Source organism: Mirounga leonina, unplaced genomic scaffold (assembly GCF_011800145.1).
Source record: "Mirounga leonina isolate KUSES-001 unplaced genomic scaffold, KU_Mleo_1.0 Mir_174, whole genome shotgun sequence".
NCBI classification, from domain to species: Eukaryota; Metazoa; Chordata; class Mammalia; order Carnivora; family Phocidae; genus Mirounga; species Mirounga leonina.
The window spans coordinates 27,949,560-28,021,648 of NW_023270451.1; positions in this window are offsets into that span (position 1 = coordinate 27,949,560).

Sequence of the window (72,089 nt, forward strand, 5' to 3'; positions counted from 1 at the left end):
AAAAATAAATAAAAAATAAAGGATCCAAGGGACGCCTGGGTGGCTCAGATGGTTGAATATCTGCCTTCGGCTCAGGTCATGATCCCAGGTGGTGGGATCGAGTCCCATGTCTGGCTCCCGGCTCAGCAGGGAGTCTGCTTCTCCCTCTGCCTCTCCCCTTGCTTGGGCTCTCTCTGTCTCTCCCTCTCTCAAATGAATAAATAAAAATAAATAAATAAAGGATCCAAAATCCACAGATGGAAACATAAATTTATGCATTTTATTGAGAGCCATACACTTGAAAACAAAACAAAACAAAACGACCCCTTATTCCTGCACCTACTTTTTGGGACAAATACATTGTTTTATTTCTCCTAGAACTTCAAGCATTGCCAATAATTATACTGAGGAATATAGTTCCAATTTGTCTGATTCACTATAACATAGAATAATTGCCTCCAAATTTGGGTACATAATCCTCAGGATGTGTCCAAGAGGATTATTTCATTGGGGTGCAGGAATACCAATACCAGTACTTTAATGTATATTTATGTTTATCAAAACGGTTAAAGTTCACTAATCATCAAGATACTGATTAACATTGGTACCTTCCTTGGTCCACATATCAAAAGTAAGGGTGCTGCCATGTAGTGGGTGAGGTATTCTGCGGAAACAATAGAAGTCCTACCATGTGAAGGGGTAGTTACCTTCCCTTTTGTCATTCTTTTTCAGTATATCATGATATTTCACAGTTTACTTATGCCCTGTCATATTAATTCACTGATTACGTAGCATAAAGCAATCAACCATTATAAAATGGACATATGAATTAGAAGATTCACACAATCAATTTGAGATTGGTGATACTACAATCTCAGGTGAATAGCAACAGCAGGACGGGCACCCCTACTCCCAGTCCAAGCTCTTCATCAGTCATGTTACAAGACCAAAACAATGACAATCCAATTTGCCAAAATGTCAGCCTAAAATATCCAAACTTATAAGGCTACTTGAGTGATGAACTTATATCTACTCTGGTCAACTATGACCTGTTAAAGAAAACAAAGTAATTTCTAAAAGATTGTTCAGTCCACTTTTATCATTGTTTTTCTTTCCATTTTTAGATATGCTATACATAAAGTAGTTCAGCCATATAATTTATACATAAATAAATGAATACCAGGAGCCGTACACAGAAGTTTTTACTAATGGGGTTCACAATATAAAAACCTTGGAGCCCATTAACCCAGAGGATTACACTTTATTGTTACCAGGGTCCAGGCAGAGGGCACAAATGCCCCTGCCCATCTTGGTAGGAATCCCAAAACCCTCCTATTTCTACAGACAGAGGATGATGACTGAAAAAAAGACGGCCACTACAAAAGTAAGATACTTCTGATTCTATTACACCTGGTAGCATGCCTCTCATTTGAGCTTCCCACAACAATAAAATAAGTTCATAGATAATGTGCTTTTACCATCCCCCTCCAAAGAACTAAAAAAGCGGCTTAAAAGTAGATAACTATTAATCCCTTTTATTTAGCCGCATATGTGATAAAGAAGGAATTTGGAAAAGAGATGGAGACTTATTTACTTTTTTTTTTTTTTTTAAGAGAGAGAGAGAGAGCACAAGCTGGGAGGAGCAGAGGGAGAGGAAGAGAGAAAATCCCAAGCAGATTCCACACTCAGTGCATAGCCTGGCACGGGGCTTGATCTCACGACTCTGAGATCATGACATGAGCCAAAATCAAGGGTCGGACGCTTAACCGACTGAGCCACCCAGGTGCCCCAATTTTTTTTTTTTTTTTTTACTTTTTAATGCTTCATACAAATAAACCTTCAGTGCCTAAGCTTGATGGTAAATCAGGTTCCATTACTAAAAATGTTAATGTGAGGGGCGCCTGGGTGGCTCGGTTGGTTGGGCGACTGCCTTCGGCTCAGGTCACGATCCTGGAGTCCCGGAATCGAGTCCCACATCGGGCTCCCTGCTCGGCAGGGTGCCTGCTTCTCCCTCTGACCCTCCTCCCTCTCATGCTCTCTGTCTTTCATTCTCTCTCTCTCAAATAAATAAATAAAATCTTTAAAAAAAATGTTAATGTGATTCCTCTTGGGTTTTGGGTCTGGGGATCTGTGCCCTTACAAGAGGGCATGTTAGACAGATGGTTAGGATGAGCCGTTATAGTCTAGCCACACATCCCCTAGTCTGAAGAAACTGCGTTTCTGATGGTATCTGCAGGCCTTAGGAAGACTAAGAACTGAAATCAATAACTAGAATTTAAAATAACACCCATTAGGTCTGAAATTCCCCAGAGGAACATTTTTAATGCAGGCTTAGTGTCCATTAGCTAAGATTTGCCCTAAATCTGTAATTTGGGTCTATGTTCTGATTTTCAGATCATAAGCCCAGATGTTTTACTATCTTCTAGATTCACATACTTAACATTCATAAAATACTGGAGGATACAGAATTTTAAGTAGACAGTAAAGAAACACTGTGGTGAGCGACATAGGAGAAGTGTGAACGAAGTGCTACATAAGCATCAAAGGCTGACTAATGACTCAGGAAAGTCTAGCATTAGGTTCTATGTTGAATAGGTCTCCAGTGATGACTCATGTGAGCAAGAGCAGAGAATTATCCAGGGGGAGTGTACCACATATGCAAACGTATGGAGGCATGGGTGTTCACAGGAATACTAAACACTTTCCAGGTGGTTTCGTTTGGCTGGGAATTGCGTGGGCAAAGTTAGGGCATTGAAATGAAGAGAAGAGAGGGAGAGAGCAGCAAAAGTGAAGGCCAGTAAGACAGATCAAGATGAAATTTTAAGAAGCTTTTAATGTTTTTGGAGAATTTAGGTTTTGTCCTGGGCAACTACAGAACCATCACAGATTTTTAATTATGAGAGTGGATAGATTTTTTTTCTTAGAAAGAGTTCTTCCAGGCATTTTGTTCTCATCTATTTTGTAACTTCTGACCCAATATTTACTGAGTTTTGACTGTGTGTTTCTGAATCCCTGACATTTTATGAAGTGGCTGACCCCACATCTCTTACACATGGACTTAAAATGTGCTCTATCAGCTCTAGCCTCTGATGTTATCTATACCCTATAGATATCTACCTGATATCTATATATCACCACTCCAATCCTGACTTTGACTTACCTTAAAATATATAAATATATTTGAATAAACTCTCAATGGTCTAAATCAGAAAATCTTTGAGGATTATACTTTTCAGATTCAAAAATTTATATTTTAATATTTTAGGGACTTAGACATCGTGGAAATGTCTCCAAAGAGAACTGAAACAAAATACAAGTATTTTCTGATCCTAGTAATTCAGGAGAGCAAATTAAGAACAACGTTTTGAATCAATTTTTGTTTTATTACTTCTATACAACCATAATGAAGTGAATTCCCCTCTCTACTCTTTAGAGGTGAGGCCATGTACCTTTACAGACAAGGAGGGGAGTTATCCAGCCTCCACTAAACAACTCTGGTGGCAGCATCGCTGTTAAGATTCTTTATGTTGATGTTTAGCATATAGGACTTTGGACTGCAGGAGGTCATAGAGGATAGGATCATTGCAGCAGAAAGAGTTGAATCACTTCTGAAACTGTGCATGGTCTTGCCCCCTTGCCTCAAGCATCCCCCTCTCAATCCTCTAACTTTGGCCCCACCAGCAGACCAATGATCAGCTGTAATCAGGCTGGACTAAGAAAAAAATCAACTTACAGGCACCACACTTTATACCTTTTTATTTCTTCTTTCCTTCATTTTTAATATTTGTAGTTTAGTTACAGAAATTATCAAAAATAACCTCTACACTGACATTTAAAGAAGCAAAAGTGCTAACTATGATAACCAAGAGGCTCTTAAAGGTAACTAATTGCTAACAAATTCTACACACTCATTATTTAAAAATATTATTTTCACAAAATAACTCACATACTTTTTGCTCTTTTAAGTAACACTTCGCCGAGATTGCTTTTCTAGAATTTAGCCATGCTGGTATATAGTAAAGAAAGTTTTACTAACGAGACATCAAAACACCAAGTGGTTACTTTTTAATTTAGCCCAAGGTAGAATTCTATAGTTTAAATCCAGTGATCCATTGTGAAATTCAATTTCCCAATTGCTTAATTAATTTATGTATACAATTTAATTATATGTAATATGTATGCATATGTGAAATGCAGTAAGCTTCCAAATAAAAATCTAGGACAGGATTCCAAAAATACCTGAGATTTCACGTTTTTCTGAAGACAATCAGCAGGCATTTAAAAAATTAATTTTGTGTTACCCATTATGAAGTAAATACCATTAAAAGACCAAAAATAGCCACTTACTTGTGAAATATAGAAATTAATAGACTATACTGCTTCCTCCAGCTCCCCACCAAAGTCCTTGTGAAGCTGCCTCACCCATTTTTGTTCTCTGACTATCCTCCATAAACATCTGAATTAATAACCTAAGTTTATCTTCGCCATTTATTACTTCCTCGACAAACTTAAAAAAATTAATACTATGTAGAAATAAATACCAGGGACAAATTAAAGGGACAGCTCTATTATATTAGAAATGAACACAGGAAAGTCACACACAAAATTCTGTACTGTCAACCAAGTGACAACAAAATCACTTGTTATTGTGGAAAACTATTTACAATAGAAAAAAAATCTATTGTGATGTTCATCTCAGATGTTTTGGCATCAGGACACTGATACAAATTTTATAATACTACTAAAAATTAATTTTGAAAATAGTGTTAGTAAAAGAACATAATTGCGATTGTAAAATTTTGAATGCAAAGAGCATAGATTTTAGGGTGAGTTTGACCTGAACTCACATTCCTTCTCTGTCACTTATCCATCTGAGCCTAAATTTCTTCATCTGGAAAATATATGCTCATTCATTTACTCATTCATTCAATAAATATTCACCTAGCAACTACTTGGGGAAAGTACTGTGCAAAGCTCTGAAAATATATTATGTGTACAATATCTGTACTCTGCCGTCCTGGAGCTTACTTTGTAGGTAGGGAAACAAATATCAGATAGCTAATCACACATATATATGTTTAATTATCATTGTGACAACTCTGAACGAAAAACATTTATCAGGGAATCCTGACCTCTCTAACCTAGAGTCAGGGAAAACTCCAAGAGGAAGTGATATCCAAAATAAATTTGAACTGACTGGGAGTAATTAACTACGTATATTGGGGAAAAGGGGCCTGAAGAGGAGAGGAAACAAACAGAATGGCCTGAGAGCAGGAAGAATATCTGCTTCTTCAAAGAACTGGAAGAGGGCCAGAGGGATGGAAATGCAGAGAAGGAGAGAGTGAAAGGAGAGAAAGCTTGCTGAAATGGACAAGGACCATAGAATATCTGTTAAGTATTTTAGTTTCCAACCTAAGCACAAGAAGGAGCTACTGAAGTGATTTAAGGTATAAGGTGTCTTGAGAGCTTTGACATTTTTTGAAAAGATAGCTCTGGTTATAGTGGAAAAATGGATTAAATTGGAAAAGAGTGGGAAGAAATGCGGGAAACCAGCTAGAAAACCATTGCATTAGTCCAGCTGAGAGTAACAGTCATTTGCAATAGAGTGGTGGAGATGGGAATGGAAGAAGTCAAGAGACTCAAGAAACGTTTAAGTTACATTTGGCAAGACTCCAACTTAGATTGTATTATGCTTGATGAGGCTGGAGTGGCTAGGGTCAGTTCTGGGCATCCTGAGTTCAGGGTGCCTGTGAGATATCCAAAGAGAAATGCCCATTAAGCAGTTGGATATAAGGATACAGAGCTCAGGGAAGAAGTTAGAGCTACAGATATTCATGTAGATCATAATATTATCTCATATCAGTGAAAGACATGTACTCTGAAAACTATAAAACACTGATGAAAGAAATTGAAGATGACACAAAGGAATGGGAAGATGTGCCATGCTCATGGATTGGAAGAACAAATAATATTAAAATGTCTACACTACCCAAAGCAATCTACACATTTAACTCAATCCCTATCAAAATACCAATAGCATTTTTCACAGAGCTAGAACAAACAATCCTAAAATTTGTATGAAACCACAAAAGACCCTGAATAGCCAAAGAAATCTTGAAAAAGAAAACCAAAGCTGGAGGCATCACAATTTCCAGACTGCAAGTTAGATTACCAAGCTGTAGTGATCAAAGCTATAGTATGGTACTGGCACAATAATCGACATACAGATCAATGGAACAGAACAGAAAACCCAGAAACAAGTCCTCAACTATAGGTCAATTCATCTTGGACAAAGCAAGAAAGAGTATCCAATGGAAAAAAAGATAGTCTCTTCAACAAATGGTGTTGAGAAAACTGCACAGCAACATGCAAAAGAATGAAACGGAACCATTTTCTTACATCATACACAAAAATAAATTCAAAGTGGATTAAAGACCTAAATGTGAGACATGAAGCCATCAAAATCCTACAGGACAATACAGGCAGTAACCTTTTTGATATGGACTGTAGCAACTCCTTTCTAGATGTGTCTCCTGATGCAAGGGAAACAAAAGCAAAAATAAACTATTAGGATTTCATCAAAATAAAAAGCTGCATGGCAAAGGAAACAATCAACAAAACTAAAAGGCAACCTACAGAATGGGAGAAGATATTTGCAAATGACTTATCTGATAAAGGATTAGTATCCAAATATATAAAGAACTTATAAAACGCAATACCCCCAAAATGAATAATCCAATTAAAAAATGGGCAGAAGACATGAATAGACATTTTTCAAAAGAAGACATACAGATGACTAACAGACACATGAAAAGATGCTCAACATCACTAATCATCAGGGAAATACAAATCAAATTACAACAAGATATCATCTCATACCTGTCAGAATAGCTAACATCAACAATACAAGAAACAAGAGGTGTTGGTAAGGATGTGGAAAAAGGAGAACTCTCTTTCACTGTTGGTGGGAATGCAAACTGGTGCAGCCACTGTGGAAAACAGTATGGAGGGATAGAACAATTCTACGATCCAGCAATTGCACTACTAGGAATTTACCCAAAGAATACAAAAATACTAATTCAGAGGGATACATGCACCCTGATGTTTATAGCATTATCAACAATAGCCAAATTATGGAAACAGCCCAAGGGTCCTTTGACTGATGAATGGATAAAGACAATCTAGTACACACACACACACACACACACACAGGAATATTACTCAACCATAAAAAAGAATGAAATCTTGTCATTTTCCATGATGTAGATGGAGCTAAAGAGTATTATGCTAAGTGAAATAAGTCAGAGGAAAACAAATACCATATGATTTCACTCGTATATGGAATTTAAGAAACAAAACAAATGTGCAAAGGGAAAATAAAGAAAGAGGCAAACCAAGAAACAGACTCCTAACTATAGAGAACAAACTGATGGTTAACAGTGGGGAGGTGAATGGGCAGATGTGTTAAATAGGAGATGAGGATTAAGGAGTGCACTTGTGATGAGCACTGGGTGTTGTATGGAAGTTTTGAATCACTAAATTCTACTCCTGAAACCAATATTACACTAGAATACAATTCCAGTTAATTAACATATAGTGTAATATTAGTTTCAGGAGTAAAATTTAGTGATTCATCACTTATATACAACACCCAGTACTCATCACAACAAGTGCCCTCCTTAATACCTATGGCCCATTTAACCCTTTCCCCGCTCTTCTCCCCTCCAACAACCCTCAATTCGTTCTCTATAGTTAAGAGCTAACTGGAATTTATTTATTTTTTTAAGATTATTTATTTATTTATTTATTTGAGAGAGAGAGTGCACAAGCAGAAGGGAAGGGCAGACAGAGAGGGAGAGGGAGAGGCAGATTCCCTGCTGAGCAGGACCCTGGGATCATGACCTGAGCCAAAAGCAGACACAACCAACTGAGCCACTCAGGCACCCCAAGAATTAACTTGAATTTAAATAAAAACTTAAAAAAAATAATATTACCTCATATCTGTCAGGGAAATTCAATATAAAATGTGCCTAGTAATGTCTGAAACTTAGTAAGTACTCACAACACTCCTAAGCAACCTCCTCTTCTATATAGTGAATTTCTTCCCTGAGTGAGGACAGCTAGTCCCAGTGCCATTTTCCAGACTAAAATCAATAAATGAACAAAGTAATGGCTTTGATTCCACAAAGTATCCTTTTAAATTACCTCTGTGATGATTCTAAGAACATCCTATACGTCACTGAAGTAAAGGAAGTTGTATCTTAGAGCCCTATCCAGCCATCTGGCAGGAAAGAGCAGGCATATAAGAGCCCCAAGGTTTCTGTAGAGAAAGATTCAAGTGATAGGAAAAGCTTCATATGGTAAAGCATATGTTAAGTCAACAATGTTCGGTTCCAAATCTCTGAGCCAAATTTCTCAAAAGGAGCCCCTGCCCTAGGAAACAGCTATGCTTCTCAACCTGCGTGCTCCCTTACTGAGTTTTGGGGATGCCCAGACATTCTGTGGTTCCTTATGTGGTAATTATACCTATAGTTTAAACACAGTTCTTTCCAAAATATATCATTTGGGGGAAAATCATGACCCATAACAAGATACTACTTACCATAACTCCAGGTCCAAGTTTATTCCCAAGCAAAACATTTATAGACTTTGGTTGAGAGAAAGACCTGTTATAAAAAAAATAAATACCTCTCCCCTATCCAAGCAGTAGATGGGGTAAAAATCCTTCCTTTCTTTTTCTTTTTTTCCCTCAGAACAGGTTATAATTAATCTCAAGAAACTGAGTAGTGAGTGTATATTATCCATGTTCAGACTTGTGGCATCTGTCCAAACTTAGTGCATTTCAGTTTTAAAAAGAATCTTCAGAAATACAATCCTTGTCAATCAGCCAGTAGCTGCCTACACACTGCTCTAACAATTATTTGAAGCTTTATTTTTCTTACCCTATATTGGGCTCTTTTGCCCCAAAGTACTTCGATTCTGCTCAGAAATTACAAAATTATGCTATGAAAAGCCCTGAAATCTAAAGCTAGGTTTATTTTTTACATAGATAGATAGATGGTAGAAGATAGATAGATATAGATACTTTATGTTAAAACATTTAAATTTTGTGTGAATCAGCCAAATCAAGATCATTCCCTTTTCCAGTCTAAGAAATGCAGATTTCCCCTGGCCATACACAATTGAATCAATTAAATTTTTATGAAACACAAAATTCTGAGAAACACAAGGACACAGTATAAAGAAATTTTTCATGATCTCTTATGAAAAATTTAAGCTGAAATAAAAGCATGATCCATTAACCTTACATCAGAGCTTATACATTCTGCAAGATCAAGACCAATGGTGACTTTCAGTTTGTGGAAAGCAGCACAGAATATTAGAAAGGGTATATACTGTGGGGTTTTTGGTAAGTCACTTAACATGTTTGCACTTGTTTGCTAACTCTAAATGGGGTGATAATTCCTACCTGCAAAACTAGCTGAGGATTAAGCTATTATTGTATATACAGCTGTCACAAAGGAAATACTCATAAATGGGGGCCATTACAATTTATTATTGCTAGAATTATTATTGATCTGAATTTCATTTTAAGATCATTTATTTAAGCATTGCACCATTTCTTACCCAATATCAGTTCATCACAGGAAAAAAAAAAAAAAGAATTGCATGCTAACGCTACCCTGGCTTCCCCTAATGTAATAACCTTAGGAAGGAATTAATAAATTCTATAGCAGAGAAGTCTTTTTTTTTTCTTTTAATCTAGCATACTAACATTTTCTTTACTTGTTTGACTTCAAACAAAACTGAAATAGTTACCCTCTCTGTTTTCCAAAAAAAATGCTTATCAATGTGTTCTACACACACACTTTGGGAAATTCTGTTCTTAAAATTACCCTGTGCTTCAGGCAAATTGAATACCTGTCCATTCTTGAATTACATTCGTGCTTTGACCCATCGGGCCATTTCCATATTGTCCGCTCCATCTTCAACACCTTAACTTCTCTTCTCTGCCTAGCAACCTATGCATATATTTTATTTCTACCACTGTGATGGAAGGTTTTTGAGCATCGGATTACATCAACTTAATTTTATAAAATCTCTCAGAATGCCATATATACAGCAGAGATTTTCCTATTTGTAACCCGAATGAATGCATAGCCATAGCTTACATACAAAGGCCCTTAGGGTGGGAAGATAAGAATTAGGGGAGGCGGGAATGGACAGTGAAAATCATGGGGGAGAAACAAGCTCTCTCAGCCATTATATAGTCAGGAGAAAAATACTGTTTCTATCCCTGATGGTGGAATGAGATGCAAGTGGAGCTCCATTGCCTGCAATGTAGAGGGAAATAAAGGAGCAAAACTAGCAAAAGAACTAGTACTTACAGGTTCTTCCCATAGAGGACTTTTTTTGGAAAAGATAGAAATTAAAAAAAAAATAATGTCCAGATTCTCAACTTCTGTATATATTCTGTCCCAAACCTAATGTGCCTGTGGAGCCACTGAAGTTCCAGTTCTCCTTAAGTTTCCCCCTTCCCCTTCACACTTACCAGCTTTCCACATGACAAAAGAAAGACACAGCTCTCCTATGGCTCATTGCCTCCCAAGGTATAAATCTTCCACAGCAGCAAAGGAACAACTTTACTACTGCTTTAATCAAGGCATCATAACCAACCCTCCCACCCATCCATATAATTTGATATCTTACATTTCATAGTTACATATGAAAGTTTATAATATGTTTATATTGTTTTGACCAATTGTATATTAATATTTATAATGATAACTCAAAGAAAGAAAAAAGTTTAATAGTTAAAGCCTTTGGTTATATAAAAAAAATAATTTCAATTTATAAATGATTTTTGTTGCAGAGAAGTATGATAGGGTGATCAATAAAAGTCTTTCAAGCATAAAAGTATATTACATTAGGATAAAATTCTTTGCAGAAAGTAAAATGAAAGTACAATTCAAGGAGAAAAAAGAACAATGTAAAATTTCCAACTATTACATTAGATCTTATATAAATACAAAATATGTAGATGATGGTTACCAAACTACTTGTAATTTGGGGTATTGCTTTAAGACATTTAAAAGAATGATGAAAACTTTTATTTCTTAATGTCAATACTTATAATATGCTGGTAATTATATACTTTCTAACTATTTCAGTTGAATATGAAAAATTGTAAATAATCTACTTAAAAATGTGTGATAGGTACATTTTTTTAAGTTGTTTTTAGAGATATGTGGACAAAAAAGAGACCACAGGCTTAAGGCTAAATAAAAGAAAAAGTTTTGAGCCTAATGACTACCACCATACCTCTAGATTAGGGGGGAAAAATGAAGAAAAGAAACAGCTACTGATTTTTGGTGCACACATATACACACACCCTCCTTTCCCTCTTACAACTGACCCCATCCTTTGCTTCTCCCCTCCACTAGCTCCATTTCTGTCACACCCTGGTGGCTAAAGCCAATGATTTCATTCACTGGCAAGAATCAAAGAGCAGGAACCTTAAATTACTCCAGAGCAATGACCTATGACTGTCACCCTGTCCCCACCCTTCAAGGACCCCCACTTCTGTAGCTAGAGAATGCAGCAGGAAATGGAGGTCCCCAAGGAAGTAGCAACAAGGACAGTGACCAGGGGGGAGAGGCCCATGAGAGAGTGTACTGGGGTTAAGTGTGCAAAAAGGACTTTGAGTGAGGACAACAGTGGGCCACTTCAGAAGCTGAACAGCCTTAGAGATGATGCTATGACTAGAGGTTGTGGGCCTTGAAAGATGGAGCAGCCTTTATAGGCTATGTGAACAGATGCAGTGGAGCACTTGTGAGCCCTCTGGGGCCTTGTAAGGAGGAAGAGACTTGGATTCAGTGATCAGGGCAGGGCTCTGAGCCAGAAGACAGGATGATAAAGCCCTGAGGCCAATGCCTGTGACCTTTGACTGCTCCTGTCGCAGGCTTAAGACCTCTATGGTTGTCCGGGCCCCACTTAACATTTTTAGTTCTGAAAACCCCCCTTAGAATCACTTTCACTCTGTCCTCTTCAATCCTAGTGTCAAAATCACACAGAGGGCTAAGAAAATATTTACTTAATTAAGGTTTAAACATGCACAATTAAAGAAATAGCTTAAATCCTAAAGTTTTGCATGTTGATTTTCCACATTAAGCAAATTCTGACGATAATTACTTCATCTTCCACTTCATTGATCTGGGTATATCGGGCTACCTCCACCTGAGGGAAAAAACACCAGACCACAACACATTCAGGCCCATTTTCAGATCACAGGATTGCAGAGTCAGTCCTGTCAAGGGCCTTGTGGGCAGGAACAATGGGAAGTGTGATCCAAGTGCTTAGTATCATCAAAATATGTCATCAACAATGCTTTTGTCTCTCACCCATGCACAAATACATGCATTTTCAGGTACTTGCCAAGATGTCAATTCATTTAAAATGGTTGAAAATTATTTCCCTACATAAAATAGTCAAGAAAGTAGGCTTTTAAAATTTATTTCTGGCCAAAGAAAAGTCCTCTAGAGTTCCCTTGGATAAATCTTTGTCTACGCCTGGAACCTGTGTGCTATGACTTGAAGAAATGAGAACTCCCTTGCAATCAGATGACTTCAATTCCAACCCAACTCCACCATTTATTATTGGTGTTACCTTAGCACCACAGATACTTCTTCTGTAAAATGAAGATAGTGTCTGCCTAAAGGGAATGTTAAATAAGAATACAAGTAAAACTGGAACCAATGTTAATTCCCTTCTTTTCTTTTTGACACTGGAAAAGTATTATCACAGCATTAAATGCTTGGATTTGAATCGGTCTCCACCTGAGAGCAAAAAAACAATGAAATGAAATAGATTTTAAAAAAATACGGACATTCTTGTGGGTTCAGCAAAAAGACCGACTTTTAAAAAAAGCAAAAACTGACAAATTATATGAATCTAGGTTAATTGTTCAGGAGCTTTTTCTGGTTGCAGTGAGCACTTAGAAACTTAAATCACTTCTGTTCATGAATATTAAATCAAATACATCTAATTTAGCCTACATTGATCTCCCAACATAAATAAGTGAGTCATAATGAGCCACATAAGAGTATTAATTTTTTTAAATGAAAGAATACCAAGAGGATGATTTGATTTTAAGGAACTAGTTTAATTTTTTAGAAAGCAACTAAAGACTATAGATATGCCAGTGGAAATATTTTGGATAATAATAATACTGGTGATAATAATGATAGTGATAATAGTGAAAATTTAGCTAAGACTTACTGATACTTATGTTCCAGGTTCTGAGTGCTAATACATATTACAGGCCCTGGTGTGACAATTTTATTTATATTAATTCCTTCCATCCTCACAACAATCTTACACAATAGCCATTATTGTTGTTGTTGTTGTTCCCACTGTAAGAATGAAGAGCCTGGGCCCAGAAAGTTCCCCCAAGGAGAAAAGAGAGGAGCTAGGAAGTAACCCTAAGATACACTTGCTTAATCACTAACTGGTAACATGCCGGAAATAGTGGATCTGAGGAAACTGGAAATAAAAAGTAACCTGCCAAAGGAATCTTCCTTCTGATTCTCTTCTTATTCCACATCCCCACAGCACAGATATAAGCACAGATCTTTTGTTAAAGCCAAAAAAAGGAGCATATTCTGCTTAAATCAATTTTATTAGTACACATTTAGTTTCCCTTTTAGCAGTATGATTTGAAACACTTAGGAATATAAAAACACTGATAAGATTTTCATTGTTGTTTTTGTTTTTACCGGTGAAAAAGACAGTCAATGAAATACAAATTGAGAGATTTTAAAATGTATACCTATTTTTATTATGCTAAATAAACCCTTTAGCATATTGTAAAATACATGTTATAATAATAAGTTCCCATTTACCAAGTTGATACATAAAATGGTAACAATTTTCTATAATAGTTAAGACATGAAAAGGTAGAGATAGGACGAGTAAAGTCTTGGCTTTATTATTATTGTTGCTGTTACTTCTATTTCAGAATTTATGGTACTTTTCTTAGGAACTGCAACCTGTTTAAGAAAGTGGATCCTATCTGCCATGAACAAATCAATCACTTCTAATCCATGCCTAGGATTTCAATATGATCATCAGATAGTCAGTGACACCTGAAGGACTCTGTTTACATGACCATCAAATTCTACGCTAGCACCTGAAAGCCCTCTCCAACTTTGTTACACCATCAATAACACCCGTGGGCCTCAAACTATCATTTACTCACGTATTTATAGAGGGAGTGACAAAGGTTGATTAGTTTACCCAGGGGCAGGGGAGGGGGGAATCCTCCAAACAACATCATATCCATTTCAAGGAATCAGCTCCAATCTCATAGAACAACTGCATTGTAATGGCAATCATAAAAGCAACAACCAAAGGAGCATTATTTAAAGTCATAACCACTATTTGGCCTTGGCCTAAAATCTTTAAAGACAGTGTTTACTTTAGATCTACACCATTCTCAAAATACTGTCAGTGGTCAAGCAGTTTTTTGGTGCCTGCCATGTGCCAGTGATGAGATAGGCCCTGGGATCAAGTGGATAATTAGTAGACATAGTCTCTGACCTTGTGGAATTTATGGTCTGTGTCTGTTCACCTTGATGGAGACTGGATTCTGTCTGGAAGGCAAGGATTGACGGTAAGATGATGCAGAAAGGTAAGAGAAACAGGAATAGAAGAGATGGTCAGAAACAAGTGAGAATGAGATAATAGAATACATTTGAAAGTGAGAAAGAGAAAAGAGTCTCCAAAGACTCAGGAATACCCAGCACTGCCCTATTCAGTGATCTGAGAGTACCCTTCTTATAACTTTTTTATAATACCAAAACCTTTCATTATTACGGCAATCTTCATGAGGAGCCTAACTTTATATTCTTAGATTAATATTTATAGTTTCTAAGGCAAATAGTAAGTTCCCATATTTTATTATATTATCTTCCTTTTTCATTAAAGTAACATGTACAGAGATCAGGATCTAACAATGAGGTGACAAAAAGTGAAAAACTGTAAATGTCAGATCCTCATGAGTTGTGAAGCTTAATGACTGATATTGTACCAACAGTGTGTGTAGGCAATATACACAACATACATGTATTTTAATCATGTATCATCTGAATTGTATTTGAGAAAAGTACTAAAAGCAGGAATAAATAAAATTAATTTTGTGTAGCTATAAAATTCACTTATTTCTAAGTGGATAGGTTTTTTTACTATTAAATATGTATATTATACATGTGGTGAGTAACTATATTATATACCTCCTATATTTAGCAGTTAGAAGTCATGATTATTTATAAAACAACATTTTTAGTCATTAGGTGACTATGTCATTTAATTTATTGAAATTTTCAAACATCTTTATTTTAATGAAATTGCTTTAGAGCATATATAATATTTCCTCCATTCCTTTATAAACCTTCTTTTGATTAATAATTAGAAAAATTAATTTTGTTCTTAGTATTTATTTTAAGGTAAGCCTTTTGTGAAAATAAAGTTAAATCTTGGTCTCAGCCAAAAAACTTCACGTGGTTTACTTTATCAATAATTGTGGAAACTGTGACCAAAACAGCTGACCATCACACCTAACATAGGCTCAGTATTTCTGGTGTGGTATCAATGATGATTTAAAGAGGATTCCCTAGCAATAGATAATTTAGGTAAAATCAGTGCTGGAAGTTGAATGGTGAATAAAATAGGCATGATCTCTGACACCCTAGAGAGTGCAGCCTAAGGAGAGGAAAAGTATTACCAATAATGGATCTCTATATTTGGAAATTATAGACACGACAGAAACGACGCTTTGAGAAAGACCCAAACTTCAGCCTATACATTATACACAGTTTATGAAATGTTTCACATAAGATATAACGTTGGTGCTCTATCTTAAATTAGTGTGGAGTTGGTATTACTTTAAGCCTGTCTCATTAGTACATATTTCTAAGATACTACTGCTTATAAGATGTATACTTCTTTTAAAAGATTTATGTATTTATTTTTAGAGAGTGCACGCGAGAGTTGGGGCAGAGGGAGAGAACCTTCAAGCAGACTCCCTGGTGAGCACGGAAACCAGCATGGGGCTGGATCTCAAAGTCCATGAGATTATGACCTGAGCTGAAACCAAGAGTCTGATGCCTAACCAACTGAGCCACCCAGGCACCCCTAATTTTTTAATATTCTGTTAAGAATAAAAAAATAGGGATGCCTGGGTGGCTCAGTTGGTTAAGTGACTGCCTTCGGCTCAGGTCATGATCCCGGAGTCCCGGGATCGAGTCCCGCATCGGGCTCCCTGCTAGGCGGGGGGGCCTGCTTCTCCCTTTGACCCTATCCCCTCTCATGCTGTTTCTCTCTCTCTCTCTCTCAAGTAAATAAATAAATAAAATCTTTAAAAAAAAAAGAATAAAAAAATACTGCCAATTAAAGATGGCACACCCTTCTTTGTAAGATACATCCCATTGTCAGAAGTATTAAAGTATAAAAAAATGTGCACTTGGAATCAGTGAAATCTGAAAAGGAAATCTCACTCAAATCTCCTGCTGGCCTAGCCTTTTCATCATTAATCCTTCTCCAGTGTCCTAAATTGGTTCATGTCCCATACCCAGTGTCAGAATAGTGACTTCCATGCAGCAAATCTTCTTTACTAAATTCTACATAGTCTGCCCCTCTTTTTGCAATAGATCGACATGGCCACTTCAGAGAGCATCCTTAATCACAGCCCTGTGCCTTTTCCAAGACTGATTGTAATGTGTATAGCACAAGCCTGTACAATTGTTGAGACTAAGAAAGCTCATGCTTTTCTGAAGTGCTTCCTGACAAATGTCTTGTGATAGTATTACCCACCTAGTGCACTGTTGTTACAAAGGTAAGGCTGCAGTGATTGAAAGAAAGAAAAGAAAACAAGTTCCTGGGAATAAATGAGACAAGAACATGTGGCATAAATTAAGGAGAGGCAGAGAAGAAAATATAAGCTTCCCAGGTCCTAAAATCTCCTAGGCTCCCTGCTGACCATCATACAACCTAGCTGGAGTAAAGATTTTGTCTTCAGATTTTCAATACCTTCCTATCTTCTAAAGATTGACTATGCTAAGGACCCTAGGTTTGTGGTACCTGCTTGTCCAAATGATGCGATAACCAGTGCAAGTCCAGCACATTCCTGAGTAATTGTTGCAAGACCAAGTAAAACAAAGGTCAATTCCCCGGATACAGAACTATGTATTTTGAGCTAAAAATGGCTTCTTTATCCTTGTATATATTTTATTTTTTCAATTCTAATTTTGTTCTTGTTGTTGTTTTCAGGAAAAGGACACCTATTACGTTGAATGTTATCAGAAGTCTCTCTCACTGAACAGGCGTTGGGAACTTTGTTACATCCAATATGACAGAAGCCAGCAATGTCCTGTCCACAGCATCAAGAAAAGGGCATTAGTATGTTCATGTCTAACCATTTCAAGTCTAGTTATAATTGGAATAATCTACACAATTCAAAGCGTGGAGCACACTGGCTGCTGGAGTTTTGATTCCTTAGTTAGAACGTACTAATATTCTAACAGCATTTTGTGAAAGAGAGAGAAAAAAAGTGGCCATTTTGAATCACAGAAAGTTCATTTCCAGCACCTGCCCAGGGACATCTGTAAAATGGCTAATGAGAGGAAAATATGTCTCACAAGGAAGGATGTTGCCTCTGAACTCTCAGTTCTGTTCTCACATCAAGGAAACTAATCATTAGGGATAAATGCCCATACCGTTTCATTTTTAGCCTTACTGAGGAGAAACCTATTATTTCTTTCACTCCCTGGATGAGACAGAAAATACTCTCTTACAGTCTGACAACATAAACAACTATGCAATTTTTCAGATTTGGGGGAAACACTTATATTTTATTGCAAATGCAGAATAAATTATGAATCACATAAGTAAAAAATTATTTCTATTTCTACAATTTTACAGTGGTTACAGATAAGGCCAAGGACAACTTGCTTCTATGTGTAGTGACTAGAAGTGGTCCTGAGAGGACTCTGGTACAGTCGGGCCCACTCCTGTCTATGTCACTCTGGCGGGGCAGCAGTGGGGGACATTTTGATTGTCATCTTCTTACACCTCTGGTCTGGGGGAAAAAGTCAGCAATAACCAAACTACACGGATTGGATTTCCCAACAAGAAAGGAGAGAGCACATACTAGAAGGGTGTCGAACAGACAAACAATGGAGGTTCTCCTAAAAGAGATGTTTGAATGATATGGGTCCATCATCAACTCTAAATCCCCTGCTTGTCACTTGGGTGTCATCCATTTACTGCACTATCCTGACAAGAGACAGCATGGTAATACTTCCTTCCAATGTCAGTCCATGAATTGCCCTCATATATCTCTTGAGATAGACAGCACATCATAACCCAAACATTCAGAGATCAGCAAACTCCACCCCTGATTCCAGCCACATCATTGGCTTAATATTTCTAACTAGTGTTGACTCCTGATCCATGGGGTAGAAACACAGCAATATATTAACTACTATTAACTATGGTTAAATAATAATTGAAATAAAATCTATTTCCTATGATGTAGGTGCTTGTTCCAGACCTATAGTATGCCCTCTTAGTATTTTCAGTTTTATAAGGTTTTATTTCAAAATAAATTGACCATCCTTTACACTGAATGCTGAGGATGTTTTTAATCTTTGCTTTAATTAAAAATGAATTTATGGTACATTGAAAATTATATGAAACACCAAAAATCTACTGAGATTCATAGGAAAATGTCCTTTTTCTTACCTTCTGAGAAAGCTAGTCTAAATAATTAATGTACATTAAATATGTTTTGGGGTGCCTAGCTGGCTCAGTCAGAAGTGCATGTGACTCGATCTCAGGTTGGTAAATTCGAGCCCCATGTAGGGTGTAGAGATTACTTAAATAAATAAAACTTATATATATATATATATATATATATATGAAAGTTATTTAGAGCTATCATTGGTAAATAATGAGATATAAACAGAAAAACACTGAAAATTAACATAGTTTCTAAATAAGATTAATAATTATTAATAGACTACTCATTTGGCAGTTCAAATCCAATTTATGTTACTGGCTGCAAATATTGATTAGCATTGATATAATAAGAATATAACAATCCACTCTTTTTTTTATATTGATCCAGCTCTTAGAATTATAGTATACACTTTAGACAATTAAAAATGCCAGGCATTTTATCATATATCTGTTAAGATGACGTCAGCATTGAGGAAAAAAGAACTAACTTAAATTGGCTTAAATATTAAAGAACTTACTGACTCATCTACCTGAAAGAGTTAAAGTAGGGTAGGCCTTTAATTTGACTTAATTAAGAGACTTCTCTCCACTCTCTTATAGCTCAGCATCTTGTTCAGACTGCAGAAGTCTGGGCATTACATCTTTGCAGGACAACATGGAGAAGAGGAGAAATCATTTCCCTGGATACAAGTTTTCCCTTTTCCAGAAGTCTTCAGCAAACTTGCCTCATACGCTTTAGCCCAAATTGTATCAAAGTTTCATTTCTACACTAATCATTGATAAACATAATGAATAAGTCATTTTCACCCCTAGAGCTTGGCAAAAGGTCAGCTACTCCTTACAGTAATGATCTGCATTAAATTAGACTTCTTATAGGAAGGAAACGGGGGAAATGGGTGTTGTTTCATCCTACTGCCCTAGGATGAAATTCAAACAATGTAATATTTTGCTAATGAACATGAATGGAACTGTGTAATTTAGAAAGGTGTTCAGGGGCGCCTGGGGGGCTCAGTCAGTTGAGCGTCCAAGTCTTGGTTTCAGCTCAGGTCATGATTTCAGGGTCGTGAAATCGAGCCCCGCATCAGGCTCTGCACTGGGCATGGAGTCTGTTTGGGATTCTCTCTCTCCCTCTACCTTTGCCCCTCTTCAACTCACGCACACGCATGGTGTGTGTGTGTGTGTGTGTGTGCGCGCGTGCATGCTCTCTCTCAATAAATAAATAAATCTGAAAGAAGAAAGAAAGAAAGAGAAGGAAGGAAATGTGTTCAGTATTTGGCTTTTCTTACATCCTGAATGCTACATTATCTGAACTGGCCATGGAATTTGCTATAGGCATCATCCTTGGAGCCTTGCCAACACCTAGCATGAATCTGTATTTTGGGTGCTGTGTTGAGAAAGGTCAGCCACCCTTTCCTGTCCATTGTTATCTCTGGTTCATCTACATAAAATATTCTCGATTTGGCCAATTTGGTTCATGGAAATTTCAATTAGCAATAATTGTGCCTCTGATAAACCTCATTGGCTACGATACTGTGTAAAGCTAGTTCATGGAAATTTCAGAAAATTAACCATGTATTTAACTTTTTGAGTTGTGGAGAAAATTTTTTTCAGTATAAGAGTAATATTATCATTTAGAAAGTATTGACAATCAGATTTGAAAATGATTAGTAATCCAATTTCTCTAACTCAATCTTTATTAATATTGTGGCCTTCTTTTTTCTACTAAGTACATTATAAACTTCTCTCTATATACTTATGTAGTTTACATACCCCTATTCTTTTTTTTTTTTTAAGATTTTATTTATTTATTTGACAGAGAGAGACACAGCGAGAGAGGGAACACAAGCAGGGGGAGTGGGAGAGGGAGAAGCAGACTCCCTGCCAAGCAGGGAGCCTGATGCGGGGCTCGATCCCAGGACCCTGGGATCATGACCAGAGCCAAAGGCAGACGCTTAACGACTGAGCCACTCAGGCGCCCCTACATACCTCTATTAAAACTTGCATAAAATTTTGGCAAGTGCATGTACCTAATATAATTGACAATACTGAAGTGGAAAAAATAACTAAAATGTTGGCTCTTTCCTATATTTGTCATCACTTTCATGACTTGAGTTAATTTCTTGTTTTCAAGCTATCCTAGAAATAATGTCATTGTTCCCATAAGACAACATGGCAGCATGACTGCCCATCTCTCCATCTGAACACCGTTTTTAAACAATAAATTATAGATCCAGATAAAGCAAAGAATTCCATGATACAACACAAATAAGAAACACACTATATTTGAATGCCAGAAAAATTAAGAACATCGTTAAGAAGGAAGGTGTAGTATCAGAAGATATGGTGCAACGCAAATGCTGGGGAAATCTCGTAGAAGTCTCTTACCCTCTTTTTCTTTTTTTAAGATTTTATTTATTTATTTGAGAGAGAGAGAGGGAGAGAGAGAGACAGCATGAGCAGGGGGGTGGGCAAAGAGGGGCAGAGGGAGAGGGAGAAGCAGACTTTCCACTGAGCAGGGAGTCTGATGCGGGGCTCGATCCCAGGCTCGATCCTGGGATCATGACCTGAGCTGAAGGCAGATGCTTAACCAACTGAACCACCCGGGCGCCCCTGAAGCCTCTTACCCACTTTAAATTTAGTTCACCCACATAACACATTGTCCAGGTATAAAATGAGAAAAATAATCACTGCCCCTACCTGCTGACCCAAGATAGGGAGATTGTTTGATAGTATTTTATAGTTTTTGGAAGAATATTTATTTTTCTGGTTACAAAAGTAATACATGTTTATTGCACAAGTTTTTAAAAATCCAGGAAAAAATATACAGAAGGAAATACAAGCTATCCATAAACCTATTGTTCAGAAATAACTTTTAATATATCCTTTAATGTTGTTTCTACAATTTGTATTTTTAATATGAAATCTGATACAGCTCTGTACACTCCCTCTGACACTTCACATTGTGAGAGTTGATTTCAAGCCATAGCATAGGAATCTAAAATTGAATGACATATTATCAGAGACTGCACATTATGTCAGGGCAGCAAATCAAAGAATGATCTTCAATATACATGCATCAAATAATTCTCTGTTATGTAGGCAAAGCAAATTCCTCTGATGGGGTCACCAGGCAATAGTTGCAAAGGCAGTGGTTTCCTGATGTCGTTGTACTCTTCCCCAAGAAATACTAAAAATGCAGGGCCACAGTAGGTCAGCAGGGATGAGCTCATGGCCAACTAATACTGCAAAGCCCTACACATGCACGATATGGAAAGGATGATCATCTGTGTATTCTAAGCACCTTAGTTCTAAGTGAAATCTCTAGAGTCACAACCCCATACAACACATCCCTGCCCAACCACTGAGCATTCACCTGGAGGTTTCTACACCACCTCAAGGTATCTAGTCCAAAAGACTCTATCCCAGTCTCCCAGCTTGAGTCTGATCTCTTCCCATTCCAGAGGCTAGAGCCACGTGTCCCCATGACACCAATCTGACAAAATGTTTTATGTAGTATTAGCCTTAGAAAGTCAGGGCAAAGAATCAGAAATCTACTGGTTTGAAAAATAAAACTTTTCCATTACTTGTGGACACCTTTACATTTCATGTAGAGGGTTGATCCTAGACAAACAGTCTAGAAATAAAGTAGAATATTATCTTTGTATTTGCTTCTATAAAATGATATGGGCTTCTTCCTATAATTCAGGAAAATATTCTATGGTCTGTGTGCACCTGGGTATGACAACTGCCATTGCAAAAAAATATACATGGTTTTCCTTCCCACACAGTTGACAGCAATGTGGATGTTTCTGTGTGAGAATGTAATGCAGTTGAAACATCAATATCTTCAATGCTTATCTCTCCCTTGATCTTTTTTTGTAATGCTATACTCCTCTTTCATCAATTTCTGTTGAGCATATGTGCATGGTCCACTCTCTCGGACTGGAACTTCTCTTTTGTTTCATGTTTACTGTGACCACTCATAAAAGTTGCATGGTAGCATCTGGACTCAGAACTGGAGACTCAGTCTTCACCCCACCAAGCAGTTGTATGATGTTAGTCAAGTGACTGAAGGTCACCACACCTCAGTTTCCTCATGTAAAATGGAGTGAATAATGTCAAACCTTCTTATGTTAGAGTTATTTTAAGGTTCCGATGAGAGAATGTTTTTTTGTGAAAGCTCACTCACTAAAATACAAGTATAATCATAGCTTCCATGCTTAAACCCTTGGATGACTTCACTCTGTTTAGCATAATCTCCAAAATATGGACTTACGGAGTCCTTCATTATCCTGCCTAATTTCTATCTAGCCTCATCTCCTGCGTCTCTCTTCTGGCACTCAACTGTCTAGATACACAGCTCACTTCATGGAGTCATTTCACTTTCAAATATGAAATGGGGGGAAAAAGTTAATTTGACTACCTTTTGAAAACATCTGTTACCTCACAGCAAGTTCTTCCAAAGCTTGCCTCCAAAATGGTCTTTCAGGGTATGAATCACAGCTACCAAGACGTTTGCATGCTGTTCTGCAATACTGAGAAAGATCCTTTGAACACCAAAAATGTAATATTAATATTGGTGATCTTGATATCATGACTTTACGTCTGGCCTTCACAAAAGATCATTTACTCATTTCAAAACTGTTCCTAAATCAACAGGTGTTGTGCTCTGTTCACCTAATTCAGAGTGGAGTCAACAGCAGACGGATAAACAGCTTGGCATTTGGCTTTGGCCCTACTGCAGAATTGCCAAGAGAAACCCAAGCATCCTGCATCACCTGCCTTTTCAAAGGCTTCTGTTGTCATATGAATGGCTCATTTTGTGACTCCAGCAATGCTTGAAATTGGCTGTCTGGTATCACAGAATGCCTGACCCTGACCAGGGGGCAAATGTCAAACCATGCCAGAATGTGCAGCCTGGTTTCAAAATGACTGGCAAAATTCACTTCTTAGGAGAAGGGCATTGTGTTGGTTTGATGCCAAGAACTATGGAAAATTATCCCATATTTAATTTAAAAGTTCACTTTGCTGCTTGCTAGTCAGCCATTATAAATACTGAAATTATAGAACTGCACCTCCTATTTATCCTTTCTCCTACTTTTTTCACCACCATTCATCAAAATCTTGAGTGGAAATACAAAGCACTTGATATAGTCTATCTAGAAGCAGAACTTAAAATGGATTTTCTTGGGCAAGTGATCTATTGAGGTAGCATTTTTGAGAAACTAAAGGAAACAGGTAGGGTGGGGGAAGAAGCTGGATAATGATGTAGCTTCAGTCTAGTTCCACAGGGAGCTTGGGAGCATGAATTGAACCTCACAGGTTGTATCAACCAGAGTCAAGGGGGATTTTATCAGCCAAGAGTCAAAAAATAATGCAGCCATGAGCACTGAGAAGACAACACTCACAGCATGGTGGGGATGGGTGCACCAGCCTAGTAAAGGGGATCTGGAAAAAAAAGGGGGGATCTGGACAGGGCACAAAAGATTGTACCCACTTCACAGGTCTAACATTCATCCCATAAATCTCTGCCATCATAATTACTATGATATGTTATAACCACTGTTTTTGGTAAGGAAGCCTATACATACATACATATACAATGAAGACTATTTTTGAGTTCTGAATTGGGCTGTACTTATTCCAACCTCATAAAACTAGCAGGAAACTGAGAATTTAGAAAAGATGTAATTTACTTTTATCCCAGCACATTACAGATAGGTGATCATAGTCTATAGAAAATTCACATTAAAAAATGGATAGGTACCAGTTTGGGGTTTTTTCCTAAACCATTTTATTTCAATTCCACTATTATTATTGCAAAGGCTTATTTTTAGAAAACAAAGTAAAAGTGAACCTGTTCTCCAAGATTCATAACCTGTGATGACCAAATAAGGATTTATCTTACCAGTTAGAATGGTAAAACTCATCCTGATTTCACAAGAGCTAGTCTGGAATTGCAATCTTGAATGCAAACCACAGTGTTTTCTTTGAGAGATTTCAAACACCACATAATGACTGTTTTCAATGTTCTCATATTCAAATACTCAGGAGTATTTTTTCCTCCTTCTTGCCAGATTTTCCAAGCTTAAATAAATAAACATCATTTTGGGATTTTACTTCTCATCTAACATTTTGTTTTGTTTTCTTTTATACTACAGAGGACACAGGACACTAATTGGCCAGACCTAAAAAACTGAAGCTGTGGGTAAGCCAATTTTGATATTACATCAATGCCCTGGGCAAGAGTACAGACATGTTATAACCTTGCAGACCACATGTAAGTGAATGAATCAATGGCTTAACGTGGGACCCTAGACTATCAAGGAGTAGAGAAATTGTCATATCTTAACCCTTCCAGTATTCCAGAAGGAGAGGGAGTTCTACCTCGAAGATAATGAAGATAATGAAGGCATGTCAATGCCTTTCTCTTTCTCCTGTTCTGTCCAAAGCCTGGGAGGGGACCTACAGTGTTTTCACATGTTCATCTTTTTTCTAAATTTTGCAGAAGCAATATATATAAGATTCTTTTTCTTAAAGAGGAATCCAAAAATTATAAATTTCAGGTCCTACAAAACTTTGAGTCTGCCATGCTTACCCATCACCAAGACCACATCTTTCCATCTAAGTAGCCACATTGGGAGGTGATGAGTGGAACTGATTTTTTGTTACCCAAGGCGCACACATCTTTGAGGACAAAGCAGAAGATTCAGAGCCTGCTTTCATCAATTCATCATCCCTATGGCTAAGATCTTTATTTAGCAATGCTTATGGTTGAGGATTCCTACCACATCTAAAGGAAAAAACATCCTGTGAGGCACTAGGATGCGCAGGCTTCGTGGTTCCTTTTAGTTTTTCTGCTCTGCTTGCCACACATCCTTAAATGGCAGTCAGGCAAGGGGCTCCCAAGCATTTATCTGAGGATATATGACTCTCTTTATCCACGTGTCTGCAGCACCTGAGTCTGCATATGCCATTTAAAATTAAAAGGCCACAGCATTTCAGACCCAATCATAAGACTGCCAATTAAGGTATCATTTGTCTTTCCAAAAAATAAAAAATAAAAAATCATTTGGGGCTATTTTTCTTTTATCCCTAGGCCCTTATTTACTGTAAATTTCCAGCAGACAGTATGGACTACAGCTGCTCAGCCTGTTTGAAAACTATCCAGTGCAGATTCATTTGCAAATGGACACTAAATAAATACTTTTTGATGATATGTGATGATGTGGGAAAGATCTTCATTAAAGGTGTCTGATGGGGATCAATCTTTATGAAAACACTTCTGAGCCAGGGTGACTTTTTCAGAGTCATGACTGAACCACTTCAACAGCTACTAGGTATGGAAATCCCTACTATTTACGCCAGCTCCATGAATTATATAATGCCTCTGGAAACTGAATTCATTAATAGTGTCAGAAAATATGTTTTAAAGTCTGAGAAGAGCTAAAAATGATTTCTTCTCCTCTAACTGGGAAGCAGAACACTAATTTTATTCAAAGGAGAAATACTAGTTTTGTTTACCAATGCAAGTTCCTTAGCTTACACATCAAATTCTACTTTTGACTAGATCTATTCATTTGTTATTTTCAAAAATATATATATATTTCCAGTATTTTAAAACAAGCAAATGTATGCCAAGACTTAGAGTAATAAAATGACTTTAAAACAGTTGTCTTTGCCAGTCAGGTAATGCTTGTTTCTGTAAAAAATAATGCCAAGCACTTTTTTTTCTTCATTCTAGCTTGAGTTATTAGGCCTGAAGCTCCCAAACAATTTTTTTCTTTTTTGCCCTGACTGTGCTCTTTGGAGAAAGCTTGGATTTCATTTTGAGGTCATGCAGTGGAGGCAATATAATTTTATAAAATCAAAGGAGGGAAAACCTGAATCTCTGCCCTCTTTTGTCCTCTTTGTTTATATGGATAAGGGCAGAGGTCTGTCTGGGTAATTCTCTTTGCACTTTTCAGGGGAGTAGAGAAGAGGCTCTTCTCTCCTGATCTTCCCTTTAAGGATTCCTGGGCCCTGATAGCAGTTTAACTCTCTGTCCCATAGGCCCTACCATCAGAATTTTGATGTGCAAATTAAAGTCACACACTAGAAAAAATTAGCAAATCTGGCCACTAGTTGTTCATTGGTAAGCCTGATAATCAAAAATAGTAGATTTGTTGCCTACTATAACATAATATAAAAATAGGAAATTGTTTGGTCATCATAGCTCTACCTCATCTAAACCACAGTAAATTAATTTTAGTAATCAAAATGGAAAGAACACATAATCTAGATATCACATGTTGAGATGTGCACAAAGTGTGTAAAAGCTTTCACAAAAGCCAAGAAAGTTTTGTGAAAGCTGCAGGTGGTGAAATTATCCATCCCATCGAGGCTCTATTTTAATAAGTTCCTTTAAAGATATATTTTTATTATATCCTACAGCTATTTAAAAGGTGTTTTAATAAACACTTCTCTTTTATAGCTGCCAATCTTTTTCATCATCTCCCTATGTCTCACAGAAGTTATCAACATCAACACGCCATATCTTAAAAGTATTCATTAACGGGGGTAATTATTTGAGAGTTGGGCCTCTCTTTTCCACTTCATGTTCTTAATCAATGATTCCGCAGAGTTGCTTCACCATGTGGGGTTTTGTGCGCTGAGTTTTTTCCTCCATTTTGGGTCACACCAGGGCTGCTTCTGTGAAATTCAATTAGAACCTTATAATAGTTCTCTGTAAATTTCATTACTTCAAAAACAAACGGTAAGATCTTGAAACGAGCCTACAACTGCTGGAGAGAGTTTATTAACACTTTGTCAGAAAATGTGTTTTTTGTCTTAGGCAGATCAATCGAACCCACTTCAACTGGCAAGTCCCTTTGCTCTCAATGTGAAAAACACAGACTTGTCTCATCCCCTCAAAAAATGTTAAAACTACCCAGTTCCTCATAGCCATAACACTATTGGGGAAATTTTTCCCCTTTCAGTTCGGAAAAAAAAGCCACTTCTCACTTGGCATAACAATTATTTAGGGACCCTAAATGAGTTAGAAAAAAAAAAAAATCAGATTATTTTGGAGTAAAGAGCCCAGAGAGAAAGAAAATTCTGTAATTTTAACAAGATTTAAACCTTATTTGCCACACTTTTTAACAGAAAGCAAAGGGGAAGCCAGCTCAGCAAATTAACACAATTATGAGCTTATTTAAAAATGCACACACACAAGGGAAGCAAACTGATCGAAATTAGGTAATATCAGCACTTAAAACATACCGCTGTACTCAACAATCTGCCATTTAATTTTTTGTGATTATGTACAAATAGTAAATAACGGACAGTAATGTTTTTTTAAGAAATGGCTAGTTTTTAAGCTATAATTTTAAATAAACTGGGTAACAATAACACCAAGTAAAAGACAAAAAAAAAAATGAACAAAACGCACACATATACATAAAACATATTTTACCAATCTCCAACAAGATCTCTTATTGTCCTCAAACTCTCAGAAGCTACTTCCTTCTGAAATCACTGCAAATCCAACTATAGGTACTCAAAATAAAACATTAAAATTGAATGATAGCACCCTTAGGGTAGACAGAGTAATCTGATGGACAAGAAAAGGGGTTGATAAGGAAATCTGGCAATAATGTAAGGATTGTGAACTGAATACAGGGACATTCGGATAGTATTGGGGTGGAAAGAGCTACATAGCAGTGATAATTGAATAATTACTTTTATAGAATTAAGTGCATCATTTTGAACAGCCAGAGTTGCCTATGTGATTATTAGTATATATACTTCTGATACTCATTTATGAGCTTTGTTTCTGCTTTCCCTTCTTAAATTATAAGCTATTAAAGGACAGAAACAGAGTGTCTGTTTCCATTATAACTAACTCCTTTACTACACTTGGTTCAGCGCTCTTGAGATGTTCTATAAAGCACATTAAATTTGTTTGATGGACTAGCTGGCTTACCAGTATGACAATAATTTTGTCAGTATTTACACAGCAATGAAATCAGTAACAATCATGTCAATTTCTATTCACTGTTTGTATGGTCTCTACATCAAAAAGGTATCACTTTTACTAGCTGAAGCGTATTGCTTCTGCCTCGGGGTCATGCAAACAATAAACAATCACATAATAAATTTTCTTTAATACTTTCTTACAATAAATATTTACATAATGTTTTATGGTTTACAAAGTGCTTTGCTAGGATATTATCCCATTGACTCTTGCTTAAGCCCAGAATATTTCATTGGACTTTTGTTAATTTTTCTAGTAACTTCTGTTTAAAAAGAGACAACAGGCCCAAAATGGAGTCACTTACGCTAAGCCTTATGTCAGAAAAACCAAGACGTAATACCTAACCTAACTGCAGCTTCAGCTTCTCCCAGGAGCGTAACCTTTAACCAGTGAATCTGAAATTACATGGTCAGCATTACTGAGGAAAACTTCCCAATAGACCCTTTTTATCCCCTTTAGGAAGGGGACCTTACTTTAAACAATTCATTCTTTGCTAAAAACATTTCCTTTTCCATCCCCCTCCCTATCTTTAAAACCTTCCCTTTTCTACAGCTTTTTGGAACTCCTTCCTATTTGCTAAATGGGATGCTGCCCATGAATCTTAGAATAAAGCCAATTTGATCTTTAAATTTACTCAGTCAAATTTTGTTAACACTTTCTTGTCTGTATCCAACCTACTTTAACCTTCAAGTGGCAAGGAATTTGAAAAAACAACAACAACACAAACACTCACAAATGTCTACAATCACTGAATTATCATTCACATTTTAGTTCCATCAGTTAATTTGTAGGTTGTCAGCTAAATTTAACTCCCTGACCATGTGTACCAATTTGGTAAATAAAATTCAGTAAGAATTATCATCACAACTAAAAATATACATCTAAACGATCAGATGAAATAAGTGTAATGTCTTTGGTAAATCTCTACTTTTTTACTGGTTTTCATTTATAATTAGCCTTTTGACAAAGTAATTGGATTATTTTTAAAAGGTAGGGTTCTTCTGTTATATTTATATTTTTGACATAAAGTCCCTTTTCTCATCATAAGAAAACTAATAAGCACTTTAGGAAATTAGACACTAAACCACACTTTTGGATAATGCATCATAACTGAGGTTCAAATATTAGAATTTGAGCTGTCCATTACCAAAAACTTTAATAGGCCATTGACTCCTGCATTTGCCCTTCTAATGTCCCTCCTTCCAAATTTTGCTAACCTTAAAGCAGTTATGTTGGCATGTAGGACCCCAAATTTCAATCTCATTTGTCTGCCCTCTGAGACCATTGATCTCATGGCACTATTAAAATTCACTCACCACAAGTCCATTCCTTTAGGGTTAATCTGATAAACTAATCTGAATTAAGGTGCTACTATGAAATAGTGTATTTGCATTTGAATAAGAACTTTCTAGAGAGCTGAGAATTCCAATGCAATGAAAGGACTTCAGTGATGGTTACTTCAAATGCACATCTGTAATTGTGTGGAAAACTTGAGGGAATCATACTCATACTACACTGTAATTTATTCACCTACTCTGCTTCCTCACAGGCTGGTTCTGACTACAGATCCAAATATGTATGTCACCTGTCCATTAAAATAAATAAACTACGGGTCCTGCTCTCAGGGAGTTTACATTCCAAATCGGTAGTTCTCAATTGATAAGAATTACCTGGGGCCCCAGTCTGGGGCAAATATCCTGAGTAATCTGAGCTACGTTTGGACAATTTTGTTCCAACCAAGAAAGGAATTATCCTTTCCACACACATAATATCTGATATATACACACATGATGCGGAGGAAATACCAAGGAAAAAAAAATATCACTCTGCCTGAGGACATTGAAGAAAGCAGAGGGAGACTTTGAATTTCATTTTGAATGGTAAAATTCCCTTTTTGGGCTGAGGAAACAGTATAAGTAAGGGCATGGAGATGGGGACATGCATAGCACACTGGAGGAACCCAGAGTAAATGGGGCAGGGGTGAGAGTTTCAATGGTCTGAGGTGCATAAATGAACAATTTTTTCTTTCCTCTTCGGTTGTAAGTTCTTAATGACTTGATGAGTTTACAGTCCAAATGGAATATGGGAGATAAATACAAAGGCTTACAAACTGAAACTCATATAATACAAAAAGAAAAAGTTGAAATCTAGTCAGTTAAAGCTCTATGAAAGCAAGAAGAACATGTCAAACCAATTATCATAAAACTGAAAATCAGTCTCAGCAATACAATTGGAATAAGCATTGATGGCCCTTGCAGATTCATATTCTTAATTATTTCAAAGAATTTTGCTATGACCACCTAAAGCTAAAAATACTGAGGGAAGATCAGGATCACTGAAAAGCCACATATGCTTAGAATAAGGGCAGACAAATGAAATGAGAGTGAGAGGGAAACTATCCAGCTCTCTTTTACCCTTTTCATATAGGAAGGGAGTCAGAAGTAACCATAACCCAATAGCATCATTCTATGATCCTGAGAAATTAGGCAGAAGCCATCCTGACAATGGGAAGCAGACTGGTTTAAAGGGAAGGTCAGCAGTGTTTACTCAGCTATCTTTGGGGGATGCCAACATAAAGCTAACAGTATCCCTTGAGAGTCTTCTGAGACGAACTCTACTGGTTCACCATAAAGTGGTGTGAAAGAAGACACCACACCCAGGGTTTATACATCTTATATAACATTGATTTTAATGACAGGGTGAAATGAAACATTAGTATATAAGATAGTTTCAACCAATCAAAAAGCCTACTTATTTGCGGTCCTGGGGTTCAAGTCTCTTGAGACAAGGTTCTTTGCAGAGCCATCCTTAACAAGCTAGTCATTTTCCTCAACAAGATTCTTCCTTCCTGCAACACTCCCTCTCTTAGCTTCTATGTCACTGTGTTCTTCTAAATTGCTTCCTACCTCAACTGGCCCTTCCTGCAGAATTCCTCTATAAAATTTCTAAATGTTGTCATGTAGTCCTAATATTTCAGCCCTCTTCTCTTTCTTTCCTTAACTATAGCCTCTGTTCTCCTCAGTGAGTCTCAAGTGTAGTCCTGAGGCCAGCAGTCATAGCATTAGCTGAGGAAATTAGCAATGAAAATTATTGAACCCCATTGAAATGCTATTGAACCAGAAACTACTTGGATAGGGCCAACAATTTGCATTTTAATAAAATAGCCCTGTATATGATTCTGATGTACACTAACATTGAGAACCACATCCACAGGCTACCTCATCGATATCACTGTATGAATATGACTCCTAAATGTATATCTGTCACCTGATCCCTCCCTTGGACTCCAGATGGTAACATCCAACTGCTAGCTTGACAGATCCACTTAATTGTCTACCAAGCATCTCAAGCTTAATATCATCTAAATAGAAGATTATTGACTTCTCCCAATTTTGTCCTCCCTCTTTCTCAGGAAATGACACTATGTTTATTCAGCTGCTCAAGCTAAAAACTTAGAATTCATCTTTGATTCCTCCCTTTCACGCAATCCCTCATCAAATCCATCAGCAAGTCCTGCTAACTCAGCATACAAACCATTGTCACATCAAATTATTTCCATCTCTTCCTCTTTACACTACTACCTTAGTCTAAGGTGCTATGCAAGGAGACAGGATGAGCAAGAGTCAGAGAAGGAAATTAGAAAACAGAGATTTTAAGATTTTAAGGAATCAGGGGCAATGAAATATCATAAAAATCAGAGAAGAATCTCAGGTAAGAAGTAATAATCTGTATAAATCTCTAGAAATGTCAAAGAAAGAAAAGACTGAGAAAAGTAATTAATGATGCCTAAGAGGTCAAGGTAGAACTTAAAAGATTATCTAGACTGAAGACATGCATAGAAAAATATTTTGAGGAAGAAAGGGGAGAAAATAAGAGCTGGCTTTGACCTTCTCAAAAAGTCAGTACTAAGGACATCTGCTAAGGATAACAAATGACTGAAGATTTGAGGAAGGAAGCAAAGACTTGACCAGTCACCGTAAACAACTACAAAACAACATAAGAAACAGAAATGAATAATATAAATTTGCATTCTGGACAACCTGACCGTCTCTGCCTAGAAATGCGTCAAACAGAATATTTAGGGTGGTTCTCCTCATGGTAGAGCTTCAGATGATTTAAACATTGATATGGATCATCACATGAATTATTTTAGTCACAGCATTTGGTATCAACCATGAAGGAAATGAAGCATACGACTTGTTACCATGCAAAGTTTATATCAGAAAATTATGCCACAAGAATAATCCTAGCATTTCTAATTACATGAGACTTTTTTACTTCCTTGGTACCTATTTACAGTGTTGTTTGAAAAAGACACCAATTGCAGCATCAAAGCACATCAGAAAGATATTTCTGGCTAAAATTAAAAAACATAAGAGAAAACTCCCTGAAAAGAAAAGATGAACCTCAGCACAAAACTAGAGGAATAAGCTGACCCAATGCAAAGATAAATCCGCATTACGGTATACAAAATAATAATAGAATTTTACTTCATACTTAAAGATTATTTGACTTATTGAACCTGCAGTGGCAAAAAATAACTGTTCCTTTTTTTAAGTTAAAACTGTTTTTCTATTTATTAATTTAACTAATAACTTCAATTGAATTACTTCTATGGGCCTAGCCCTATGCTATGTGTCCAGGCCACGGAGCTGGCATCTATACCCAAACAGAATATCACATGTTGAAAGGCAGCCAGAATCAGCACAACCAGAGAGCACTGCAGGCATCACTTTGGAAACCAAAGAAAGGGCAGCTCCACTGGACTAAAGGAGTCAGAGAAGGCTAAAAGCTGATTCTTGAAGACTATGTATGTTTTCAAGATGAAAGGAGGGGATATTCTGAACCTTTTTCCTCACATACCTTGAATTCCCTATGTAAATACTATAGAAAGTGTGCTCTGTGGACTGGGGCCAATCCACAAATTATTTCTGATCCAAGATGAAGTAAGTACAGAAATTAAGAGTAAGCATTTGGAAGTTTTTATACCAACTTGACAAAGTAATTCCAAGTCTGTTAAATCTAGTAATAAAAATTTATGGTTTGTATTTTGTATTTATTTATTTTTATCTCATTGTGCTACTAATTCATTTTTTGTTTTTAAAAAGTCTGTGATTGATTGGAATTTAAAAAAAAAACCTGAGCTGAAAATATGTCTACATGAAATCCTGCAAATGAATTCAATTATTCATAATTGCCAAAACTTGAAAGTAACCAAGATGTCCTTCAGTAGGTGAATGGATATATAAATTGTGGGATATCCAAAACTATTATTCAGTGCTAAAAAGAAATGAACTACTAAGCCATGGAAAGACATGGCGGAGCCTTAAATGCATATTACTAAGTGAAAGAAGTCAACCTAAAAAGACTACATATTGTGTGATTCCAACTCTATGACCTTCGGGAAAATAAAAATTGGAGACAATGAAAGCATCAGTTGTTGCCAGGAATTAGGGGGGAGAGAGGGATGAACAGGAGGAGCACAGAGGATTTTTAGGGCAGTGAAACTATTTTGTATGATACTATAATGGTGGACACATGTCATTATGTTTATGAAAACCCATAGAATCTGTACCCTAACATAAACTACGAATGATGTGTCAACATAAGTTCATCAATTGTAACAAATATACCACTTCGGTGCAGGATGTTGATGGTGGGCAAGGGTGTGCATCTATGAGGATGAGAAGTGTATGCAAAATCTCTGTACTTTCCATTAAATATTGCTGTGAACCTAAAACTGCTCTAAAAAATAGTCTAGTATTAAAAAAATGGTCCTTTACCACAAATGGTTAGAGAGACACTGCTCTATTTTCATTATGCTTCAACCCTAAATTCTACCAGCTCCTCTGACTATAGGAAACATCATGGTAACTCCTTGTAGGAGCTAAGAAAGATGAGAGGGTGGGAGTGATTATTCACTGCATGCCACAAAGCTTCTTGTAAAAATTGATATTAGTAAATTTCAAACATTTTAGAAATATAGAAGGTAAGATGTGAAAGCCCATCATAACCTCAGGACCCAGAGACAACAAAAATCATCAATATAATGAATACTACTTTGCTGTTTTATCTTTGTGGGATAGTCTTATCTATACTGAGTTGCAACTTTCTTTTATAGTTTACTTCATCTTATACATTTTCCCATGCAAAAAGATAACAGAAAAGTAATAACTTTAAAGTGGTAACATTTATTGTCTACTATGTGCCAGACCGTGATCTAAAAATTTTATAATATATTATTAATTTGCTTCTCATGAAACCCTATGACATATATACCATTATTATGCCCATTATGCAGATGAGAAAACTGAGACACAGAGACATAATCTAATTCAAGTTCACACTGCTACTAAGTGGCAGATCCCAGAAACTGAAATCTGTATAGTTCTACTTTACTCTTTGTAATGACTACTTAGCATTCCTACTTTTTAAATTTAGTGATTTCTATTTAAATTTGAATTATTTCACTTTATGATTATAAATAATGCTGCAACATCCTGTACATATCACTTTATTCACTTATATTAGTGTTTCTACACAATAAATTCCTAGATGTGGGAAGTTTGGTCAAAGGGTTTAATACATTTCAATTATGACTCATGTTGGCAAATTGTCCTCCAAAATGCTAGTATCAATTGACACACTGATCATGTATTAGAGTTCTCAGTTATTTATCTTTTGCAAACACCATATATTATCATTTAAAAATTCTTTGTCAACCTGAGACTCAAAACTATCTTACCATTGTTATAGAATTCTTAAAGCTGCATTGTAAAGATGTGACATTTCTGGAGATGATTGCACATGGCATCTGGACTTAAGAGTCAAATTCCTCTTACTTACTCCCTTTTCTCTCTGCTCGAGAAAAGAAGGGACAGACGCAGACCTTCCCGAGAAGCCCTGGCATTAACTATAACCCACAGGGTTTGGCCAAAGCTTTGGATCAGCTTTTAGAAGGTACTAATTCAACTGTCATCCAACTTGGCTGCAGTCAACCACCTCTCAGTCATTCATGACAAGGCATGAGGCTCTAGTTTGATAACTTTGCTAAGGACTGCACAGGGAAGAAAAAAATCATACAAGACTGTATTGCCAAGCAGTATTCAATGCTTTTCCTCTTCACTGTCCTCCCCCTTGAGTCCACCAAATACTCATTTGCGAGACATTTCTCCCCTTGAGCTGCTATTTGCCCTTTAAATGGCATCTTAGCATTTAAGGACCTCTAGCAGTCTTCCTTCCCTTCTTCCTTTGGCTGACACTTTTTCTGGAAGTTTGTGAAAAGCATTGACATTCATGAAGTCTAAGGTCTTCTGGTGGTACCAAATGTAACAGGAATGGAAGCATGATTAGTGCTGTGCGACATTATGTCTCTTTAGCATGGTTTGGCTCAGGTTATAGAACCTGGGCAGCTGTAACACAGACAGAGGCTGTGGCCATTTCCCTTCTATTTTATGATCATCCTGTTTCATTACTTTGAGCTTTCACTACATCCTGGCGTAGCAGTCTGTAGCAGCAGGCTAGAGAGATAAGGCCTTCAGGTAATAAATAAAGTAGAAGCTTAAAACCAATAGAAAGGGAATGTGGAAATTGTGATGACAAGGCCATATGTTTAGCCTTGGATATGTGCTCTAAGAGTAGTTGGGAGCCTTTTTACCCTCTTGTAAGAAAACTTCACATTTACATCTGTCTATCATCCAAACATTCATAAAACCATGTCTCACATCCAGGCAAAGAAACTGTTTGACAGCCCCCATTTCTCATTCTAGAGGGTTAAGTACAAACAACAGGATAGTGCAAATGGCTTCCAGTCAGATACCATTCAGTAGAATTCTGGGTTTTACTGAAGAAAGGAATTAGAAAAATATCAATTTACTGCTGATCAGCCACAAATAGGATCACCCTTTCTATTTACCTTAGATCCCAAAATGTGTAGAAAACAGAGTTCTGCAAAGGGATGGCACGAAGAAAAGAGGGTAAATTAAAACACATTTGCATATGAAATTAATTGAACAATATGACCAACTGATAAATAAATAGAGGATGGGAAGAAATCCTTGCTAGCACTCATCAGGTTACCTACAACACATACTAGCTTGCATAACAATTGAAAAACAACCCCCATAATATATGGTGCCTCATTTTACTTTTTATTAAAGCCCTCAACTTTAAATATGGATCTGAATTCCACTGTTAAGGAAGCATATTCCAATGACTGTTTGGGAAACCAGACAATAATTAAAGAAATTTTAAATATCTTTCCTATTCACAGAGGAAAATATTTCCAATACAGATTTAATAATATTTAGGATTTTTGCCTTGTGTAGCTCAATTATTTTTAGGTTTGGGGGTGTTTGTTTGTTTTTCCTGATCACCTCAAATTCTGCTTTTTTGTATGATCAAGAAAGAATCAAACCGAGGTTGGACAAAAAGCTACAGATGAGTGGCCTGGGAGGCATAAGATATATTTACTAAAGCACAAAGGCTCCCCCTTGTGATGTGTTATGGGTGACTGAGGCGGCCAGCCAGGAGGCAGCAGGGACTAATGCTGGCTGTCAGGTGTGCATCTGAAATGCCAGTATTACTGTATCTTATTATTGGCTTTTAATTGATTCAGATCTCCTCCCCTCTAACTATAGAACTCAAGTAGTCTAAGTAAAAATTATTAAAAATAGCTGCAAGCACTTTTTAGAAGGCACAATAAATTCCAAATTGATTAAAGATTTAAATGTAATAAAGTATCTAGTGAAATTTTGATGAATAATTTTATGATCTTTGACTGAGAAGAATGTTCTAAACAGGACATCGAAGTCACTAGCCATAAAAAAAGAAGCCTCTAAATTTGATACATAAAATTCCTAAACTTCACCTAACTAAATTTCTTAAACTAAAATTAAAAGAAAACTAAGAAAAATATTTGCAGTATACAACAGACTGGTAGTTAATACACTAATTAAAAAATGAGCTCTTATAACAGTTTTAAGAAAGAGACAAATATGTTGTTATGCCTAATAAACACACTAAAATATACCCAACTACACTAGCAAGTAAATAAATAAATAAATTTTTAAAAATAAAAAGAAATAAGATAGTTTTTTTTTCCCATTTACCTACCATCTTAGCCCAGATTTAAAAGGATGGTAATACTCAATGCTGAGTTTGCAGAAATAGAAACTTTAATACACAGATAGATGTGTATACAAGATTTCCAGGTGGTAATCTGGTAAGATATATAAAAGATTGAAATTCACATATTCTTTTCTTTTTTAAAGATTTTATTTATTTATTTGAGACAGAGAGAATGAGAGACAGAGAGCATGAGAGGGAGGAGGGTCAGAGGGAGAAGCAGACTCCCTGCCGAGCAGGGAGCCCAATGCAGGACTCGATCCAGGGACTCCAGGATCATGACCTGAGCTGAAGGCAGTCGCTTAACCAACTGAGCCACCCAGGCGCCCTGAAATTCACATATTCTTACCAGAAATCTAATCTCTACAAGTTTATCAAACAGAAATTCTTGCATCAATAAGCAATAAATATCCAAAGCATTGCCTATTATAATGAGGTATTGCAAACAATATTAAGTATCTGTTGTTTCAGATTTGATAAATAAGTTGATTCATTTTACAAAAGAATAATATGCAACTGTTAAAAATGCTATGTTCATGCTGTATGATTTCATTAAATATCCAGGATAAAAGTCTTAAATGAGAAAGCAACTATTACATAGTCCTATTTTCTATATTTTTATATGCATCTTAAATTTCTAGGATTTTGTAGTTTACATGTCAAAAGTGGTTATCCTGGGGGAAAGACTGGAGGGAGTTTGTAGAGGGAGAGTGGATAGTGAGTTTCACTTCTTGATAGCTTCCTCTGTTTTCTGAGTGGTATACAATAGATAAAACTTTTATAATAAAAATTATTTTTTCTTAAAAATGTAGAGTAGTAAAACCCTCATTTCAGACTTTTTTTCTCCATCCCAACTGCTTTTTAGACTTCAGATATGAACTGGAAACAGCTAAAGACATCAACAGGAGATTTGTAATCTATGTGTTGACTATTCTTAACTCTGAAAAAAGTTTACTCTAGCAGTTGATTCTGAATATAGATAACTAAACCTAAAACAAAACTTTTAGAATGGATTAAATTTCTGCAATTATTTCCTCCAAACATCCCGTTTCATAGGTTAAAAAAAAAAAATCAGACTTGGAAGATATAATGCCTTTCCCAAGTCACAGAGCAATAGGCAGCAAGCCAGAATGAAAATTCAGATACACTTTCTCATCAACCTCTTGTTTGGGTACAAATCTCACTTTCATGACTTTTATTGTGAAGGAGTATAGAAAGAGAATTTAAGATAGTTCTCATAGCATACTTGGGTTCCCTTGAATAATGACATTAATGATACTGCACTTCTGCCTTATTAAGGAGGACATACCCAAACTACTCTGATCCAAATGTGCCATTAGTCACAACAATCACAATGATGATGATAATGATGATGATGATACTATGACTGAGCCATTGCAGTGTTCAAGCCAAGTATTAAATGCTTTATATTCATTATCTTATTTAATTCCCACTACTCAGAAACACAGTTTTCTGTATTTTCTTGAGGAAACCAAGGTTTAGAAGACTGACTTGCCCAATATCAGGGCTGATATAATATTCTTTTTTTTTTCTTTTTAAGGAGGCTCCACGCCCAGCTGTGAAGCCCAAAGCAGGGGTTGAACTCACGACCGTGAGATCAAGACCTGAGCTGAGATCAAGAGTCAGATGCTTAACCAACTAAGCCACCCAGGCACCCTGAGCTGGTATAACATTCTAGCATCTCTTAGATATATATAACTCCAAAATTAAAAAATAAAGGACTTTTCATTGTCACCTTAAATTGCCTCATAAAGATGGCCAAAGACTCAAGACACACCACATGTCTTCCTGATAGGTTAGAACTAAGCACCATTCCCATAAGGCCCAGCGTTTTATAATGTATTATCTGCCAAGCTGCAATATATTTTCATGCCTTCTTTAAAAATGGTCTCATAAATAATGTGTTAATCAATAGTCAACCTCTACATTACACCTAGAAGCACTGACCCATACATACTCATCAGAAGACAGCATCTTTCCACTAAACTGTTTTCAGACAACTTAAGAGAAAGTGGTGAGAATACCAATAAATCACTATATAGTACACATCCAATTATATTTGGATACTGTTTTAAAATAGGTAATAGATGTAAATCTTTAGTAGATCTGACTTCACTAAATTTTGTTATAAATCTTTCTTCCTCATTCATTTACTATTTTTGTTATATTCTTCTCACATGTTTCCTTATTACATTCTTTTAATTTCCCCTTCAACCACTCTGTTTATATTTGTTTGCTGAAGTGTTAAACTTTTATTATTTCTCCATCATTCATACTCTAGGCCCCATGTACCATTCCCTCACTTCATTCCTTCTCAAGAAGTATCCCTGGGGGGGTGCCTGGGTGGCTGGGTCATTAAGCGTCTGCCTTCAGCTCAGGTCATGATCCCAGGGTCCTAGGATCGAGCCCCGCATCAGGCTCCCTGCTCCGCAGGAAGCCTGCTTCTCCCTCTCCCACTCCCCCTGCTTGTGTTCCCTTTCTCTCTGTGTCTTTCTCTGTGAAATAAATAAATAAAATCTTAAAAAAAAAAAAAAAGAAGTATCCCTGGAACATGGCAAGAAATAGCAGCAAAGGAAAGCAAGAAAAAAGAACCACTATAGAAATACTAAATAGGCTAGAATAGGGATTTGGCCCAGTGAATCAACTAGTTCTAGAGAGAAGGTAGAGAGCATGAGGCCAAGTCATCCCTCCTTCTCTTCAAGTTAAGATGTGAAAAGACTCCTCCTCTACCAAACTCTAGCGAGACCCCTCTGAACTCTCTTCTCAACGAGGCCACAACCTTGACCTATAAAGACTTGAACAAACGCTAACATAGTTTCTAATAGCTCAAGCCCACTTCCCTAGGATGACCTAGCCCCGCTTAAAGTGCCTGCCTAAGAAAATTCAGTTTCCAAATGAATTTACTGTTTGTTCCAACCAACATCTGAAGATGTATCTGAGTCTCTGGGAGCCTCCCTTCGATAAGTGCCAGTTAGCAAACCCAAATGAATTTCACATGGATCAACCTACACTTCTCACTTTTTGTAATTTTTCACCTCCCTGAATCAACTGAACCCCCACTCAACCCCCTCCCTATTTCCCCATTCTCCCTTTAAAATACCCAGTCATCTCTGGACAAACCCAAAATGAGTTCAGATCACGCTGGACTCTTTTTCTTATTGTAATAGGTAGTATTGCTGATTAAAATCTGTCCTTACTACTTTAACTATATGTCAGGCTTTGTTTATCCTTGACAGATGAAAGCATCACAGTGTCAGAGATATTTGGAAAAAAAAAAAAAAAAAACCTGGAAAGAACCTGGAGGCACTTCTTATGTGTGGACAAGAATCTCCTTCAATTTTCTGAAAGCTCTTTTCCTTTTGGACATTTTCCCTGGAGAATATGGTGAGTGGGACTCAGAGGAGAGGGAGTGTAGGGTGTCACTTGACTAGGGCTTGCTTTACACTCAAGGGAAAATGAAGCAGAGAAGGCTTTCAAATTTCCCTTAAGTCTCTGTCAATCAATTCACCAGGATAAAAAATGAGAAAGGAATTTTAGCTACTAAACAATAAATGTTATCCACTTGCCCTTAATCAAGGGTTAACCCCCAGGAGAAAGTTATTATACGTTATAGACCTTCATCGATGGTGCAAACAAAATGGAACCAAGTAGGAGGACATGACCAGTGGGAGTGAGAAGTGGCTGTGAATCTAATATAATCAGCAATGGGGGAGTGGAGGGGGAATTCCTGAGGCCGAGTGTAGGAAAGAAAGAATAATAGTGAAGTGTGATAAAGTATAAAGGACTCAAACCCACCTTCTGGCCCTGAGTAGTTGTGTGTTTGTGAATGATCTTGGATATTTTACTAACATTCTCTGAACTTGAATAATTTTCCTTATATAAAGGAGGTAATAATCCCTGCCTGGCAAAATAATACACAAAATCTGTAAAATGCTTAGCCCGGGGCCTGGCACATAGGGGAATAATCAGTTACAGAGTGAGACTTCCCTGCTGCTCTGTAACTGCCAACTTGAATGTGGGGTTGTCAGATTTAGCAAATAAAAATACAGGATGCCCTGTTAAATTTCAATTTCAGATAAGGTGTAAATTCTTCAGCATAAGTATGCCCTGTGCAATATTTGCCCCTTATTTATCAAAATTCAAATCTAACTGCACATCCTGTATTTTATCTGGCAATGATACAGATTGCATTCAAAACTAGAGTTAAACAGGTCATGAGTATCCCACCTTTGTAAAAAACAAAAACAAAAACCTACAAGCAACTGAAAGCCAAAGGTCCTGTCTAGATCTCAAGAGGACCTGAGCCAAAGTGGCTATACGACTCCCAGTCATCTCTCACATTCCATATCCACTTCCACCCCCAACCTAGAGAGTTGAGGAAATGGTTGGAGAGATATTTTTTGGAAAAAGGAATTGTCACCTAGGAAAAGAGCAATTTTCACCACTACCCCCAAATCAATCCGTCTCCTTTCCTGGGTTGGATGAAATGGTTATGCACCTGAGTTTATGGCACAGCCTCTGGACCTATGAGATAGCAGAGCTTTCCCTTATGCTGAAGATGCTTAATTTTCCCGTGAGTCAAGTCAGTAGTTCAGAAGGTGTGGGAGAGCCCCAGCAGGAGGATTTGAAAGGGTCTAAAGAGTAAAAGAGCCGGCTGTCTTGCATTCAGCTTGCAACACATTCAGCGCAGTGATGAGGCTCTAGTGCGCCTTCCAAAGCATTCACAAGTGGATCTCACATGAGGGACAATACTCAGATGCCCATTATGCAGACAGCAATGATGGCCAGTTAATGTTAACCAGAGAAGCCTCAATAGTCAAGAGAGAACGACATTACTTCTAGGTAAGTGAAAAGACTGCGCTCTTCTCTAACTGCTCCTCCTCAACACACCAGACAGAAGCAGGAAACAGAAGGGAAGGAAGGAAAGAGCAGACCACAGCTCTATGCCTCATCAAGTCTAGGGTAATGAATCCTTACAAGTTCTGGGAAATGAAAATGAAGCCTAAATGAGATACAAGACACAACTTTAAATTGAATTTGACTGGGTTAAATTTTTCTAATAACTGAGAGAAACCAGAAATCCTGGGATCCACCCAAAGTGATGTGAAAGATGACAAGGAAGAAGAAATCTAGCCAATCAGGTTTGAAATAGTAATTGAAGAAGAATCAAATTATTTCATGTTTGGACCCCCTCTAAGTTCAGCATTTCCCAGCTGGCACTTAGTAGGTATGCCCAGAGTCAGTACAGTTAAGTCACATTCCACATGGGAGCTTCAGTCTAAGAGCTCAGCTGCAGGAACAAGGCTCTGAAGTGTAGGCTGCTCAGGTGGATGAAGTGAAGGTAGAGTCCAATTGATAAACAAGGGTATCAGACTTAAATGAAAATGGCTAGGCGGGGCGCCTGGGTGGCTCAGTCGTTAAGCGTCTGCCTTTGGCTCAGGTCATGATCCCAGTGTCCTGGGATCGAGCCCCGCATCGGGCTCCCTGCTCCGCGGGAAGCCTGCTTCTCCCTCTCCCCCTCCCCCTGCTTGTGTTCCCTCTCTCACTTTGTCTCTCTCTGTCAAATAAATAAATAAAATTAAAAAAAAAAAGAAAATTGCTAGGCAATAGAGATCAGGGAAAGGCTAGTAATAATGAGGCAGAGGTGGGTTTCAGCTGCCAGGTCCACTGTTGGGTTTTGGAGATCCCAGAACAAGGCACCCTGGTGAGACAAAATGGTTTCCCGTGTGGACTCAGATTTGGAATTCTGCCCTTCAATTAAGTGCCTCTAAAAATGTGAGGTCACACCCCTCAAGAAAAAGGGGCATGGGAAAACCATTTCAAAGCTAGTGAATAAGAAAAGACCTCTTTAGATTATTTGGGCCGAGACTCTTTCTAATAGGTAACAGCAGGACAGCCAAACACTGGACGGAGATGTGCTTCTGACCACAGCAGAAGCACTCCATGGAGCTTAAACAAAGAATGGGGGAGTACAAACATCCACAGAAGCATCATGGCCTCCACACTCACATCACAAAATTACTCCTTCCTTTTAACCTTTAGATCCTTCTTGTTTAAATGGTTCTTTGGATTTTAGTCCTGTGTATACTTACAGTATATGCTTAGCTCCCAATTTGTAAAGTATTTTTCAGGAGTAGCATCAGTATTAGGTGACATTTGTTCCTCAGAAAAAGATTCCCTCGTAAAATGAATATGGAATCATGGTCTTTCCTTTTACTGTTCTTATTATTTAATATGTATTCAGAACCAACAATATATACTTCAAAGCACTATGTAATGTAAACAAACCCAGATTTGTAGGTTTACTGGTTAATGAAAAAGATTTGCTGATCTTTTGAGGGAGTTTGTCAAGTGAAATTCAGCATTTAAAATACAGAACCCTGCAGAAAATTTCTATTTGGTTTGCTAAAGATTTTTATTAAAAATGAAAAATCAATAAAATAATCTCAAAGTCCCTCTAAAATACAGTCCACAAGGAAGTAGAAATAGCAAAGGAGAAAAAAACAACAACTTTATTCTAATTACAGGATGCAGAAAAAGTTGTGCCAGTTCTCAGATGTGTTCAATAAGACCAGAATCAAGAATCTGGTTATCTCTGTAATAAGGACACAGGGGCTGGGAATAGTATTACCAAGTTCCTGCCACATGGAGCATCTAATTTGCCAACACTCAGAGTATGTGTAATAGACACAGTAGACAGAATTCCAAGGTGTTCCCCCAAGATTCCTGTCCCTTTGTGTACAAGCCCTGTATAATCCCCCTCCACCCTTAAGTGTGGGCCAGATGTAAATATGACGAGACAGCGCCTCCCATGATTATATTATGTTCTGGGACACAGTCAGCTTTCAGAAAAGGAGATTATCCTGGGTGGCCCTGACCTAATCAGGGGAGCCCCCAAAAGTGATTGGACTCTTCCTGGTGAAAGACATGTATGAGAAAGATTCCAACGCAAGAGAGATTTCCACTGCTGTCTTTGAAGCAAGAAGGGGCCGCATGGCAGCAAATGCAGGTGGCTGCAACTGCAAGAAACTGAATTCTGTTGGGGCGCCTGGGTGGCTCAGTCATTAAGCGTCTGCCTTCGGCTCAGGTCATGATCCCAGGGTCCTGGGATCGAGCCCCGCATCGGGCTCCCTGCTCCGCGGGAAGCCTGCTTCCCCCTCTCCCACTCCCCCTGCTTGTGTTCCCTCTCTCGCTGTGTCTCTCTCTGTCAAATAAATAAATAAAATCTTAAAAAAAAAAAAAAAACTGAATTGAACATGAAAGTGGATTCTTCCCCAGAGCCTCCAGACACACAGAAATGTAGCCCAGACAGCACCCTGATTTTAGCACGTGAGACCCTGGGCAGAAGAGGACCCAGTTAACCCTGCCTGGACTTCTGACCTACAGAACTAGAGCTGAAAAATGTCTGCTGTTTTACCCCTAAGTTTGTGGTAATCATGACGCAGCAATAGAAAACGAAGGTGGAAGACAACAGTTATAACTTAAAATTGGTTTGGCAGAAAGGAGGTGATAGTTGAACTAACCTAGAGAAAAGTAAGGCAAGAGATACTATACCCCTAGTCTAGTCATGAGGAGAATATCAGACAACCCAAATTGAGATATATTCTACTAAATGCCTGACCAATACTCCTCGAAACTGTCAAGGTCATGAAAAACAAGGAAAGAACTGTCACAGACCAGAGGAGGCTAAGGAGACATCTGACTAGATGTAACGTGTATCCTGAATAGGATCCTGTAACAGAAGGACATTCATGGAAAAACTAAATTCAGAATTTAGTGGGTTTTTTTTAATAAAGATTTTGTTTATTTATTTGAGAGAGAGAGCACAAGCAGGGGTTGGGGGAGGGGCAGAGGGAGAGGGAGAAGCAGGCTTCCCGCTGAGCAGGGAATCCGCCAAGGCAGGTCTGATCCCAGGACCCAGGGGTCGGATCATGACCTGAGCCAAAGGCAGACGCACAACCAACTGAGCCACCCAGGTGCCCCCAGAATTTAGTTTTAAAATAAACAACTAAATATAGGATCTGCAAAGTATCACGGAAATATATAATGTAAATGAACACAATAGTGAACAAGTGAAGTTTAAATATATATTTAAATTTATATACATTAAATGCTATTGTTTTGGTCATATGCTAATTTGATAAAATACAAGAAATTATTTATAGTCACTATTTTTAATAAATGTAATACTTCAGTTTCTTCTTAAAAAGCAAGCATATCATGCAAAAAACGTATGGCTCTGACATACCGATCTTTTCTTTATGGCCTCAGTGGATCCCCAAGGTCAGTCCAAAGCAAAAGTAAAAAGTGTAATATCCTAAGGCTTTTTATACCATTCCATTGCTAGCATAGGTCAGACAGTAGTCAGAAGATTATAAGATGCCATCCTCTAATCTGAGCTTGTGATACTTAAGAGATCACTAGAGAACCCACAAGTTTAAAGATTCTCTTCCAGAATGTTTAATGTGCTTTTTAAAGGTGAACTCAAAGATTTACCTGCAGAGAGGATAGAGATCAGGCCCAGGGTCCCGCAACAGCCAGCATGACACTATTAACATCAAATACAATACATTCCTTATTCTGCTTTAATTATCAATGCTAATAGAAGAAGCACAGGGCAATAAATTCAGGATTTAGCTGGCAAAGGAAAGCTAGTTTTCATGTTTCATTTTTAAAGGTATTATATTCCTATTTAACTTTAAGTGTCCTTGCATGTTCTTCAGTCTAGTTCTTGCTATATTCTACAACGCTCCTACTGAAGCAAAGAAGAGACAGAAGACTGCTGGTTTTAATTTTTTTTTTCTGTCTTCAATTATTTACTGTTGACACTCGTAATAAAAGATCGCAGACTGTGGATAGACTGCCCTTCTTTGCCTTAAGGTGGTCAGGATTTTATCTGATTTTTGAATTGCTATTTGTCCCTCTGAGAACATGTATATATGACATTGTGGTTACAACAAATTTTCAGTACATTATCTCTTTTTTTTAATTCAGAACAAGCTTCGCCCCAAGAGTTATATTATTCCCTCTACAGAGTTATTCCCTCTATATAGATAAGAAAATTGAGGCTCAGACAGAGTGAGTTAACTAGCAATGTATTTGAATTCAGAAATTTTGACCCCTGATGCAATGCTGCTTTATAAGTAAATGGGCCTTTGGCTTCTTCTGTTTCCCCTTTGTACCACGCACAGTCATGCTCAGTACGGACTACATGTCATTGCTGACCCCTGGCTACCGAGGTTCCTCAAATTCCCAGCCTTCCTGCTAACACTGTTGGTAACCATGAAACTCTTACTATTCTTGTCCGTTTCCTAAACAAAACTTCAAAATTCTGCTCAACTTCTGTTCCCCTAGAAAAGTCCCCTGGTTTGTCCCAGGTAAGGCCAAACTCATGGATAAACAGCGTGCCATTTGACCCTGGACCTCACACCAAGGGCCTAAAGTTGAGACTTTGACATTGTCTCTGGATGAGGATATGTGGACAGGCACAGAGACACCCATCATAGAACTTTAAAATCGTATCCAGTTCTGGCCATGTGACCTATATCAAGCGTGCCAACACACTTGCATTATTATAAATCTTAAAATTACCATTTGAATGACAGAGTTAGGCTGCATTGTAATTTTAAATTTTTATTTGTTTAAAATAAATATTTGAAATTTACCACAGTTATTGAGGCCCTATTTCTACATTACTTCATTTTTTTATTCAACATAGTTTCAACATATGTAATTGTCATGGCTTATCTCAAATTCTAGGAGGTCCCTTTTCCAGAGATATTTATATCCCCATAAATGGAAAGATGAACAATAGATAGACATACTCAGAAATTTATTTACTATGTTCTAAGTGACTTATCACCTTTTAAAATAAAGAGTTGGGATTGTGCCTACAGGCTACCATTGTTAGTAACTATTTTAATAGATGCATTGTCTTTAAGGAACTCAAGACAGAAAATGAGCAACAGATTTTGAGATGAGGCTGGTTGGTTAATCAGAGAACTGGCACTTCTATATTTCAAATATGAATGAATCAAATATAACTTGTTCGCAGAAAACAGAGAACAAGAAACAAAAAAGTAGAGTTAATAAAGTGAACTTTTACATAAGAGCAATCTCTTAATCTTTTAGTGTTTAAAGAAATTCAGACAACTATTTTGCATATATAATAATATCAATCATTTTCTAATCCATTTCTAACCATCTCATTTACCAGTGTTCAGCAGCCCACATTTTCAATCCTGCCAAGCCAATCTCCAGGTGGTCTCCACTATTTTTTCTCATTCATCGTATGCCCATATCCCTTCCACAGCCTGCATCACCTCCTAAAGATCCTTTACAGCTTTCTTTAATTCATGAACATTTTCTCCGAAGGAAAAGCACTTTCCTGCTTTCACCCTATTTGTTAGGGTGTACAATTACATGTACAGTCACAGAAAAGCATCACAAGACATTTAAACAATGACAACAAAAACTTATAACTGTACCCTAGGAATTGATATGTGTTATATTCAGAAAATTATTTTGTTTTCCACTTCTGCTATCTGTCCTTTCATATCCAGCACTCTCTCCTTTTTGGAAACCCCTTTCTCTGAGAATCAACTGCAGCCATCACAGGTTGACATTTAATTTGCATTTATCATGAATAAAGGTACATTTCCATTCCCTCCCACTGTTTGTAACTGCAAACAATGTACTGTTTTTAATTCTAAGCAATTTGTTTTTCTCCTTTTAATGAAGAAGTCATGTTAACTGTCCTGATTTGAAGGCTTTCCTCCTTGAGGAGCTATAGCAGTGAAAATTGGCCCCACACCTCATGACTAGAGCCAAAAATATTTATAAGTGCCCAGAAACAAATCCTACTGGCCCTGCAAGAAATAAATGTATCTGTTCTCACATGTGCGCACGCTCTCCCTCTCTCTCTCACTCTTTGTTTTGTTTTCATGTGAATCTGTTTTGTACAGAAATACAATATACTTCATTTAGTCAAATCTCACTGTTCCTTTAATCTAGGAAGCTGGCTGAGAAGGTCAAAGTCCAAAGAGGACAAGATGGCATAGTTACATGCGGCCAAAGGTAATGCATACTATGCAGGCCAAATAGAATTTTTTCTAATGATCTGAAAGACTGATTTAGTAAGCCAAATTCTCCCCAGTGCTTGGATAGAAGCTCAAGAGAGCCTCATGGAAGCAATAGGGAAATAATTCTCCTCTTCTCAGTGATGTGGAAATTAATGCCCAGGAAGGTTTATGACTCAAGCAGACTCTGTACCTCCGGTTTTCTATCTCTTGGACTAACCTGTCGTAAGTAAAAACTCTTCATTCTAAGAAGGGATTTAAATATGCAAAAAATTTAAAATTCCACCCCCCCCCAGCGATTATTGATTCGGGTCATTACCACTCTTATTGTTGTAGTATATTTATTAATGGCATACAATAGATAAGACAGAGAAACTAAAATGTCGGCCAAACAAAAGAAGGACGTGTAGTCGCTCATTGCATCCCCATCTCAAATTTCGAAGCTCAGAAGCTGAACAAAAAGCAAGCATGTACCCTAGGCTAGAAGCAGTAGCAACAACACATTTACAGATTATGAAAAGGGCAAAATGTTCAGAGTCTGCATTGTTCAGCACAAAGAATCCCCAAAAGCTTCAGAGACATGTCCTTTTAATGAGAAACAATAGTTTGCAGCCAGATGCTCCTCATCATTATGAACACTTTAACACCAGAAAGAGGCACAAAAGGGGGCTATGAGCCCAGCACTTTGAAAATAAAGGCCTCAGTGGATAAGTATACCTATTAATATAAATGGTTCTGAATAGATTCTGCTTCTGCTCCAAGTCTGTCAATTAACAGCAATAAAAATAATATTTCCATACCATTCTAAGAAAAAACAAGACATCAAGCATATCTGGAGATACCTAATTTTCTACTAACTATGATCAGATCTGTTGCATGAATATAAGAACAAAGCATAACCTCTTGAAAATACTGACACTGCTTAGCTTGGTTTTATACTAGAAACAAAAGAGCTCACATTATTCTGATTTGCAGCTGTTTTGCTGCTGAACAGGAACAGTCTAAATATATTTCCATTTAATAATAGAAATGAGAATATGAGCTTCATGGTAAAGTTGCCATGAAAGAAACATGAGTAAATGAACTAATGATATCATACTCTACCGGTATTTCCTCTTCTCATACTGACTTGAAATGACAGCTTAACTGATCCTTGCTTCTCTCTGAATTTAAAATCTAAATAAGTACATTAAGGCGTCATCAAATTACAGTAGTATTTAGGAATTTGATGTCAGACACTACGAGTTTAAATCTTAGCTCTAACGCTCCCTAGCTGCATGACCTCGAGCTTGCTACTTAACCTCTCTAAACCTCTGCTTTTTCATCTGTGAAATGGGGATGGTAAAAATGTCCACATCGTGGGGGTGTCGTGAGGATTAAATGAAATAACCCATGTGCAGAATTTACCACAGGCTCTGGCATTTAGGATACTCTCAGTATATGTTGACTTTTTATTAAAATCTATAATTTAAAAGCATCTTAGGAGAATTTGAGAATTGTCATTTGAGAATTGTGATAGGAATTTCACAATCAATTTTACATTTGGGAATTGTGATAGGTATTTTAAATATGACCATACTACCAAAAAAAAAAAAATCAAATTCACTGTCTAAGCTCTTTTTCCATGGAGGTGCATTAATGCAAATTAGACAGAATGACTTTTCCCAGTTATAATTGGGCTGAAATGAGGTGGAAGGAACAGAAAGACAATTAACTTTAGTTTTTTTTGGTAATCTCCAGCAGTTCGGAGTAGGTTTTAGTGCCTGATGGTTGTAGACTGTCAATGCTGCCAGGCGAAATTATTCAGAGGCCTTCAAGGGGTTTTGTTTATCTCATTTTTCAATTAACCTCTGCGTTTTAACTTCATCATAATGCGTATGCCAATTCACACCAAAGAACAAATAAAAAATCCCCGTTTGCCATCACTATTTCTTTGCTTCGCAAATCAAATTTTATTTTTCCTTTTTAATGCATTAAAAAAATTTAATGCATCCTTTTTACATGAAGGATGTAAATTTCAGGTTGCAAAAGACCAACAAAGTGGCAAATGATTTAATATAAATTAAGTTTTGTGTTAACTTTTTCCTCTTTTTTTTTCTTTTCCTTGTTTCTTCACATGAGGTAACAGCAAAGTTTAGCACTGCTGAGAGCAAAGTTCAAAGTGTGTTTGAAGATGGATTTTGTTATTGGCTCAGTTCAAGATTTCTTGAGGCCTACAATGGCTACATGTAGACAAGAGATTAAGATGCATTTCTTCTTCCTTGTGAGTCAGTGTCACTAGACTTAAGTCTAAATCTGTGTATCTCCTTCAAATGTTAATGGCACTACAGCACCACCCCCTTATTCTTAGTAAGTCAATACCGAGATATAAATAGCTTTTAGTAAGTACGTCCAGATTTTTTTTCACATCATTTGAATGGCATTGACATTCTTATCCCTAAATGGATAAAGTTCCATCCAGACAATTAAAATCCCCTTTTTAAAAAGTACCAAATGATGCAGGGAATGCACACCATTTTCTGTTTTACTGCTCAGGGCTAAAAAATACGAAATTTGGTATGTTTCTTATATTTAAAAATCTTCCTTGGAAGCACACAATAAATTTTGAATGAATAAGACTAAAGCACCAGGTATTACATAATCTATGAGTATTGAGTGTCTACAATGGGTGAATGTAAGTTTAGGGCTGGCCTGGCCATTTGCAAGCATTAAGAAAAAGACACAATCAAGAATGCCAGCAATCAGGTAGAGGTGCTTTTGAATGGATTACAGATTTCAACATAAAATAAGTGTTAATGGAAATCTTTGAATAATGAATCTGTTCAATAGAAGCCCTACATATGAGGGAAGCAATATGAGTGTGATCCAATGGGTAAAAATAGAAACAGGAGTTTCTGAAAGTGACCAAGTAGGCTTGGCCAGGCAAGTGCCATTACTGTCTTCCAAGAATAAATATTGGTGGGCCCAAGAAATTCCTTAATTATTTGTAAATCTCCTGCAATCAACTTTTTTTTTCTCCAGATTAGCAAATGAGATTGTATAAAACGTTTCCATAATGACTGAATTAGAGTCTTAATTCATATTTCCACTGAACCAAGGCATTAGGTGACCTTAGAGTACCCTGTAAAACAGCCCTAAACCCTGACCTGAATGGATCACATCATCATAAGAATTAAGTGCAATCTAAAGTCATTACAAAACAAAACAACAAAACAAAACAAGCAAAACACACACAAAACAAACAAAATAAAGTCATTACAATGTTTTTCCTTTCAAGACACCAATACTGAAGTCAGTATTTCAATAGTCTTGCTTTGTCATTTCATAGACCATTAAAGTAAAAAATGGTCTGATTTTACCAATCTTTTTCTAATACAACTGAAAAAAAACCATCCATCAGTAACTGGTTTTGATCATTACAAGCCTAGCGTGGATGTGAGCTAGATTTGTAATTTACCAAATAAAACGCTCTATATCCTATTATTCATCCCTGTGACTAGGCAGGAAACAATTCGATATGTTATTCTTTGGAAGAAAAATAAATCACTGAAAAATCATTATAAATTTAAAAATGTATTTAACTCAAGGGGAAAAAAAGAACAACCAAAAATTAGAAATATAATTTTAATAAGGAAATATCAGGAAAACTCAAGTACATTTTTAAAAAATATAAAATGTTGAAAACAATGCTAATTCAGAAAAATGTTCTGTACTCAAAGGTAGTAAGCCTCTAGATTCTACACTTCAAAAGGATCTTGAATTGCAATAGCAGTAACCCCAAGGAAATTAATATAGCACTCTCTTTCATCTTTCTGATGTTAACAAATTTTTTCCTAATGCACTATCCAAGTTTTAACTGAAGTACTGTCAGAGGAGCTGCCAATTTCTGTGAAAATTTTTCTGAGCATGTGATGCTGTCACAAAGTTTCCATGTTGCTCAAGACAGAGTGGTTGCCAAGGGATTATGAACTGTGCCCTCATCAATACTAGAGATCTCAGTTTCCAGATCACTGGACCTAGAGATATGGCCTACAGAGCATGATGAGGGTGAGGAAAACTGACTCAAGAATATTCTGGTTGACATCAAGACACTTCAGCATAGGAAAAGCCATCATCTCCATCACTTGCAAAGACAAGCACAAGAAAGAACACAATAAAGTTCATGTTATACTTTAAAAATATAAAATATTAACCATTGATATATTGATATAATCTTTAGTTTGATGGTACACAGAAAGTTGGCCAACCAAGCGGAAATGTTTTATGCTTTCCAATATCTGTATATAAACATTTTAGCTATGTATATGCTAACTAATGTTCTACATGTATGTATATGTGTTTATATATCAAGAGTTAAACAGTTGAAAGACAAGTAGTGTTCCCGGCTTTTTTCCTTTCAGAAAACGTTTTGTTTTGAAGAAAGCTGAAACTCTAAATAAATATTCCATAATGCAAATACAATAGTCATTGATTTGTAAGGAAGTATTTTTATTGACTATATTTGTCTAATTCTTTCCATATGTGGGTTAGTATTGAGTTTTCCAATGATGTATTTCTATTGATAAATATAATAGTTTGGGTTAATATCCATTTAAAAATTTGTTCTATGCACCATATACAAACATTCTCATTAAAATAAGCTGCATGTTTCAATCACACTCATAAGGCATTAGAGAAAATAAGAAGAGAGCCTGAAAATTAAAGATCTGATGTCATAATAATTTTTAGTAGGTCTTCCAAAAGGATTATAGTATTGCTTCTAAAGCTTCCTCTTAACATATTCACAGTGCTTTGGCAAGCCCAAGATTATATAGGAATCATCAGGAGAAACAAAAACAAAAACAAACAGAAATCAAAAGAGCAAATGCATCAAGCTTATTATCACAAATGAGCGGAGTAAATTCTTACAAAACTTCCACTGGGATATAAGTAATAATGTGTATGAAAATGTTATAATTTACAGATTAATTTTATTTTTATTCAGATCTACAAATACAACAGACACAATTGTCCTTAATTCTGGTGACAGAAGAGCCATGTTAGGAACAAAAACCTGCCGCTGATATTTACCAGGAAGGAGATTTTTCCACTCAGTGCCATCTCATTTCTCAAGTAACTGATTTTCAGAACATACATTTTTGTTTCTCCCAATTTTACCAAACTTTATTTTACTTAAAAGGGGATAAATAGGTCAATAAGAGATGGTACATCCATGAAAACCAATACTCAGGCTAGAGTTGCAAACAGATTTAGTATAAATAAATTTATGTAGAGGGATCCTGTAGGATGGTAGAGGTTACGCAGGGTAGTGCAGACCTCAAAGAAACCAAACTCACCAGCAAGGGGGCAAGGCACTTAGGGAGGCATATAAAAAAGTTAAAGTCCTCTACTCAAGAAAAGGTGATAACAGCATTCTCAGGAGAACTACCATATGTCATCTAATCTATGGTGTCCTCAAGGCTAAGACATACCACTTTTTATGTACTACAAAGAAATTATTTTTTTAAAGTTACCAATCATACTTATAAAATAGCATAGATTTAATATGTATTCCTATTTCAGAGATACTGAAGTGTAAAAAATATGAATCTCAGAACCATTTATGTTGAGGCATAGAAGAGTAACCATTGTTTGAAGAGCTTAAAGATGTAAATTTTGTATACCCTAAAGCAGAAATTACAAACAACAAGGTCTAAGGGGTTGGGGAGGGGGGTGTGTGTGTGTGTGTGTGTGTGTGTGTGTGTGTGTGTGTTGGGATGAAGGAAAGAGGACACATCTGGAGAGTCTGAAAATGCAATTAAAAAAGCAAAATAGGTCATTAGGAAGATCTTGCCTATTGAGAGTTATTACAAGGTAGAAAGGGAAGTAGGCATGGAAGTAATGATGTGATCTCATCTTTTTTATTCAGACTTTGTACCCAAGCCAGACTGGAATGTCTGCCTAGATTTCTGTACCAGGCCAGGCTGTACCCAGCCAGGCTGGAATGTCTGGCCTAGGTTTAATAATTCCCACAGTCTTGTAAGAGTCTGAAGTTGCAGAGCCCAGCACAAACAGACATACAGGAGGTCACCATCCTGAGGACTGTCTCAACTTGTGTTTGTATAGCTACTCAGGGTCTTTGTTAAGACTTCAAAGAAAATGTAGGTGGGGAGAGGCCATAGAAGTTGTACACCTCAGGTGCAGAGATTCAGTCATATGGTAAATGTTTAAGTAAACATTATATAAAAGTGTTAGCAATAAAACCTTTTCTCTTTAATATTCACTTAAAGTTCCCACTGACCTTAAGGTAGAATTAAGTACAGCACAACTGTCCTGAGAGAATTAATCATTTCTTTATCACTAGTCAGGAATCATTTTCCCAAATGCCAACACTGGCCCTCTAATAATTCACTTTTACCTTCTGTGGATCCTTGGCTGTGTGCCCAAGCCCTCTCCCTGACCTCAGCAGAACAAGTTGGCTGCAGTGCCGGCTGTCCCTGAAGACCACCTGGGAGCCTCAGATGGTGCCCAGTGCAGCAGCCTGTCGGAAACGGGCTACTGCCAGTGCGGGGCGGGCAACACCTGTGCCTCACAGTCTGCACTCTGCCACTCCCAAGGATCTTTCCAGATACAGGTCAAGTCTTTCTCCAATGGTAATTTAGGCACGGGTACTCCTCAGTTCGTCTTGTCCCCACTGCACCGTCAGTGCTGAGGATGCACTTGGGCAATGAGGAAGGAAATCAGAGATTCCTTTAGTGCCCAAATGCCGTTTATGTGGCTAGGACTTCATTCTCTGACCCTACAACCAGGAGTGAGTGTCCTACTTGTTATATAGGTGCCCCAAACACACAAACACACACACCCCACATAAACAATTTATCTTGCACCATATCTGGTACAACTGAACTGATTAAGATGCAACAACCGGTTCCACAAAGATCTGTAGAATTTTCAGTTTCTACTTGACACTGTTGAGTGCTGGGGCTGAAGGCATGATTCCTGCCTCGCAGTCTAAGGGGAAAGGCAAAACACAGCTTCTTATATTTAATACAAGGTAGAGCAGATAGGGAAGCACTAATAGATACACAGTTTCTTTCTCAAATCACCCTTTTAGAAGATCTTTCAAGGAAGACTTTCCATCTATAAACAAAAATAGAGCTCATAAATGGGAGATGCTTCTATTTTTTTTAAACTTGGTCCAAAACTTAGCTTCTTCACTTTTCTTGATTAACTTCAACCCCTCTTGTTGTTTGGTTTAATATATGATCAATACGGTGTACTTCAGCTTTTAAAATTTCTGGAAAATATTTATTGTTTTAGAAACGGTTTAAGAATTTCCATTATATCCTTCCCCTGAACTGATTTACAGAAAAAAATTATGGTTTTGGTGGATGTTTTTGCAATTCATAGCACACAATGAGATCTCAGTAAATTCCAACTGACCAGTGTCTGCTAGATAGCCGCAGTTTATCAACTATGGCTACACTTAACTAGTGATTTCTCATTTGCATGTAAGAACAATTTTTTTTCCCCAAATCCTATGTTTTTGTTAGCATAGCTGAGAGGAAGAGTCCTAACTGGAAATCTGTCTACTGAGGTGCCTATATCATACGTAGTTATATTTACTTGTTTTAAAAATGTGAAGGCTCAGCACCTAGTTCATTTTTTGGTTATTATTACTTAAGTGACATAAATAAATCACAATGTCCAAAACTAAATCAGCTTGGAGTTCAGAATTTTCTTTTTTATCTTTAAGAACAGAAGTTTGAGTAAGGTATAATACTGTTTTTTTTTAATTTATTTATACATGCATCAAAATTCAGTTATATTTTTTTAAACCTGACCGGTTAACCTTGAGGTATTTATGAGCTCACTATGACAAACCACAGTATTTTATGTTAATATAAATATTCCCCAAAAGTAATTATTCCATTTTAATTACTACCAAAGTAAAGAACAAGTCTGTTTTTCCTTTTTTTTTTTTTTTTTTGCTTTTGGCGCACAGTATATAAATAATTAGAAAGTATAATATAAAATCAAATTATGAATTGGCATTCACAAAGTAATTCTAGTTGAGTTTTAAAATTAATAATAAGCACAGTAAGATACTGGAGCATTTGAGAAATTGGAGTCAAGAGACCAAAGGCCTGGATTCCAAATCTGGTTCCACCACTTAATGGTGGTAACACTTGAATAAGTTGCTCACACCTTTTTGTAGGTCAGTCCCTTCATTCATAAAATGAGGTGGAGAGTACCCCCTGAACAGGATCCTTATAAGATCTGTATAATACAAAACAATCATTGAGAGTTTACTATGTACTATTGACCTTCCTAAGCACTTTAGATGAATTAACACAATCCTCACAATTATCCCAAAAGTAGGTACTATTATTACCTCTATTTTATCATGGGGAACTTAAGTCCTTGAAAAGTTAAGTGGCCCACCTCAGAACCAAAGTTTCTCTCTCTAGCTCTCTCCCAGAGAACAGGAATACAAGGTCACAGCCACAAACTCTGTTTAGAGTACAAAGTAAGGAAAAGGAAATCAGCTTAACTGGATTCTCACTCATCAATAAAATGATCTTGGATAAATGAGAGCTTACTCTTTCCCTACTAAAAAGTATTTTCATAAAGCATAATCCCAATTTTCCTGTTGAGAAAAGCCACAAAGCAAATACATGACACTAGGTGCCATACAAGACACAATGTAATTTCCATCATTATTTTTTGAATGTTCAGTTCACTAACTTAGTTCTGAAAAGCCAGAACTAAGCTAGGCTTTTTCTTAACAGCCCTACTTTTGTGAGCCCACAGCCCAATACATACATAGAGCCTAATAATTTATCTGATTCTGTTGAGAGGCATGGATTCATGAGAACTGTTTCAGCTTCAGTGTAAACAATAAAAAATGACAGCCCTGGGTCAATTGTGATATGAGAGGTAGTGGTTTGGGATGAGAGATGTTAAATCAAAACCAGTGCTGTCAAGATATAATCCCTAAAGAGTAAGAGAAGAAACAGTAGTTTCTTTATCATTTATGTCCTGATATTTTGAGTTTTCTTTTAGAAATTCTGGATAAATCCAGAAATACACTGAAGATATCTCTGTGCTGATTCCCTGTTTCAGGCATCTTTATTTTCTACCTATTCTGGTTTTCTCTTTGGGTAGGTTATACTTAATTCCCCAAAATAGGGTATATATATATATACCCACAATACCAGCTCCAAATATAAGCAGGAGAATTTGAGCAACTTTTGTCAGAAAGGAAGAAAATCATGACCATTAGACAGAGACCTGGTCTCCCCCCCAAATGAAGGACTGTAGGATTATGAGGGGAACCAAGAAATAATCTTCATGCACTGGCTTTACCCAAAGAGGATATATTCTATATAGTGATATAGAATACTATCCAACAAATTGAGGACCTTAGTATATTCAGGGGTATATTTTGCCATTCAAAACCTTTGGCTAAAAAGTCTAGATAATTGTTTATAAATAACAGTAAGAGAAAATATATATTACAAATGACATCAAAATAGATGTGCCTGTAGTGTTAATAGTTGCTTCTTAATGTGCTTTCTCTTAAAAATATTCTGATTAAGGCAGCTAAAACTAATCCCCTTCCACTGATCTTGGAAGAGGATTTTTAGCAAGTAATTCTATTTAAATTACTATACAGAATTAATCCTTTTCATTGCTTATGGCAAAAGGGAAACTGGAGAAAAACAAAGAATATAAACTGGGGTTGAGATAGTTACATTGAATTCTTTCTTCCTTAATTGAAAAAAATTGAATGAAGTATTTTGTAAATCCTTTCTCTATATTTATTTTGCTTCCTTCTCAGGGAATACAAATCATGTTTTATACGGCAGATATAAAATACTAGTTGTGTGTCTAAGTGAAAATTTATGATCATTTCCAGAATACATAAAACTAAGATTCTTATGTCAACCATAATGAAAGGTAACAGAAGAACAACATGAAGAAATTTTTCTCCTATTCTGAGTTCAGAAGAACATCCTACATTGTGGTTATCTCTCTGAGTTTGGGGAAATTTTACCTTGTACAATGTTGCCAACAGGCTAATCTTTGTGTTTTCTCAATTCTAAGATTCTTCAGGAAATAATAAAAAAAAAGGGGATAATTAATGAGAAAAAAAAAATGAGTTCTCACGGTCCAAGATGGTAATTATTAATACATCAAGCAACATGATGGAGGAAGGGATGGAAAAGAGGCAAATGACATATATGCATTATCTTTAAGGAAGTTTCATTACATTTCTGCTTAAGTACCATTGGCCAGAACCTAGTTAGAAAGCCATATATAACAGCAGGTAAACTGGGAAATGCAGTCAGTGTCGGGTTCTGCTGAGCCAAAAAATTAGGGTTTGGGCAATGGAAGAAAAAACCACTACTAATGGGAAACCAGAAGGTTCTGACACACTCTGCCTCTTTAGCAGCCTATAGATTCATTTCTCCCGTGTTTGGAACACACTGTGCCTCTCCCCAAGAAATCCAGTGCCAGAGTCCCATCCAGTTTCGGCATCCACCTCAAAGTCCAGGTTATCTGGGTGGTACGATGCATCAAGTCTGGATACGGTAAGTCATGGTCTAAGAACATACAAAATGAAATACAAATTATTTGCCTCTTTATTCCAATGGTAAAGCAGGAATAGGATTTCCCCTTAGGAAAAGGGGAAAATTAGAAGAACAGAGCCATCACTGGTCCTTAGCAATTATCAAAACTTGCTGGCCAAGAATTATGGAGACTCCCTTCTCTAAAAACAAAGTAAGTGCCTTGAGTAGGTAACTTGGCAACCCTGATTTTGCTTTCTGCGGGCAACTTCCTTGCCCATTGTCTTGGCCCTCACTTCTCTCCTTGGGGAGTTCTCTGCTATATTTCATTCCATGTTCACATGTAAGGTAGGCACTGGGGTTTGACCTTTGGGGTGGCTGTACAGATTGCACAGCCTACTGGTACAATGGGCCTGAAGATTTCATTAGAGATTGAACAATTACAGGCTTTTGCTTTTATTGATTGGGATGGAGGTGTGCAATGGTCAGTATTTACAATTCATTCAAAGAGTATTCACTTCTAGTCAGCTCCAAGTGCGAACAACTTTTTGTTTGTTTTTTAATACAAATTCTTAGAAGGCATAGATTTCAAGGCTAAAGAATCTGGCTTTTAGTTATTAGGTTCTAGCCCTGCCCATCCCTCTCCTTTCCATTGCCAGACCATGAAGGTGCTACCTTGGGGATATCTAAAAAAAATAGGTATATGAGTCTGCTCAGGCTACTATAACAAAATACCACAGACTGGATGTCTCAAGCAACAAATATTTATTTTCTCACAGTTCTGGAGACTGGGAGTCCAAGATCAAGATGCCAGTGGGGTTGTTTTCTGATGAGACCTCTATCTTCTTGGTTTACAGACAGTCATCTCACCATGTCCTCACATAGCCTATCTTCTGTGCCCATGTGGAGAGACAGCTCTGTTTCTCTTCCTCTCTTATAAGGACATCAGTCCTATAGGATTAGGGTCCCAACCGTATAACCTCATTTAACCTCAGGTACCCCCTTAAAGGCTCTATCTCCAAATACAGTCACATTGGGGGTTAGGGCTTCAACATGTGGATTTGAAGGAAACAGTTCAGTCCATAACAATTCAGAGCAAATACAGGAGCTTTGAACTGATTTTTGCCACTAGTTTGCTGTCATAGTTGGCCCGGAAATTGCTTTACATCATGATAAAGTTGCTACCTTATTTTGGGTTATAGAAGCAATTGGCTATTTTAATCCCACAAGGCCTTAAGTTACCAACCTCTCAGTTTGCATTCCAGCAGGAGGCAGAGATGGTTGAGTTTAGCAGAGCAATATTTCCTCTATCTCTACTTGTACCTTGGCCAACTCTATCCTAAGTAAATATCTCACTGCTATGGCTTGTTGAAAGCAACAAAAAGAACCCCAACATTTTAAATTATTCTTACCATTTTCCATAAGGCTTTGAGGATAAGCAAGCAGACAGACTGCTTTTTAAGAGACTTTTGGGGATGGTATTCCCAAATGTTTGAAATGACATAATGGGGCCACCACCTTTCCAACCTACAATTGTTACCTGGACACTTATACTAATCTGACACTACATGTTGATTATAGCATCCTATTTCTGATAAGAAAACTTGAATTAGTTAAGATTAGATAAAGTCACAAAAAAATAGATGACAGAAAACCCAAAAAAAAAATAGATGAAACAAGGTGACAGTTTATTTCTTTCTCATTTGAATTCTTGGTGTATAGTCCAGGACTGGCTGAATACTCCACAGGATCTAGGTACCAGACTCCCATTTTGTTGTCATTGAATCTTGGTGTTCTAGATTTTGTTTATTGACATCTGGAGTACATCCTCACATCCTTATCACAATGGCTGGAAAACAAGTAACTCCACTTTCCGTACTCCCTCACAGCTAGGGTTCCAGATGGAAGGTTGGTTGTGCCAATGAGATGCACAAATCATGAAAGATTTGGAGGGTAGAAGGGAGGCAGAGGGTATATTACAATCATGGATACAGCAGTGGCTCTCAAGCAATTTCCAAGAGAGATGTGAGTGTTTGCAGAAGCCATATTCTAAACACTACCCTTTAATAATGTAAGGCAGCTAAGGGGACAGCAACAGTAACAGCTGCTCATAGGTACGATAATGTGGACTTAAAACCAACTGTCCTGGGGTGGTTCTCTGACTTCCACTATGCCACTCCTTCTGATTATTTTGTAAGCACTTAATTCACTGTATCCTTTTTTGCTTTGGATACTGACAGTGGTTTCTATTCCCCAGTCTAAACTCTGGCTGATATCCCTACTGTGTTGTCCTCATCCACATACTTGAAGCTAAAGCTGACTCACCACTCTCACATCTATGTTTCCATCTGAAAAGAGGAGGAAAAGGTAATAGAGGGCCAGCAGTTTCCTCTTATGGCGTGACCTCAAATAGCACACATCGCTTCCTCTAACATTTCACTGAACAGAGAGTTGCGTGGTCATGTCAAACGACAAAGCAGGCCAGAAGAGAAGATGCCAGAGGGGCAAACATAGGATCAGCTAACGCTGGGGGAATTTAATTGATGAAAGGAAGAAGAGGACTGGATATTGGGGGATAACTAGCAGTCTCTACCACAGATCCACTCAATACATCACCTTTCAGCAGCAAAGCAATCATGGTTTTAATTAAAGACAGGGAAGGTATTGAAAAGAGCAAAAAGGGCTAGAGCCAAAACCAGACAATGCTAAGGGTCATCATTTCCGTAGTACCCAGCCACAGGCCAGAAACAGGAAAATAAAGTCATTTTGTCATCAATTTAATTCTATCAATGAAACTTAAGTTACTGAATTTTTTTGCTCTCATTCTGATTCATTGAAATCTCCTACAGCCTTCTTCACACACACTCTGGAGGCATTCAGTAAAGAAGTACATTTCAATTTTCTACTTTGTGTTAGGCCAGCTTCCTTTATGTCCCCAGAGCACTAATTCATCAAGATCTTTGTTGTTTGGGGCAGAAAATTCAGTACCACATACAATCAGATATTTTTTTAAGAGATTTTTATTATGACCCTTAATCATAACCTTCATTATTTCTTTTGTGTGGCCTTTCTTTTCAAATTATTCTGTTTGAAAAAGTCAGGCCCCAATTAGGAGACATTTTCTCTGCTTCAGAGAAGGTGGTAGCATTTTCAAGGCTCTAAGCTTAGTGCCTTAAAGAGTTTGGACAGAAAGCAGCACTTGAATCCTATAATTATACTGTGTTTGGGAGCACCGATTATGACAGGTGTGCAAGCAGGACCAAGTAATGAGAGAGTTGGCAAAAAAGCTGAGTTGTCATGTAATTCACTGGTCAAAAGCTAATCATTAATAGTAATAACAGTGGGTCTTTAGGAGAACTAGAGCTTCAATTCTGGCTCAAAGTAATTTTTCCAATCAGAATTTCAAGCACATTTTAATATGCTAGCTGCAATGTTTTGTCCAATCTTTTGGCTTTCAATTCACTCAAAAAAAGTGTATCATATAATGCTGCCACATTTCTTACCACAGAACAGATGTTTTGTAGAACCTTAAAGATTGCCTTGTTCAGTTTCCCATTCAAGAAGGAATTTTACCTCTACTAACCATTGTAAAACCCTTAAGACAAGGCCTGGAGAATATCAAATACTAAATAAATGTTTCTTAAACGAAAACAAACTACTTAAGAGAAAGAACTCCAGATCCAAGGGAATGGCACTTAGAAAGGGAGTCCCTATGCCATTTAGAGATCTCTGCCTGGAACATCCTTCTGAGGCCCTCAATTTGATTTTCTCTCTTTCTTATTAGCAGCACAGCCTTCCTGCCCCTTTGATGCTTCATGCACCAACTGCTGAAGGAGTAACAGTTTATATTTCCCTAAGACCAAAATTAAACTCTCAAACAAATGCACAAGATAGTATCTACAAGGAGTAGAAGTAGTTGACGAGTTCTCAAAAGAATTTAGAAAGCTATATAAGTTCATTTTGAGTAGGTTTTTCCACCGATGTTCAACCCATTCTCAGATCATGACACTTCTCTACTCAAATCCACTGAGTAAAAGGCAAAGTCCTTACTAGACATTACAAAATATAGCCCCTGAAAACTTCTCTGACTTCTCCAACTAGGCTCCCCTGGCCCTTTCTGCACCCATCCTACTCTCACTGCCCAACCATATTGAGCTCCTTGAGGGGTCCCAACACATTAATTACACTCCCATCTCAAGACTTGTTTTTGCTCTTTCCTCACCTCAAACACTCCTGCGTGGCACATTCCCTCACTTTCTTCAAGTCTTTGCTTATAACGAGGCCTTGTCTGGCCACCCTCTATAATACAGCCCATCCAAATACCCATCCCGAGTATGCCTCAACCCTTTTACCATACCATATTTTCTTCTATAGCAATTATCATCAGAAATACTATATATTTGTTTATTTGTTCATTTTCTGCACAACCATCCCTATACTCCCTCACACAGTAGGATCTAAGCTCCATGAGGACAAGAACTCTGGTTACTAGAGTATCTTATCCATAGCAAGTAAAAGAATTCCTAGTACATCGTGGATGCCTATAACATTTGTTGAATGAGTAAATAGATGAATAAAAACAAAAATCATATATATTTGCAAGATACATAGCATACTTATCTGACTCATTTTTTTTCCCTTCTATTAATCCTGCTATGTGCACAAAGCTGCCAATGTTCCCAGTTTGGTCAGGGCCTTCAATATGCCATAACTGTACCAACAAAATTTGTTGAATGATCGTTCTCAGCACTGAACTAATCCATGCCCATGATGTTCTCAGACTCCAGTGTGCCCAAAACTCACCTGTGGCCTCTCGTTTAAGGAGATTCTGATTCAGTAGCACTTCAAACCCTTCTGATGCAGGAGCTGCCTGTACTGCACTTTGATAAAGGCTACACTCTATGCTTAAGACAAACAAGAATGTGTGAAGGAAAAAAAGACAAGACAAGACATAATCTAACTGGGGAAGAAGAAAGGACATTGATTTTTATCTTCGCATCCTCAAACGTAGTATAGCATCTGGAAAAAGTACGCACTCAAATTTTTATTTAAAAGACAGTATGTAAGTATTTAGAGCAGCGCTAGTGTAAGACAGCAATCACTAGTCACTTGTGACTATTTAAATTTAAATTAATGAAAATTAGTAACATTCAAATTCAGTGCCTCAGTTTTACTAGGTACACTTTAAGTGCCCAAAAGCCACATGTGGCTAGTGACCACTGTATTAGGCAGGTCAAATATAGAACATTCCCATCATCATAGAAAGTTCTGTTGGACAGCACTGCACTAAAAGATAAGGTGACCAATTACTGCCACATAGCCTAGTGTGGACATAGCGGGGTTCCCATGCTAATCCCTGATCGCTACTTACATGAGACTTCAGGCAGGTTACATGACCTCACTGAGCCTCAGTTTCCTGAGTTGTTACAAATTGTTAATATCAAATATTTTATTTTAAATATTTAGTATAGTGTTTAGTACATAATAATCAACATTTACTACTATTATTATTGTTATTCTTATTAATGAGAGCTAAAACAGCCAGGGAAGCCTTCATAGTGTAAATGAGGTGTGAACTACACTTTGAAGTTTGTGCAAGATTTAATTAGGCAACCATAAAATGCACAATGTGCAGGCAGTTAGAATAAAGGCTAGAATATGAAGAACCTTCAATGGATCATGGTAAGCAGCTGCTAATCCTCACAGTCCTCCCACAAAGTGACTCATTTTCGTCTAAAATACAGTCAGACAGTGAAGAGAAAGTTAAACTTCTTTCTAGCAAATTATCTATGATTTTTGGGGAGGACAGTTTTTTAAAAAATGAACTAATTAGGTGATGGTGATACTGGATAGTCGATGTCTCCATTCATCCAAAGAGAACTACCTGGTGAGTTGTAGAGGATTAGAAGTTCGGAAAAAAGACAGCAGTGACTCTCTGGTACATTATCATTTGTGAAGCATCCAGAAGCCTGGAAGAAAATAGACTTTTGTTCAGCTACTCTTAGTCATTTAATCAACAAAATCTGGTGCCAGTCCCAATAAACATTGGGTGGTGCAGCACAGCACTGCACAATGCCCTTCAAAAAATGAGTTTAGAAACTAAACTGTCTTTAGAGGAGTCTGAGAAAGATCCATGATATTTGTTCAACAAACATTCACTGAGTGCCTGTTAAGTATTAGTGTTCTAGGTGTGCGGGGTTAAACATCAGTGAAGAAAACCAAAACCTCTGGCCTCGCTGCACCCACATTCTAGCAACTCTACTTAGTTCCACTTTTTTTTTTAAGATTTTACTTATTTATTTGAGAGAGAGAGAGAGACAGAGAACAAGCGGGGGAGGGGCAGAGGAAGAAGCAGACTCCCCACTGAGCAGGAAGCCCAGATGATGCGATGATGAGATGATGCGATGATGCGGGTGGGGCTAAATCCCAGGGCACTGGGATCATGACCTTAACCGACTGAGCCACCCAGGCGCCTTAGTTCAACTTTTTAAAGAAGTTACAATTACCAAAGGATAATGAGTTTATTTACAAAGTAAAAATGACTAAGAGATTTAAGAATAGAAGTATAGGTTTAAAATGGTAAAAATATTTAAAGCTGTTTTTACTAATTTCAAGAGAGGAAAATGTAAATGTAATCAGAGTGTTTTTTAGAGGCAGCTGTTATGTAAGAATTGATACCTGAAAGAATCTTACAGACAACTTTTCTTTAAAATGGAAAATATTAAGATTAAAAGAACTTGATCCTCATCTGATAACAATGAACAACAAAAGTAATAAAGCTTAAAAGTTAGAATTTTTATTTTATTTTGAAGCAAAAATTGATGAAATTAGATAATCCTTTGCATTGTTTTCTCATGCAAATAATAATATAATTATCACTTCAGATTTCTCCTTGCCCCTGTGCTTTTTGGCTACTTAGAATAATTTTAGAAAAGTATAATTATTCAAGTAAATAATTTCTTAGATTATTCTACCACATGAACTCTATCACCCATATTCTAATTATTTCCACATTTTTATTTTATCCTGGAACAAAATTCTGGAACAAAAACATATCTAGAATAGTTATAGAATAATAGAAATCAGTTGTATCCATACATTCAATTTATAACCACCTGTATGTCAGATGTATAAGATGAACTTTACTTAGATTCTAGATTTCAAGACTGAAAGATTCCCTAGAGATTATTTTCTAATTTCATTAGCTTTTAATTTGACCTTTTCTTGCAAACTGCTCAAATCCCCAGGACATTGTTAGCCATTGCTACATGATGGTGTGTAACAACCAACCCCAAAGCCCAGTGGCATGAAACAATTAACATGTATTTGTCACTCCTGAATTTGCAGGTCAGCTATGGGAGCTCTGCCTCATGTCTCTTTTATCTTCTTCCTGGGCTAGCAGGCCAGCGACACATGTTCTTCCTGGGCTAGCAGGCCAGCGACGCATGTTCTTCCCTTGGTGGTGGCACTAGTTCAGGAGAACAAGCAAGCACATGCCAAGCTCCTATCTGCTCATATCCCATAAGCCAAAGCAAGGGCTAAGAAAGTCAACTCTGAGTACCCTGAGGTGGAGGAGAGGAAATGCTGAAGTTCCTTGGTTAAGGGTGTAGATACAGAAAAGAAGTGAAGATCAGAGTCAATAATGCAATCTACCAAGATGAGATAGAATGCAGTAGGAGTATGGTGAAAGAAGCAGAGTCTCCATCTCAGCAGCAGTTTCACAGATTCCACTTCAGGACAACCTCGACAATCTCAAAAGTACTTGTGACCACAGCTTGGTAAGAGAGAAAGTGCATATATTACTATGAACTTATCATACATTAGAAACATATCTTCACATAATAATGACAATTGATGCTTTTCAAAAGAAACTATTTGGTCCTCACAGCTACAAGTATTTATTATTGTATAAGTCAAAGTGGCTACATGATGGTTTTGAAAAGAGAACTTATAACTTGAGTGTTCAATATATAGGCCAGACACTGAAAAGTTAAAACATGTTCTCAAATTCTCATTAAGAAAAAAAAAACAAAAACAAAAACAAAACAAAACAAAAAAAAGTATAGTAACCAAAGTAAATGGATATAGACTAGATACAATCATTATTTTTTTTCCAAAACCTTCTAGTTGTTTTTAAGGAAACACACTAGAATCCTATCACGTTCGAAGTGGTATAAACACCAAATTTCCTAAGAATCCAGGCAAGAAAATTTTTATGCTCTTTCTGGTTTGAAAAGAAAATGTGTGTGTATGTGTGTGTGTGTGCTTGTGTATGTATGTGTGTGTGTGTGTGTGAGAGAGAGAGAGAGAGAGAGAGAGAGAGAGAGAATTAAAACATCCAGTCCAATGTCACCTTCAAAAATAGGCATCAGAAGAAGCTCTATACTTATTTTGACAGTGCAGCTAGTACCAAAACAATTTTGGAATCCCTTATTTGGAATTTCTATCTGAGCCAGTAGCATGTTCTATTCAATGTCCTTAGTTAGCTTTTCTCTCAAATTGAATTTGGATTCAATTTTTTATGTAGCCCAAATAAATCAGAGCCAATTTTGACCACAAAATAACAAAGCAGATGTTGTTATGGAACTCAAAAAGCTAATTGAGAAGTATTTCCTACGTGGACTATCTCAAAAGATACCACTTACTAAATGTATGGGTTGTCCTGAGTTAGAAATCTGTTGCATGCAAATAAGAGAAACTAACTCTGTCTCACTTAGCTAGAAGAATTTTTTTTAAAAAATTTATTTGAAGTAAAACAATGAATCATGGAACACTACATCAAAAACTAACGATGTAGGGACGCCTGGGTGGCTCAGTTAATTAAGCGGCTGCCTTTGGCCCAGGTCATGATCCCAGGGTGCTGGGATCGAGTCCCACATCGGGCCCCTTGCTCAGCAGGGAGCCTGCTTCTCCCTCTCTCTCTCTCTCTGCTTGTGTTCTCTCTGTTAAATAAATAAAATCTTAAAAAAAAAAAAACTAACGATGTAATGTATGGTGATTAACATAACATAATAAAATAAAATAAATGTAAAAAAAAATTATTTGAAGGATATCACGTAGCCGTCAGAATCAACAGAAAGATTGGAGAACCAGGCCTAGAAATTCGGCAGGAACCAGAGACAGCTAGACCACAGGTGAAAGCCATGGGCAGAGCAAAGAGAGTCAGCTACTGCTTTCATTGCTGCTCATCTTGTCCTGTACCACAAATGCTGTCCCTCCTCAATACTGTCCCTGATGGACATATCTGTCACTGGATAGCTCGAACAATACAACTAAAGACTAGACCTTTTTCCTTGTCTCTTGTTCCTGATTTTGGTCCCAGATTGGAATATCCATTCAGCTAAGCCAGAGGCCAGGAAGTGGTGGGGGAGCTGGGGGAGGGGGGTAGTTTCTGGCTCCCTTGATTTCTGGGGAGGCAGGCAAGACCTGGAGGAAATAAAAAAGAACAGATGCCCTTTCTTTCAGTAATACCTCTCATATCCTACAACTTCCATTGTCTGGAATTCAGAAGAACTCACGTGAAGATTCATGATTGAGGACTTTTTTTTTTTACACACCCAATTTCAGGACTACATGAGTTGAATGGCACAGAAAGTCTTTTGATGTAAAATAATGTCTTTTGATGTCTTTACATCAGATGGATAAGTAAAAATTAAGACCAAGAGATTAGATTTCTTTTTGCAAACAATTAAGTGTGGAAGTATTCTAAGCTGCCTTCCTCATTTTCTCAGGAAAATGAGAATACTTTCTTCAGTCATCACATTGAATATTATTTCCATCACAATAATCGGCACTTCCTTTTCCTTAGCAGTCTATACGCCATCACTGTGTTAAATGCTTCACAAACACGATCATTTTGTCTTTACAAAACTGCTGCAAGGTAGGTATTTTATAGGTTTGGAAAGTGAGGCCAGGAGGATCAATAACTTACCTCATGTTCACAGGTCTGTCTAACCCATAGCCTAAGTATACCTCTGCCACTCTGTAAAGTCTCATCAAAAGAAATTCAAGGTTAAAGTCATTAGAAGGAAAATTCAAATGAGACAGAAAAGAGAGACACTGCTCCTATTTACTTCATTCCCCCACACCTCTAGGAATACATTAACATGTTTTGAAGTATATTACCATTAGATTAATTTGGCATATCTGTTGATGATTGTTGTGATAAGCAAATGTTTCAATTGGAGAAATACAAAAGAGAAAAGAAATACATTATAAATATTTTATCTCCATTGTTATTTTCAGTTTGGCATTTTTCTAAAATCTTAGTGGCATGGATCATATGCTTAGCAGGTACATTAGGTATCACAGATAGAAAGCATTTCTTCCCCCAGATACCTCATCTAAATTATACATTATCCCCCCTCACTGCAAATTAATTATGTTAGCAATAAGAAAACCTTTTTTTCTGAGCAAAGAGGAGCACCAACAGACATATTTTATCTCTGAACTAATCAGTTCATGCACATACACATAAGGAAATTAACGAACTCGCACTAGCCAACTATTAATAGCTCTTTGTCATTATCAATACCTTTATCCCAAAGATGGAAAAACATTTTACCAACAGTTTACTAATCCAGAAAATCTCCTTTTAAGAGAGCATGACCTAGTTCCACATCTAACAGAAGCAGCAATCAAAGTCTAAAGAGGATGAAGTTTTGAGAATCAAAAAGGAAAAATCTTAGATCATATTTGTTCTACCTTGGAATATGTGTATCACTAGACCTCACTATCTTTGTGATCCATTTGGTATTGAGACTGCCAACTTGTAACACAGTTAGTATTGCCCACATGAAAACAACGGTCCCTAAAATCTCCTATTCAACCAACATTTACATTGTGGCTTTCCATTTCTAGAAGTGGAACACAAAGAATTCTCTTACTTTCAAGGAAATAAACTCAGCAAAATTTCCCACAAAAAATTTTTTTAGTTATACTCAAAAAATCAAAGTATTTACTAGAAATATCAGACATACGTGCATCAACTTTGAATGTCTGAAAGACAGAAAGAGGCCACAAAGAATGCTTTGTTAACAGAATGTATCTGTTTGTTCAACAGCCCTTTGCCAAGTTTTCTTGAATACAGTGAATATACTGATTGGATGACAGGTCTTTCTCAAAGCCATCCACTCCTCTGAGTCAATCCTGTGGTAAATAATTTATACTAAATTTGTCACACCACACCTCATTTCCAGGTCAAACAGAGTGACAGCAGTAGAATTCCAACTCTTTTGCTTATTCTATCTAATGTGGAGATTAAGTGTAACCCAACAAATAAGTCTGAAAGTTTTAGCACCACAATATGGTGGTTGGCTTCACAAGGATGTGGCCCAGACAACCTGACCAAGACTCCTACTGCCATTCCTCCAACAGATGTCTTTCCTGACAATAAAACCCTCTCCTTTGCCTAAAATTTTATTTTTCACGAACAACACTATGAGTAAGCTTTTGGTGAACTCATTTGTCTCTTCTCCTGCAAGAGATAAGTAGATTTAAAAAAAAGAAAAGAAAAGAAAAGAAAGTGTTTTGTTGTAGACATAATACTACCTAAGCAATATTCACGAGATTATTTTGGGTAGAGGTTACTCAAGCTCAATGCAAACTATCTTAAGCTATGAAAGGAATTTATTAGAGGGGCACTAGAGTATTTCATATAACAACCAAGTCAAGAATAGAGCAAAGTTGACATTGGACCCCAGGTAGTATGAGAACAGGGGCTTGAGTATCATTAGGACTCATTCTGCTTCTCTTCCCTCTGCCTCAACCATGGCTTCATTTTTCTTTCTTGCAATAAACCAGCTTTTTCTTCACACTTAAAAATGGCCAGCAATAGCTCTTGAACTTCATATATAATATTTCATTAATTAAGATATAAATATTTCACCTATTAACATTTCCAAATCCCAGATGTATATTATAATTGCTAGCAGCAATTGTGATGTAGTGACTAGCCTACTCATGTTCATCACTGCCAGGCAATAATTGTAATATGGTGATTATTGACTGCCTGTATGTATCAAAATATGCAAAATGAGAGTCCACAGCAGCTTGAAAGAAAAAGCTAGAGACAATCTTAAAAGACTCCAAGAAATGCTGAATCACCATTGCTTGTGATAATACAGGATAATGTATGGGAGAAAACAACAGATACCAACAACTCTGTCAAAAAGTGACTCAAAAAAGTCAGCTTGAATGGAAAGAATTATTAGGAATACCTTAGCCAATTTATTTCACTTATATTTTCCTTTTTATATATGTATACGAATAGTATATGATTTTAAAAATCAGTATATAAAAAAGACTAAACTAGCTCTTTCAATGAGTGTAAAACAACAGGCATCAGAGTTTAACAGCATATTTTCCCCTCAGTGGTAAATAAAATAATGGTGCATATTATAAACAAGGGCATCTTAAATTCAGTGAAATACAAATCCAACTTCAGCGTCTGGATAAGCATGCCTCTCCTTTCTGCAGGAAGACAGCTTCTTTCAGGTGCCTCATCCTGGACCAATCAACTGT